This window comes from Solanum lycopersicum, chromosome 2, assembly GCF_036512215.1.
Source record: "Solanum lycopersicum chromosome 2, SLM_r2.1".
Lineage (NCBI taxonomy): Eukaryota > Viridiplantae > Streptophyta > Magnoliopsida > Solanales > Solanaceae > Solanum > Solanum lycopersicum.
In genome coordinates this window covers 51,450,224-51,521,706 of record NC_090801.1, presented here as the reverse complement: position 1 = coordinate 51,521,706, position 71,483 = coordinate 51,450,224, and the positions used below count along the sequence as shown (strand labels likewise).

Sequence of the window (71,483 nt, the reverse complement as noted above, 5' to 3'; positions counted from 1 at the left end):
CCTTGGTTTCAGATACAATTTATTTAATTGGTCCCTCAAATATCTCAATTGTGAATTTGTTATTTCTGTTAATGATCTTTGATTATGGTTATTTCCGTTAATGATCTTTCGTAGTTTCTCCACAAAAAGCCCATTTCCTAATGAGAAGGTTAACCATACATTAACAAACATCTTCCCCTTTATAACTTCAAATTAAGTCATTTTCTTGGATCTAAGTGAGTAAAAATTAGACTAATCACAAATTAGAAGGACAAACATCGCCAAATTTGTTTAAAAAAATTTTAAAAAAAAATTGTCAAAGAATGGGAGAGGTTGATGAACCACAAGACATAGCTGATCGCGAACGAATCTTCAAGCGCTTTGATGAAAATGGTGATGGACAAATCTCTGCAACAGAACTTGGAGAGACATTGCAAGCCTTAGGTTCTGTTACTCCTGAAGAAGTTAAGTATATGATGGATGAAATTGACACTAATAAAGATGGTTTCATTTCTTTTCAAGAGTTTACAGAATTTGCCAAAGCTAACAGAGGCTTAATTAGAGATGTTGCTAAAATTTTCTAGTTATATTTTGATATACATTCAACTTATATACACTAACCGCACTCTGATTATTATTTCTAGTTGTAATTATCTATTACGCAACGTAATAGTGTGAAAATTCTTTAAGATAATTATTGTTTTCTTGTTAAAGAAACCGTTTTAAGTTAGTTAAAACTGTAACCTCCATTTTCCTTGCATCATATTGAGGTGGACTAGTGTATGTATTTTTATATATTTTTTTCATTTTAAATTTGTTTTTCATTTTCTGTACCTCCTCATTATATTTGGATTTATTTTTTGGGTCCCATGTGAGAGTTGAGCTGTCTTGGTTTCTTACATATGACAAATATAATTGCAAGTTGACCTGAATTTTGCTCGTTGCATGGCATAATTGGTTGTATTTTGTGAACCATTTTATTTTTCTTAATTACCTAACGTGAATTGGATCGAATAACTTCTGTTGTTTTAATAAAGAAAAGATGTATTTGTCCACGATGAGTATAGAATAGGCATGAGGGAATATGATATGAAATGGGCAAGATTCTATGCTTTTTTTAATTATTCTTTCAAGGTAACGATCATATCTACGTGATTTAGACATTGTGAGTTCTGAACGGAAAGATTGTATTTTGATAAACAAAAGGATTGGATAAACAAATTTTGCATATTGTATAATTTATACAATTTGGTGACCAACTATGGATTAATAATGATAAGAACTGTCCACCAATATACTCTTTCATTCATCTAGTAAACAAAATTACATGTGTAATATAGGCTGATTAGATAGCATCGTTGTAACTTTCTTTTCTAATCTTGAAAAACAGAAACAGTTATAATTTTCCTATAAGAGTTGGGGACAAGGAACCAGTATGTACAAACAAACACAGAATTCATATCTACAAGTTAAAGAGTTTTTCAGTTGTTGCGCGCTATAGTTTACTCCCTGTCAAGTTGAATGGGCAATGGAAATCGAGATAAGACTTCAGATTCACCCTTTTTGTTTCAACTACGATAAAGGTCATCGTTGTCAAATTCTGCAACTCCTAGCATTGCCAAGGCTAAATGACTCTTCATTTCACTTCTGGTCTGCTGTGAGTGGTTGTAAGAATCAATCAAACAGCTATTACCAGGCAAAATGTTCTTCTTTGTGTAGATGGAATCGGACTCTCTGCCTCTTAACATGTCAATGATTTCATCGATGTCAGGCCTTCGAGATTCTTCACTGTGTATACATGCAGCTGCTGCTTGAATCATCCAAGATATTTGGTGCAAATTCTTTCGCGGGATTTTAAGTCTTGGATCAAGAAACTTTTCAAGAACATCTTGCTGCAATAGTGGCTTTGCCTGAATAGGAGAAACATCAAAATTTTCAATATCTGCATAGAAAGCTGACTATGCTTTATTGAACATCTTCTAAATTTTGAAGGGAAGTGCCAAACTTTTTTCAAGTTATGTTACAAAAACTCAAGCATCAGTGAGTTGGATACAACACCTTCGGACGTCCCAGACTCACGTTTGCAAGAACAAGCAAAATGACGGTAACTAAGTAAGAGATTATGACTTGCGATTCCAGAACTTGGGGAGAAACAGAGTTTGGACAAATTCAGATTGCATTAATAGTTACCAACGACTATAGTGTATTCATATAGAGAGCGGCGGAGATAGACTGACTTAGCTATCAAAATAAGGCCAAATTGAATACAAATACTAGGCATATATTTAAGTAAGCACCTACCCACAAAACCATGTTCTCTTCTCCTGGTCCTCTTTTCGCTTCAATTGGCTTCCGTCCAGTTAATAGCTCCAACAGGACAACTCCGAAAGCATAAACATCAGTTTTATCAGAAACTTTACCATGTTGAAAATATTCTGGGGCTAAGTATCTGCAAATTTAGTTTTAAAACCTGGTAAGTGTGGGAAAAATCGTGTTGTTAAGCTGCATCAGGATCTTAGTCATTATTATGCTAAAGAGTTCACCATAAAGAAATCATACCCAAATGTTCCTTTAACAGTTTTACAAAGGAAAGGCACTGAAGGTGCAGGAGTCCATGTAGCTAAGCCAAAGTCACACAACTGCAAAGGTCAAGTAACAATTAGCCAAAAATATGAGAGTTTCTCTGTACCTATGAAATAGTCGAGGTGCTAACAAGTTGGGCCCGACACCAATGGCTAGTATATCCACCTAAAATTGACAACTACCTAATTATGGTTTTCAAATGATATTCCTATCCCTTTCACTACCTTGGGAGTCTTCTTCGATGAAAGAAGAATGTTCGAAGGCTTGATGTCCCTATGAACAACGCATCGCTCTGTCCCGTTATGCAAATACCCAATTGATTCTGCAATACCTACAGCCACCTTATACCTAGCAGACCATGGAAGTGCTGGACCACCTTTACTTCCCTTCTTCTTCCCTGTAAAAATCAATCGACGAAATCTGAATCCGACTGAAATACTGTAAAATCAAATTTCGAAAAGAAAAGGAAAGCAACAACTATTTACCATGCAAATACCGCTCTAAACTTCCACCAGATACATATTTGTACACCAGAAACAAACCCTCCTCTGGATCAATGCAAAAACCCACAAGAGGAACAATATATGGGTTATGAAGAGAGCTAGCAATCATCAATTCTCTACAAAAAGCCTTTGGAGACTCTTCATCCTCCCTATCTAGACGCTTAATTGCCACTGTAGTCCTCAAAAATCCCACTCGTCCTCTAAAAACATAGCTCAACGCTCCTCTTCCCAAAACTCTACCTATCCAATTGAAGAAACATAAATCAACTAAAACACAAATTGAAAAAAAAAAGGGGGGCAATGAAAATGAAGATTACCTTTAGAAAAATTTCTAGTAGCAGAAACAATTTCATTGTAACTGAACCTAATCAATGAATGAACCACAGGAGAAATATTCCTCTCTAATGACTCAACTTTCCTCCATTTCACCTCTTGAGATTTAGGATCAGTTAACCCATTATCCAAATTCACCATTAAAACAGTAGCAGCAGGAGGAGAAGAAGAAGAAGAAAAGTTATTATTCCCATTCACCGACTCAACCTCAACTTGAGTACACAAAGTAAACCTGAAAGAAGAGTGAACTGAATATGGGTCAGCATTAATCAACTCTGGACCACCACACCCTCCCGCCTCAGCAAGTAACCAAGCTTTATTATGCTCCAAAATCTTGCCATTTTTGTCATCATTCTGATTGTTAACAGAAATTCTACGACGTCGAGGAGGGACGATACAAGCCAACCCCAAATCCCAAATCATTTTGTAAATTAAAGTTTTCATGTTTAGCTCATAGTTATTACCAGTGTGAATGCCAATGGCTAAATTTTGAGTGTTTGAAGAGTGTGAGTTGTGAGAGTCGGTACAACTACTTGGGGAATACCCCATTTTTGTTAAGGGATCTCAAAAAGCTACACGGAAACACAGAAACCAACAGAAAACAGAGAATAAATAAAGGCGGAGAAAGAGAGAGAGAGAGAAAACAACTTTGCTTGAAAGAGAGGAGAGAATTAAATCCCTATAGGAAAGAAAAAGAGATTAAATTTATAAACAAAAATAACACTAGTTTGACTCAACTAGCAAATGATAAATTAATGGCACGTTTGACTAGACATAAATTTAGAATATTAATTTATTTTTTGATTTTTTTTTAATATTTAAAATAAGTAAATTATTAAACATCCAACATAAATATTTGAACTTTTTTTCTATTTTCGTTTGTTATCTAAATCCGGTATTGTTTGTCATGTTTTTTATTTTTAGATTGAAATTATAAAAATTTTGATTAACATTTTAAGATGTATTTCTTAATCATATTAATATGCAAAAAATTGCAATTTATAGAACTTTTCATATAGTTTTAGAATATTTAATTTTTTTTGTAAAATATCGAATTAATATGATCTAATTTTATCTTAAAAATTAATCAAACTGAATTTTGAAAAATGCAATATAACAAATAATACCGAATGAAAGAAGTATATTTTCTAGATGATAAGTTTCAAAAGCTTAAATGCTCATATTTTATAATTTCATCTTAAATTATTTCTATTTTGAAAAATGATTTGATAATAATTTGAAAAATGATTTGATAATAATTAAAAAGATAAAAGTGAATAGTGATATTTGATTTAATTTATGTCTTTTAACTTTTTTTTCCCTAATAGATGTAAATTATACACTAAAGTAAGATAATGAAATAGTACCAAAATTTGTCATTAATACAATCAAGAAGAAGAATTCTTCATAATGGGGCTTTGGACACAATCTTTTTTTTAAAAAAAAAAATAAATTAAAACTTATTCGCAAGGTGTTTACACCAATTTAATATATGTATGTCATGTGTTTAAATTTATAATTTATTTTATTTATTTAACTTTAATTAATTAACACGTGTTATACTTCATTAGATCATACAAAAATGGGATGCTTCTGTCTTTTGGAAATCCTTTTTTTTTTTTTATAATTTCATACTCTCTAATCAATATTATGAAAAATCAATTCAAAATTCATTCATCCGATTAATTTAAATTCATCTGCATAGGTTTATTGAAAGGAAAATGCACTCTATAGTGAATTTATATTTTCAATATTGTTCTAAACCTCAAATTCAAGATATTTAATTGTACGGTAAAATTTATCCACCCAATCATGCTTCTTACTATTATTATTTTCTTTGCTTCATATTATATGTGTTTTTGGTATAAGGGAAAATCACTTTTTTCTAATAAGCAGGGAGTATTTTTTTTTTTATTAAATTTGATATATATGATTAATTAAGAATTGACTTAATGACTAATTTCTTAAAAAGGTTATTATTACATTTATTCATTTTATTTGCCCATTTTGAACTATGCATGTTTTTAAGGAATTGTGATTAATATGAGTATCATCTAATCTTTATTGATATATGTATAATGGATAAATGAAATCGATAAAGAAAAGATTAACTTGAGTGTGAACATATTTAATTAACTAGCTTGATAGGGAAAAATTGGAAGTTGAAAGAGAATATCAAAGTATTTATTAATAAGCACTAATTAATTAGGATTCATAAAATGTAGTTTTGTGTCCTAGTCATTCTTCAACTACCATTCTTTACTAAATGGTTTTATCTTTGTCTTTTATGAATCTTTTAGCTCATGATGTAAAAATCATTTTTAACTAACTTTAAAACTTTATGAGAAAATTGAATTTTGATCTAAAATTTTAATTTATTCAAATATTATATAATAATTGAATATTATCTGTAAGATTGAAAAAATATATTAATAAATATTAGAGGCTGGTATTACTTATGAAGTAACTTTTTAATTATAATTATATTGATTCGATCTTTAAAAATAAAAATAAATCATAGATAAAAAGCTAAAAATGAGATATTTATATAAACGGTCTTGTCATTCAGCTTTATATTAAGATGACTAGAGAGTTTTGATTCAACTTGTCAAGCAAATCAAATCTAATAAACCAATATGAGATTTCTCTTTATATTGTTTTAAAAGAAACAAATACACGTTATATATAAATTGTTTAGATAATTTTAGAAGTAACAAACACATATCAAATTACAACTTATTTAGATAATTTTAAAAGTAACAAATACTTTTCAGATTACAAATTGTTTAGATAATTTTAAGAAAATGTTCAAGTTGTGATAATTCAATATATAGAATTTAATATCTCAACAAATATATTTCTAACCATTATTTTAATATCTTGTTTAAAAGTAACAAATACTTTTCAGATTACAATTGTGCTTCAATGTTCCAAATATTAAAAGAAATCCTGAATTATCAACGAGTTTTACTAGTAAGTAACAACTTCAATTCATAGTACTATATTATAAGCAACATGCTACTAGCAAATTTGTAACCATTATGTTAAAGAATTAGCAATGAATTTTTAATAATTAAATATTTTGGTTGATGAATACAATGTGAAATAATGGCACCTAAATTAGCAAATTCCTATCAATGAATTACCAACAGAAATATTACTAAAACATACATTTATATTACCAACAGAGTATATATTGATTAGTAAAATATGACAGAAAAAATAAAGTATAATTTTTTAACAAGTTACCAATGAAATGACCAACCAATCATTTACTAATAATAGGGTTTATTGCTAATTTAACTTGTGTTGATAAACGATTCACCGTTTTTCTTATATTAAAAATAAAACTTATTTTAAATTATTTTTAAAAGGCTAGAAAGTTACTTTTTCAAGTTCTAAAATACCACTACTTCATTGCGTTGCTAACTTTTTCCCTAACTCATCAAAAATATAGTTAGCCTCTCCTTTTTTTAAAATAAATTATTTAAATCCTAAACTTTTGAATTATGAATAATACGATAAGGAATTAATTGGATTATAATGATCTGGACCGTCGCACGTGCGACAAAATCGTTCTCACCCAAAAGATTAGATCTGATTTTCGTCAAATAATATAAAACAATTGATGTAGTTTCATTTTAGTGGCAAATAATGCAATGAATAATTTTTTTTAATTTTATATGAGGGAAATTAGGTATAAATCATTTTTTAATCCCAAGATAAAGAGTGCACGTACTATTATAGTTTCGTGATGGAATTTAAATTTTATAAAGTCCCACTTAGTTAAGTTGTCCTCTTCTCTAACTACGATGTAATCAACATGCATTATTATTAATTCCTTATTATAGGGGATGTCAATGATATGGTTAGGATGAAGTTATTTAATTAGTTCTTTTAACGTGAAAGGTTACATTAATGCTATAACATTACATAAAAATTGTGTTTTATTATGCAGTCATCTTTGAGTAGAGAATTAGTGGAAGAAATGCTATAATATTTGTAAGCTTTGAGGTGCATTATTTTTTTAAATATTATTTCATATATTACTTTTAATTAGCAAATAAGGCTAATATGTTATCATATTTTTATTTCTTCTAGATAAATTATTTCGTTTTGTTATTTTTGAGATTTATTTTATGACTAATAATGTATTTGTTATTATTTTTCTTGACTCATATATATAGGATGAAATGATAACATCAAGCGATGAAGATTAGTGGATTTTGAGTTATATGTATTGATTATTTGTCAAAAATGATTATGTAGGAGAATTTATGAATTAATGTAATTTTTTCTTATTCTTTATGAGATATAATATTTTATTTTGTTAACTTTGAGATTTATTTTAGGACTAGTAATTTATTTGTTATTATTTTTCTTGACTCCTGTATATAGAATGAAATGAAAATATTCAGAGATGGAGACTAATGTATTTTGAGCTATATAGTGATTATTCTTTATTTTTTTAGGTCCTTAAGAAGTAATGTTTCTATTATATTATTTTCTTTTGAATTATTTATGTTCTGTCAAAAATGATTATATGTGTTTAAATGTAATTTTCTCCTTATTCTTTATCTTTTTCTTCTTTTGGTAGATAATTTTTTAACTTATTTAATCAGATTTGCCGATTATAGGAGATATATATATAATGAAAATGGTTAGACATTCTTGCATAATTTGAGTTTACAAGGAAAAATAATTTGATATGTTTAATGTAATACCAACTTTTTCTTTGTTGAACCATAAATAATTTAATATTATTGGTTTATATTCATGAAGATAGAAATCCTGAGTTTTTCTAAGAAAAACATCTAATTATTTTCCTTAGACCTCTATATGATTCTTAGATAATTTATCTATATATAATGATAACATTCTTCAAAAATAATTATTTGTTTAGGTAAATTCATCTCTCACTTTTTTATTGATAATATTAGTTTATTGTGTTTGTGGCTTATAATTTTTTGAAACATAGAAGTAGAAAATGAGTAAATGAATATCTATATGCTACTTAAAGAAATACGTACATATACTTTCATAATCCGGTGAAACAATTTTTATTAACAAATATGATTGAACATAAGAATGTAAAGTTAATTTATAATTTTGAAAATACACATGATTTTATTAAAAATAAATTATTTATTTATATGTAAAATTGCAATTCTTAAAATTTTCATTTTTGTTGTTTTTCTTAGAACATTTCAAGTTGTTCAATAATAAGTCTTTATATTTTCATATTTGTTATTTTTATGGAGTTCTAAAGTTCTTTCAAAATTACGATTAATTTATAATTTTAAAAATTTAGATGGTTTCCTATCTTTTTATTTACTTATAATAAAATATTTGCCTCAATATCTCTAATTTGTTTGTCTTTTCATTTTCTATAATTAATGTTCTTTATTAGTGTAATAATGTCCAAATATTACTCTTATTATGTTACAAAAGTTCAAAGTCATATTATTAATCCTTTTAATTACTGTGATTTTTTATTTTTAGGAATTTATTATGTTAAATGTAATATTTATTTAAAATATGAAATATATTTTTTAATATTTTGTGTTTAAGCCAAACAAAATTAAAAGAAATAGGAATTTTGATGTGTCATTTTCTTAAAATCTTTTTTTTTCGTAGTTAATTCTCTCTTTTGTTCTCTTAATGTTATTTTTAAATTTTACATTTTTTCCCAATCTAAGTTGTCCCAAAAATAATTGGATATCTAAACCTAAGTATAATGATAATAATTATAATAATAACAATAATAAGTATGAAATTTAACTAATTAAGATTTTTAAATTTTTCTTTATTTAAAATTTAATTATTAAAAAGTTACTAATACAAATATTAAATTAATCTAATATTGTACAACAAAAATAATTAAAATATGTGATGATTGAGTCATGACGAGGACAAGTAATAGTAATTATGGATAATGATTTATAATAGTGTTGGCTAATTATATGGTCATGAATACTAACTATTAATAGCAATCCGAGTTATATATTGCTAAAAAAATATACTAAGAATATAATTTATAAAATTACAAATAAACATAAAAGAACGATTGTATTTCAAGTTTACATAAATATATGTAAATTATACTAAGAAAATCTCAAATAAAACAAAAAAAAAATGATCACAAGTTTACATTTCAAGTTTACATAAATATATGTAAATTATACTAAGAAATTTATTTTTAATATTCAACTTTTCGAAGTTCACATATATTGATTTCTGAATAAATTTCATATTTAATCTAAATATTTTTCATAGTTTCTCTTCTATAAAATTATGTGATTAACAAAAAATTATTTTTATTAATGTAACGACCTGTTTAGTCGTTTTGAGCAGCAGATTTTATTTCTGAAAAAACTGGCTGAGACGACGGAACCCACGACGGACCATCATGGGCACGACGGACCGTCGAGGGTGTCTCGTTCCAAAATACTTAGAATTCTGAAAATTGGGTCCTGAAATCGACTCTCTGAACTTCGTAACGGAATGGCAGGACGGACCGTCATGGGCACGACGGACCGTCACAGACCCTTTAATGGAATGAAGTCTCTATACTCTGTGACGGAGCAGCAGGACGGACCGTCGCAGGCACGACGGCCCGTCACAGGCTGCGTAATCCCATGCTGGGTCGGATTTCTGTAATTATTTTAAAGGGCGTTTTGGACTATTCCGGCTTATAATTATAAAGTTAGTGGTTTAATATTAATAACTCAATTACTTGGGGGTTAAAAGAGGTAACCTTGAGTTAATTAGTGGGTTAAGTCCTCATCTTTTATTCTTAATTATATGCTAATTAGGGTAAAAGAAAGAGGGTTGGAATAAGAAAAAGAGAAAGAACAGAGAGAGGGAGAAACGTACGATCAAGAGAAAGAAGAGAACAAAGCTTTGGGAAATTGCTTGCTTGATCAAAATTCTTCGGTGGAGATAGGTTATGATTTTTATACTATTCGTAGTTAACTCTTAATAGCGAATGATATGTGTTGGGTTGTATTGTAAAGTCTTCTATATGCTTAATTGTATGCTTGCATGAATGTGATTATATAATTGTGATGAAATAAGCATGATGAAGCTATTGAATCCCAAATCTTGAAAACCCCTTGTTAATGATGATGCCTTGGTATAAAAGAAGGCTTGATGAACTAAAGTAATGAGATTGATGATGCCTTGGTATAAAAGAAGGCTTGATGAACTAAAGTAATGAGATTGATGATGCCTTGGTATAAAAGAAGGCTTGATGAATTAATAGAATGAGATTAGTGGAGCGGGTGTCACGAATCGACACGTAGAATTAGGGGATCGGGTGTCACGAACCGACACGTAGAACTAGGGGATCGGGTGTCACGAACCGATACGTAGAATTAGGGGATCGGGTGTCACGAACCGACACGTAGAATTAGGGGATCGGGTGTCACGAATCGACACGTAGAATTAGGGGATCGGTGTCACGAACCGACACGTAGAATTAGCGGATCGGGTGTCACGAACCGACACGTAGAACTAGGGGATCGGAGTGTCACGTTCCGACACATAGTAGTAGGGGAGCGGAGTGTCACGTACTAACACAAGAATAAAGGTGATGAATCTTGAAAGATGTTAATATACTCAATCTAATGAGCCTAATTCCCAAATGAGTATGGTATTGAGGCTTGAGTCCTTATGTGTGAACTTGGTGGTACTTATTAACGATCATAGTACTTGTTGTTGCTACATGTTGAGTAATATAGTTGATTTTATATTATTACTTGATATATATTGTTTTCTATTTTGAGTTGGCCGATGATATCTACTCAGTCCCCGTGTTTTGTACTGACCCCTACTTGTATGTTTCTTTTTGTTAAATTGTGGAGTGCAGCAAACGTGCCGTCGTCTTCAACTCAACCGCAACTCTAGTCAGTCTTCATTACACCGGATTTCAGGGTGAGCTAATACTTCTAGCTTGGACTGGATCTTCCTCTTCATGTCTTGATGCCTTGAACTTCCGGCATGGACTATCTTTTTACTTATTGTAGCTTCTTCGATACTCTTAAATTAGTAATTTGAGGATAGATGTTCTTGTGATGATGACTTCCAGATTTTTGGGGATAATAACAAGTGTTTGAGTTTTTAGAAGTTATTTGATTTATTTTGTTAATGAGTTTTAAGTCTTCCGCAATGTATTTAGTTCATTATGTTTGAAATGATGGGGTTTAGATTGGTTGGTTCGCTCACATAGGAGGATAAATGTGGGTGCCTCTCACGGCTCGATTTGGGTCGTGACAATTAAAGTAATTATTGATATTAATATGTAATTTTATTTTAATCCTTTTTATAACCACGCAAAGCGCGGCTAAGTACACTAGTTTTTTATTTACAGAGAAAGAGGGAAAACTTTTGTGTAATCCAAGTAATAATCAAATTAGAATTTATCTCTCTCAGAGTTCCGTTTGGTTTTGGTTTGGAATATTAATTTGGAAACTTACCTAATAATTGTGTTATATTAAGAAAATATTTATTATTTACCTTAATAATATTTTTTCCATTAGGCATATAATATATTTTTATCTATATTCCTCCTATTTTTTTTTTAACCAAAAAAAAATTAATAGCCCGCGTATTTTGGAAAGTTGTTTTTTTGTAATTAAAATTAAAAAAAAATTAGGCGATGGCGACATGATTCCCTTTTTTTTTATTGGAAAGTAGATTTTTTTAATTCTTTTTTTTTCCTCTTATTTTCCGTACACAAACTGTTTGTTTTTACTGGCGTCTTTTATTGATTATACTCAGATATGGTAGCCCGTGCTCGTACGGGCTCAATATATGTTACTCTATTTTTTAGTTTAATTTTGTGAATATAGATAAAATTTGAAGAGTCATTTTAATTTATTAGTTAGTATAATTTATATTAATGTTAATGTCATTTTTAAATAATAGTTAATAATATTTATTATTTTCTCTATTTCAATTTATGCGACATAGACATAATTTTGAAAGTCACCAAATGTTTTACATGTCTTCTAAATATCTTAAGTGGTTCATTAGTATGATTTATAGTTCGTTCATGTAATTTTTAAATAATATATGTTTTCTTCTTCTTTCTCAATTTATTTGACACTAAAAAATTTACGAAAGTCAATCAATCTTTTTATATATCTTTTAAATATTTAAAGTTGTTGATTATTATTTATAGTATCTTCTACGTAATTTATATATAATACATATTATTCTTTTTTTTCAATTTATATGGCATAAATAAAATTTTAAGATTCGATCAATTTTTTTATATATGTTTTTGAAAATATTTTAAAACATCAATTATTGACGTTTATAATACTTTTTGTGTCATTTTCAAATAACACAAATTACGTTCTTTGTTTCAATTTATGTAGCATGGATACAATTCTAAAGCTCAAATAATTTTTTATATATCTTTTAATTATTTTTTTAATAATTAAAGTAATTTTTAAATATATAAAAACTTAAAAAAAAGACGACAAATTAAACGGCGGAATTACGAAATAATTAAAATGACATTACATGCATATTTACCTACTCACAAATCAAAGTTTAATACATTTTATATAATTTTATTTAATTATAAATTTATTATTTTATTTTTTTAATGCTTGTGTTAAGTTCAATTTTGGGAAAAAAAACATATGAAATACATAATACTGAAACGCCCTCTAATGTGCCAAAGCAGGCATGTCACTTCAACTCCCTTTTATAATATAGTTACAAATAAATATTTATTTAATTCTTCTTTTACATTATTTTAAATAAAATGTAATTTATTTTCTATTTATTAGCTTTACATATTGAATTCTATAGTATCTCTTTTATCTTTCTCTTTTAAATTCTTGATCGTTTGTTTATGTCTACCAATAAATTTCTCAATCTGTTAGCATATGTGTAGTTTTCTCTTGTATAATAGAGATTTATTCCGTATTTTTCACTAATATAAGAAAGAGTTAAGCAAAGATTAAAAATCATGATCACATGAATGAAAAAATGAATCAAAAGGAAATGTAAAAGTGTGTCGAACTAATTCATACGAGAGGAAACTTATCTAATATCTTGTAACTTGCTATTCAAGATCGCTAGAATACTTTGTAACTAATTATTCAAGATATTAAAACTAATTTAGTTTCAATAGGAGTAGCACAATAAATTTGGAAATTGGGACTCTGAGAGTTTAATTATGTGTTGAAATCTAGAAATAAACGTTCCTCCTGTAATCATTTAGAACTTTCTTCGACTTAGGTCCATTTGTTTGTATTTAATGAGGGCTTGAATCTTAATCAATTAGATTCACCTTATTCAGAATGTTTGTTTTTTAGGACCGAATGTTAATTATTTAGATTAATTTGTGAAGTTTGTTTTTTTTTCCTTATAAGCCTGCTAATGTGTTTGAATAAGTGGATGCAAATGGGCAGGTTGAGTCAAATGTAGGTGAGTTGAAAATGGGTAAGCATAAAATGGATAATCATTCAACCCACCTATATTTGATATGGATAAAAATTGATTGGGTAATAAATGGGACTGATAAAATGCTAGTTTACCCATATTTACCCATTGTTTCATAAATAAATAGTACTTAAAATTTCAATATGGAAAAAATATTTTAGTCTTTTTTTTAAAATGAAATATGTTGAAAATGTTTCATTTAATTAGTTTAATCTATTGTATTATAAAAGTAAAAAAAAAAAAAAACATAACACATTTTTTGGGGTTGGGGAGCGGGGAAGGGGGGGGGGTGATAGGGGCTGGGGGATCCAGGGTTGGGTGAAAATAAATACTTGAAGATGAAAATATTTTTTTGAAAACAAATTTAATATTTTTTTTTTGGGGGGGGGGGGGGGTAGCGGGTAGGGGTTGGTAGGGGGTGTTGGTGTGGGGAGAGGGGGTGATGGTAGGGATGAAAAAAATAAATTTTTGAAGTTGAAAACATTTTCTAAAAACAAACATAATTTTTTTGGGGGGTGAGGGGGCTGGTACGGGGTGGGTCGAGGGTAAGGATGAAAAATTGAAATTTTAAAGTTCAAAATATTTTTTAAAAATAATTTTTTTTGTAAAAAAATTGGGGGATGAGTGTCGAGGGTTGAAACATTAATTGGGACCTATATGTTAAAGTTTTAAAAAATCGCTTCTAAAACTTGGCAGCAGACGGTTTTTAAAAATTTGGAGAAAATTTGAAATACTCATATATGACCCGTAAAATACACATATTTTTATTGGTAAATATGGGTATAGACGTAAATATTACCCATATTTAGGGCCCGTTTGAACATGTGATATGATATTATGATATGAAATAATGACATGGTATCATGATATGGAATCATGAGATGAAATGAAAGTTTTGTTTGGACATACGATATGAAATTTTGGTGTCGTATATTTAGTCATAAACACAAATCTCATAAAGTTCTAAAACTATTAAAATAGCTCCAATTGTTGCAACCTAACTTTCACTTCTCATCAATATATTTGAGTAAAAATGAAATACCTTTCACGGGCTCTTCAAGATTTTATTACTCAACAATCATGAAGTGTGAGTTAAAATGACTATATGTTGGTGAGAATAATAAATTTTATGTCGGTGAGAATAATAAATTTTAAAAAGTAACGATGTAATTATAAACCTTATTTACATGTGAAATAAATGGTTAGTAGATATAAATATGGGGTTATTTTAACAAAATATAAACTTATAGATCAATCTTTGAATTAAAATATCTTAAATCATGATATGGTATTTCCATATGGCTTAATATCATGGTTTTTGGAGAATATGGAATCACATTTCATAATATGAAATCATGAGATGAAATTAGCATAAAATCACATGTCCAAACGTTGATTCCATATCATGATATGGTATCGCATGGCCAAACGTCTGCTTAAAAACACTATTTCAACCCATATTTGATGGGCTATTTGAGCATGTCAATGAAAAATGGACTTAAATTGTCAGCATAGTCTGAATACATCTGAATGAATCAGATCTTTAACACACTCTTAATACCATTCAAACTAAAAAATAAGACTCCTATCATAATTCAACTTCATCACAACAACTCATATTTTTTTTTATTTAATTAATGTTAATTACATGCTTACCGTTATAATTTCCTCTATCCTTAGTAACTTAATATGTGTCTTTTACTTTCATAAAATAATCAATATATTTGAATTGATAAGCACTTCATGCTATAATACTTAGCACGGTTTCAGAAAATAAAAAAATATTAATTATTTGATCGATAATAATAACAAATGTCCATTATAAATAAAATGGTTTCAGAAACATTATATTACTATTCTATATAAACTATTTTACATTGCATTGTATTAAATTCTCAAAGTTTTTGAGTGCAAAGAATAGTCATATTAATGATGTAACTTAATGTTAAATTCTTAATAGATTAATCATATTACCTTGTTACGACAAGAATATTCAAAATAATATTTTTTATAAAAAAAATACTATTTTACTAAAATGAGATTTTTATAATATTTTTGATATAGAGTTTAATTTCATATGCACATTCAGATATTGAAAATAAACAGTCTCAATAATTCAGTGTTCAGATTTAGAGACAACATCTTAATATTCAAATGTTTATTTAGATTTACACATCTAGATCTTAATGCATATCTTAATATTTAAATATTTATTCAGATTCATACGTTTTAATCTTAATGGAAACAAATGAGGCCTAAATTATTTATCATTGGCTTAAGAAAAACCAGAGTTAATTTGAATTTAATTATATTCATACGTCATACTAAATACAGGGATAATTATCGTTGTTAGTTATAGGTTGATTAGAAAGATGTTATATAAAAAACTATACCCGCTTAATTTATTTTCTTTAGTTCACATCTTGTTTAGATTTATAACAAAACTCCAAAGGTTATGTTCTTGAGGAAAACAATAGAGCAAAAATGTAAACCTAACCAACAAAAAAGAATAGGTATCAATAAAATTAAATAAGAACATATATTAAAAAAAGAATAGGTATCAATGAAATTAAATAGGAGCATATATTTAAAAAAGTTTAAGTAGGTAATCTACTATTTATATATAAATGACTATAAGCACACAATTGAAGGTTAACATGTCTGCTTCAGTTGTGTGCTTATTCACTTTACTATTTATATATAAGTGGCAATAAGCACACAATTGAAGGTCAAGATTTTACTTCAGTTGTGTGCTTATTCAAATAACTAGTTGTTTGGCTTACTGGAGTAGGCTTGACGTTTCAACCCTAAGGACTGGGATTCAAACCTTGCCAACATCATTTTTTATTTCTGTTTTAATTTCATTTTCTTTTTCTCCGTAAATTAATTATTTTCTCCATCTACTTTTATTTGTCATGTAAATTACATTAATTTGATAGTTAAACAAAAAAATTTAGATACTCAAAAATTATATTGCAATTTTTTGAATATCAATATAATGAAAAAATATATTATAAATGTTACTCAAAGTTTTTATAATTTGACTTTAAAAATGGAAAGTATGACAATTAATAGTGAACGAAGCAAGTATTATTTTTAATGATTAAAGACTTCTACATCTACCAATTGATTTATGAGATTTTCACATTGAAAATTTGTGTTTTAATTAGTAGAGGTCTATAATTAATTTCAACTTATTTATTCCATCTTAACAACACAGGAGGCAACCAATATGTCAGTTTCACATGTGTGGTTCCACGCTATAATTAACAATATATTGACTCTTGAAATTCTATTTGTGTCACATATATTAGAACAAGGAAAATAACATATATTATTTAAAAACTACTTAAAAATACTATAAATTACAACAATTAACAACTTAAATAATTTAAAAATCATATTAAAATTTAATGAACTCTCTAAATTTTATCGATATCATAAAGTGAGACAAAAAATAACAAATATTGGGCCCGTGCTTGCAATAAATGTCATGATGTGTGAGCTGATGGTGAACTTTGCTTCATTCTCATTTTTGAGCTATTTCCTTTGTTCAATTTGTATATTATTTTCAATATATAAGTCCTGCAGTTTTTTGGTCATTTTACTTCACAGTTTATAAACTTCACACGCAAATTCAATTATACCATTTTAATTCATAGTTCATAAACTTCGCGAGCAAATTCAATAATAACATTTAATTTATAGTTCATAAACTTCACATCCAAGTTCAATTATAACATATTGATTTGGGTATACACAAATACATTAATGAGAATTTATTATCAAAGGAAAATAAAAATAAAATTAAAACGTTGGGACAACTTTGACAAATCCATGCATGCAATTGTTAATTTGTTCCTTAAAAAAAAATTAGTTTTGTCAAAGAAAAAATATTAAAACAAAGAGACTAGGAGATCTAACGATCTCTCTTAATAATTTACTACTTTGACAATTTGGGATGGTCAAGTATGTATATTGAGAGAGCGGAAAATAAATTAAAGGTAGAAAAAATTGAATATTATGTCTTAAATTTATATACCTTGTATTAAACAATAGTATGCATGACAATAATAGAAACGAAAGTGCAATTTTATACTATTTGGTAGTACTATTAATAACAAATTTGATATGTAATCAACAATAGTGATTTAAATCCTATTCTTAAGCTTATCAGTTTTGCATGGTGGATTTTCCTTGGCCAAAATCGCACGTCCTTTAGACTTGAAATTGTAAGTGCATGCATGTTCTTCTGGATATCTATGAATCTCGCAAAATACTTCATCGCACTTACAATTGAACCCTATTAATCCCACCTTTTTTCTGCAAATCATGCATCGTTGTGGCTTCGTCTTTATCATCGGATCATCTTTTCCAGTTCTAATAGTAAGAGAAAACATCTTGTGAAATAAATATATTTTTTCATATGCATCATGATTTCTTGAATTTGCACACGAACCACAATTCCTTGAGCATAAAGTTGGGTTTTCTGTTTTGTCACAAGAAGTCATTTTTTTCTACTTAATTATTTGATTATAATGTGTTTTTATGCAACTTATATTAGTCGTAGTAATGGGTGTATATATAATGATGTATTTGGGTTATAATTACTTTATTGTATATAAAGGAATCCAAATAATAATCAAACTAGGAGTTTCCTAATATTCATATTTGGAAATTTGATCAGCTTATTTTAGGAATTAACGCAGTATAGCATATGTATAGCCTTCTTTTATTTATTTTTTTAACCAAGAAAAAAAAATTAATAGCCCGCGTAATTTAGAAAGCTCTTTTTGTAATTAAAATTAAAAAAAAATTATTTTGGCGATGGCCACATGATTCCCTTTTTTATTGGAAAGTAGATTATTTTTTTAATTCTCTTTTTTTCTCTTATTTTTCGTACACACACTTGTTTTTATTGGCGTCCTTTATCGATTGTATAAATATTTATTTAATTCTTCTTCTTCATTATTTTAAATAAAATATAATTTATTTTTTGTTTATTAGCTTTATATATTGAGTTTTATAGTATCTCTTTTTTTTTTTCTCTTTTAAATTTTTGATCGTGTGGTTATGTCTACAAATAAATTTCTCAATCTGTTAGTATATGTGTAATCCCCTCTTGTTTAATAGAGATTCACTCTGTGTTTTATATTAATATAAAAAAGAGTTAAAAGCAAATATAAACGAAATAAATTAATCAAAACGAGATGCAAAAGTGTGTCGAACAAATTCATGCGACAGGAAAATTTATCTAATATCTTGTAGCTTGATATTCAAGACCGTTAGAATACGTTTTAGCTAATTATTCAAGATATTAGAACTAATTTATTTTCAATAGGAGTAGCACAATAAATTTGGAAATTGAGACTTTGAGAGTTTAATTATGTGTTGAAATCTAAAAATAAACATTCCTCCTTCTTCGACTAAATTATTTATGATCAATTTAAGAAAAAAATGAGTTAATTTAAATTTAATTCATACATCATACTAAGAAGGGATAATTATTTATGATCGTTGGTTAGAAAGTTGTTATATAAAGAACTTTATAGTCTTAATTATTATTTTTTAATCCACGTATTGTTTAGATTTAATTAATACCAAAATTCCAAAGGTTATGTTCTTGAGGAAAACAATAGAGCAAAAATATAAAGATAACTAACAAAAAAGAGTAGATCAATTAAATTAAATAGTAGCATATATATATAAAATTTTAAGTAGGTAATAGAATAAAAAATGGCAATGATCTGTGAGCTGATGGTGAACTTTGCTTCATTCTCATTTTACAACTATTTGTTTTGTTCAATTTGTAATTTTTTTCTTTAAAAAGAAATCATTACAAGTCCGGCATTATTTGGTCATTTCGATTGGTAGTTCATAAGCTTCACATGCAAATTCAATTATATCATTTTAATTCATATTTTATAAACTTCACGTGTAAATTCAATTATACCATTTAATTTATAGTCCATAAACTTCACATGCAAATTCAATTATAACGTATAAAGTATAAACAATACATTAATGGGAATTTATTATCAAAGGAAATAAAAATGAAAATAAAACATTGGGAAAAAATAACCTAGTAATAATTATTAATTAAAATTAAATACAAGTGAACATTCCAGATGCACGGCCATAGGGAGAGGGTAGGGGTGTGCATAGGTCGATTTGATTTTATGTATTATCGGTTCGATTTATTGGTTTTTAATTTTTAAATATGTTAACCCAATAACAAATTAATAAGATATTCTTTATCAATTTTTTTATCATTATCGGTTCGGTTTCTGATTTACCCAATAAAAAAATGTCCGTAAAATATTATATGTCTTCTCACTTCTCTAAATGCTTTGATATAGTGAAACAAGAAAGATAATGAGAAATTGTATCAATAAGAGAAAATATAGTACGAAGACTACAATTACATGTTACCACAAAATATAATATGAAATTTTTTATGTTGATCTTACGAAGCTTTACAAACTTGCAAATGCTACAATATACAATTACAAACTAAAACAAAAACAAAATAGTCCAACAACCCTAAAACTAAATCAAATAGATACAATTGTGTATCCCTTACTTTAATCTTAAAAGGTTTTGAATAAACAGTAAAAGCTACTAAAGTAGCCTAGTGTGAAGTTGGTAGAGTGCTAATAATTTGTTATAGTTATAGTGTCTAATTATATATAAAATTATTAATATTTAATAATTGGAAAGGATAAAATAATAAATTATTACTGTATTTTTGGGTTATTGGTCTACCTGATAACCCAATAGTAAAAACTGATATCGAATCAATAGTCCAATAATTTTTTTTAAACCTATTAAAAACCCAATAGCCAATAACCCAATAATAATAATCCAATAACATTTTTTTCGGTCTGATATACAGTCGAATCGATTTTTACGAGAAGATGAGAGTTGGACAACTTGCCAAATCCATGCATGCAATTATTTATTTGTTCATTAAAAAAAATTTAATTAGGTTGCCAAAGAAAAAATATTAAAACAAATAGATTGGGATGACAAAACGATCTCTATTAATTATTTGCAATATGGTTTTTTCCGTTTAAGACAATTATTTATACATGTTCGTTATATGCTCGCTCACCTAGTGACATAACACTTGCGCTAACGTCTGCTTTTTGTTTAAAAAAATTATTTTTATTTCTTATTTGATGCATTCAATTAAATTGACTTTACGCATTGCAAGTTTCATTTTTAAGGAGATTTTCACTGCAACATAGACTAAAAGGAAAATGGTCAAAACTACCCTTAAACTATCTGAAATAGCTCATATTTACTCTTAAACTATATTTCGGCTCAAAACTAGCCTTCCTGTCAAACTATAAGGTCAAAAGTGACCTTCGTATTGGCGGAAGTTGTTAAATTCCACATTTGCCACATTGACTAAATCCCTAAATCTTAATTACTCATTTTCCCCCCATTTCATTATTTTCCAAAAACTATTTCACCCCTTCTCTCTCATTTGGCGGGTAAGGTTTCACAGTTTTCTTCTTCGTTGGGTTTCAAAGTGGATATTCGTGGTTATAGGTTAGTAAACTTTTTTCTTATTGTATTGTGTTTACAATCACGAAAATCCATTTTGAAACTCAGCTATGAAGAAAGTTATGAAACCTTGGCCGCGAAATGACGGGAAAGTTGGTAAAATTCTAACTATCATACTTTGAAATCATAAACGTAATAAAATAAGAAAAAATATTTACTAACCTACAACCATGAATATTCACTTTGAAACTCAACCTCGAAGAAAGCTGCGAAGCCTTAGCTGCGAAATTAGGGAAATGTTGTGAAATCCTAACTATCATGTTTTGAAATCGTAAACATAATAACATAAGAAAAAATATTTACTAGCCTACAAGCATGAATATCCACTTTGAAACTCAGCCACGAAGAAAAGTATGAAATCCTAGCTGCGAAACGAGGGAGAACGAGTGAATATATCATTTCTGAAATAATGAAATGAGGGGGGAAGTAACTAGGATTTAGAAATTTAGTCGAAGTGATAGTGGAACCTTATTGACATGCAATGTGGCATCCAGATGTCATTTAACAACTTCTGTTGATAAGAAGAGTACCTTTGATTCAGTAGTTTAACGGGAAGGGTAGTTTTGAGCCGAAATATAGTTTAAGGATAAATATGAACTATTTCGAATAGTTTAAGGGTATTTTTGGCCCTTTCTATTTTTGTCTATGTGGCAGTGGAATTCTATTTGGCATGCAATGTGGCATCCATATGACATCTATGAGGCATTCAACAATTTCCGTTAATAAGAAGGGTATTTTTGACCCAATAGTATGTCGAGAAGGGTAGTTTTGAGCCGAAATAAAGTTAAACGATATATATGAGCTATTTCAAATAGTTTAGGGATATTTTTGAGTCTTTTACATTATTTGCTACTATAAATAATTTGCATGCACTGCTCTATTCTTATAGGACACAATTACTATTTAAAAAGTGAAAGGAATTTTTCCTTGTCCATCAATTGTTTCATATACTTTTAAATATTTAAAACAATTGTTAACTATCATAATCTAAAGTATATTTACGTAACTTTAAATTTTAATTTAAAAAACATAAAGATTGTATTTGAAACTTCTCACCCAATAAATAGGTAATTTGATTCTTGCAATGAAAGGGACAAAGACACGAAGTACTATAGTATTATTATTGGTCCTGGTTTTCGAGTTGAACAGACTAAAATCTTTTGTTTGGGTAATGAAGGCTACCAACTTTGAATTGATCGATGAAATAAATGATAAATAAGTACTCCATCTAATTGTCTTTATTTACTAATTAAATTAAATGTTATTATCATTTAAACTAACTAAAGAGAATAGTATTATAGTAAATCGTATCATGCACATGGTACTAGCTAACACACCTGGTTTTTTTAATATATCGTTTGGATCATACATGCACATGCATTGATTAATTTTAAAAATTAACTTCAAATGTACTCGTAATTAGTGATAGATTTAGAAATTTTTATTTAAAAAATTGAAAATTAAAAATATAATATTCGAGATTTGAATTTGGATTCTCAAGATGCACTAAATCAACTTCTAATTTTATGTTTAAGAAATTCAATTTTTATATATATTTCAATATAATTTAAATTTGGGATGAATCACATCCAACCATATATCATGTGAATTTTGTTCTTTCTCTTTCACACATAGTGTCGTTTCAATCATTCAGTGTTGGTTAGTAATTGTTTCTTGTGGCATATTTAGTTCTTTAAAGGGATGTGAGGGTATCACAAATCTTTTCGATCAAAAAATTATATTTTTATTTTTCGAATCATCAATTCAAGTGAATTATGAGGTTAGTCTTCTCTAATTAACTTGATTCAAAGTGTTTATTAGTTATTTGTTAATTTCAGAACTGATCCTATTAGTACATGATTAATATTAGCTAATTTACATCAATATTAACTGCTTCTTAGTAGCATTTATTTTTATTTGTTTAGAGAGTATAATATGTTAATAGAGGATATTGCCTTATTTTGATTTTAATTTTTGTGTTATTTGATTAAGTATTTGTCTCTTGGGTTGTCATTTTCTTTTGGCTGGTTTTAAATATATACAATAAAAAATAATTACTTAGTTTACAATAAATATAGTCATGTTTTATTTACATAAGAAATAATCAAAAATCTAGGAAGTATACATTGATTATACAATACAACTCTCCAAAGTCATAAAAAGTACAGTATAAATTAACTATGCAATATAGTTACCTATACATGAGTTGCACACTCTATATATTATGATACACTCAAAAAACTAACTATAGCCTAACTTTATAGAAATATATACAGATTATACATTATAATACACTCAAAAAGCTAAACATAAAATAACTATACATGTGATATATACTGAATATACATGAAGTATATATTGACTATTTATTCTTGATCAACTCAAAATCACCTTTATACTGTCCCAAATTTTAAATATAAAGTCTCAACCATTTTTTTGGAAAAGAAAAAGGGTGGAAATCTTGATTAAATCCGCGGGATACTTATCACCTTACTTCACCACTAGGGGCGGACCCACCTTTACTCAAGGGGTGTCAAGCACGTTCTTTTATCAAAAAATTATATTATATATAGATATCAAATTTATATATATATATATATATATAACCTGAGACCTCATAGTTCTCGACCACTTCATTGACCATTAGGTCACACCCTTGGATGCCCCTTAGGTGCTAAATGTGGTCACAACAAGTACCAGTTAACTCTATCCACCAAAGCTAAAACAGGTGAAAATAATCATTTAGGTCACACCCTTAAGTGCTAAATGTGGGCATTTCTAAATCCAGATTCGCGCCAAGAAGTTCCACAATGGAGGATAAAACACTTTCTAACAAAAGCGACTCTATATCCAAGGGGCTTGAAGTCGAGACCTTTTGACTAAGGATGACTGAATACTTATCACTCTATCACAATCTGATGTATATAAAAACAGTTAGTCCACTTTAAAAAAGTAGTATGGTTGCATCATTGGGATACTAGTGGAGTGGTAGTACATATTGGGCTAACGAAATTATTAACAGAGACGCAATAATTAAGAGGGATTTGAGAAAGCTTTATGGATCACATGGCATCATTGGATGTTTCTTTATTAAAAGGAAAAAAGAAACTATTTAGCCAAAAGGAAGTGCCCTAACCATTCCTACGTGTAGTTGCCTTATCGGAGAGAAAAAAAGAAGAAGAGAAATCACTTGACACACAGGAAAAGAACATCCATCTACTTTCCTCATTTTGCTTAATAAGTCCAAAAAAACAAAGTTATTTCGATAAACGAAATGAATTATATGATTCAATGAATTAGATCGGATTAAAATTGAATATTTTGAGTTGATTTGAAATTTTTCATTCAATTGAGAAATATAATAATGAAATTAGTAATGACGAGATAAGAAAAAACTACATTTAATATTAAAGACATAATCCACTAATAAAATAAAATTACTAAATATTTTTAACTTTTTATTGCCTTTTGTTTATTATATTTTATTTAGTCCCTTCAATATTTGTCTTAACAAATAAATGTCGAGACAAGTAAAGAAAGGACATCGACAAACATGTGCAAGTAGTGTCAAGTTATGTATTAGGTTTATAATCGACAATTAAAGTCACTCCACTTATTTTATTTCGTGTGATATTTTTTTTAGTTTTACTCAAACAACAATATTAGTATAAGTTTTATTTCGTTGTTACTAATATTGTTTTATAAATATTAAATATAACGAAACGTTAAAAATTTTAAATTTTAATTTTTTATTAATTTAATCCCAAACATATCTACATTCTCTCCCTTTACTATTTTAAATATAGATTTTTACTTTTATTATATCTCGAGAAAGCAAAGCAATATTAATGTCCTCCTTCCGTTCAGTTTTTTACTCGGGAGCAAATCTAGAAAGGTCCAAGGGGACATGACTTTGTTGGAAATTTTTTTTATATAATAAAATTAAAGAACAAAAAATAAAAAAGATATCTAAAATATAGTGTAATTTTTGATAATAAAGTGTGCGCGATTGAGTTAGTCAATTTTTAATTCCTTTCAGAGGAACGCGAGTTTGAAACCCCTTGATAAAGTTTATTCAATATACATTTTAGGAGCGTCAAGTTATTTAATTTATTTTTTCTTTTCTTGATTTTTATATATATCTATCTATCTATATATATACATACTTAACACTATTATTTTTAAAGAATTTATTTTCAAGATGAAAATTTAAGTTAATATATTTTTTATTTTGAAAAAATATATAATAGTATAGATTAATTGTTTCTTTAATATATATATATATATATATATATATATATATATATATATATATATATATATATATATATATATATATATATATATATATATATATATATGCATGCGTATGCCGTTAATTTTTTTTATTATTTCGAAAATAGATTTTCACTTTTACTATATGAAATAAAAAATAATTGTTTTTTTATATTTTACTTACAATTACTTATTTATTAATTAATTAATATAAATATTATGATAAGATATATATATATTAATTATTATATTTAAAAATCATGCAAAATATAAAAGTAAAAATGAACATAAAGTAAAATAAAATGTATCTTATCTATTATATCCGAAACTTATTAACTCGACCAATTAGATACAATTCCTCAGACTTTTTAGATAATTTTTTTAATTAAAAGGGTAAATATCCTAATTATGTCATTAGCATCCCTAAGTAATGGTATTAGTACTGATGTAAAAACCAACTAACAAAAACCGTTGGAACCCCACAGTCGCCGTGGCTGTCCCCACTGGGGTGGGTGGGGCTCTGTTACTCTTACTTAACGCCACGGCGCCGGTGGCCATGTTTCTTCTCTTCTTAACCTTACGTTTCTCTCTCTGTGTCTTTCTCTCTCTACAAATTCCTCTTTTTATGTTTAAATTCCCTAGAGCAACTTCAATTTTCGCATTAATTTTATTTACTTTTCTGATGGACCTTGGAGCCGGTGACAGCTATACCACAGCCAATTCCGGCGATAATATTCCTAAAACGCCGTCGTCTTCCAGTGTTTATGAAATCCTTCTTCTTATACAATCCGACGACCTCACTTTGAAAGTTCAGGCAGCTAGGGAAATTCGGCGCCTCACCAAGACTTCCAAACGTTACCGTCGTTATTTCTCTAACGCCGTGAAATCACTTGTTCATATGCTTCATTCTAACTCATTTGAGTCTAAGGAAGCCGCTCTACTTGCCCTCCTCAATCTCGCTGTTAAAGATGAAAGGTATTTCTCATGAATTCTCAATTCTATTGCAAACTGGAATTGGTTGGTCTATTCGAGCTGGTGATAATTTGGCTGTTCTAATGTTTTTCTATTTTTAGACGTGGAATTGCCCTGTTGCTCGTTTCTATAAGTGCAATTTTAGTGTATTGCTTTTCTTTTTTCATAATCATTCATCTTATATTTACTGTTTTCTTTTTCCCACTCTGTCTAAACTTTACAAAAATGGAAGCAAGATAAGAATTTCTGGTGGCCAGCTAAGTTCTAAACTAAAAGGGTTTAGGAATATTAGTCATTCTTATGTTACTTGGACGAAGTGTTCAACATGATCCACGAAGCAGTGGTGCTTCTATGTCTAATTCTTGAAGTAGAAAATTTCGTTTGCATTTGTTGCATAAAGTATAAGTTACTAGTGCTATTTTGGATAATCTGGAATAAATATACGGCGCATTCAATAGTTTGAGACTTTTGATTGATTATAATAATGGCTATTTCTGATGTGAACATTAAAGTTGATAAAAGTTGAAGGCATATATTCCCGAAATGCTTTTAAGTTGACCCCTTTGGGAAATTCTACTCTTTGTAAAATATATTTTAATGTCCTAATTGCTGGCTTGCTGCTATTAATAATAGCAGTAATGCGTTGTGCCATTTTGTTGTGCTGCTGTAGAGATGACTCAAAGGAATATGTAATTCTCTTTTTATGATTTTTATCTCAGAAAAACTGAAAAATCATGTCGGAAATGATGTATCAATAAAATATGTTGACTGTCCTGGATCCCGCTATTCTTTTTGTGTATACAAATCATTGGGTAATTTACTGGCCTGTCAAATGCTAGTAAGTTCTCAATCCTGTGCAAATTGGATATAGTTGGCCCATTGGAGCTTCCTGAATTATGAAAAGGTTGATAATTATCAACTTTTTGCTCGTGAATTCACCGTGCCAATTTTGGGCTGTTTTTAATGTTTTCCTATTAGCTTTTTAGACGTTGATCACTCTGTCACTCCTCATTTCCACAAGTGCATATTTTCCTCAGGTTCGGTGTATTGGAATGTGAAGATGGTGTTTCTTCTTCTGGTTTTTCTTTTTCATGATCATTCATCTCATATTTACTGTTTTCTTTTTTCGCTGTCTTATTGCTACAAAATGTAAGCAGGAGTAAAATTACTAGTGTCAAACTCAGTTCCAACTAAAAGAGTCACAAAAACAGGAGCTTATTTCAATTGGTAGAAATCACGTTTTAGAGCTCAATGCATGGTTGAAGTTGGAATTTAGTTTTTTTTTTTATGATTATTTAGAGGATGTGTTCAACATGATCCATGATGCGATGGGGCTTCTCTGTCCGATTCTTGAAGTAGAAAATCATTTATTAAAGTTGCATATAAAAGAAACTACCACTGGTATTTTATATAATCTGGAATAAACTTTCTTGGCAAATTCAATAGTTTCAGACTTCTGATTGGGCCGCCCATTAGTGATTATAGTACTGGTTGTCCCTAATGTAAACACTAAAGTTGATAAAAAGTTGAAGGCATATATATGTGCCTGAAATGCTTCTTAGTCAACCCCTCATGGAGATTCTACTCTTTGTTAAAATATTCTCATGTAGGATGGTTACTGGTGTTTTAATAACAATAACGCGTTGAAGAATTTAGAAGTGCTGATGTACAGATTACTGAAAGAACTAGTTCTTTTTATAATAGAGTATGGAAATATCCGAATTTGATCCAAAAGTAAATGAGTTATCCATTAAGTGACTAATATTTACTTTTTGAGAAAGCAGGGATTACTGTTTACAATTTAAAGTTGATATTCACTCTCTATTTGTTTGTTCATCTAAAGTGACAAAAATCTAGCTCCGTATCTCAAATCTCAATAGATTCAGTTCTTCTTGCTGGCATGCACCATGTTTGATAATCCAATGAGTGCTTCGGGGAATTAATCCGAACCCACTATCATTCTATAGTTATTCTATGATCTCTAATTAAATAGTAGATTAAGAATGAAAAAGACTTTGGTTAACTCTAAAGAATTAAACATTTGCATCAATGCCATAATCGTAGCCAACGACCATGAAACTGTTTGTCCTTCAAACTATAAGCTTTAAGTTAAGTTCCTCCATTGCATTTGCCTTCAAGCTATAAGGTGTAAGTTCAGTTCCTCCATTGTATTTGTCCTTCTAAGCTATAAGCTTTTAGTTTAGTTCCTCCGCTGCATGCTTCCCTTGATTTCCCAATGAAAATTATACACCTTCTACCATCCATCAAATTATTTAGGTCAGATTTGTGTGAGAAATTCTATTTAAGCTCAGTGAGCATGGTTATAATTTTCTATTTCTAGCTTGGAATAGGATGGTTGTCAGTAGATGTGTAGTACCTTGTATGCTTTCAAGTTCACATTCCAATTCCACTGAGCCAATGGAAAGAGTATAGGATTTGTTCATTTGGCTGTATATGTGTGAGAAGAGCTTTGTCAGTTATCTGCACTTCGTACCTGATTAAATCCTTTCTACAGTAGTATATTTTCTAGATTAGTTGTTATTCATGAGCCGTTAAAGAAAGATTTGGAAGTGATGACTGCCAATTTTTGACAGTATTCCAGAATGATTAAACTAAACTAAACAAAGTTCTGATTTAGACTATTTTTTCCCCTTTTCTACCAGAAACAAGATAAGTATCATCAATGCTGGTGCATTGGGACCCATCATATGCTTTCTTCAATCAGAGAAGTCAACTCTACAGGATCATGCAACGGCTTCATTACTTACATTATCTGCTTCTTCTGTGACAAAACCCATAATTAGTGCTTCTTGTGTCATTCCTCGACTTGTGGATGTCCTAAGACAAGGAAGCTCACAAGCCAAGGTTGATGCAGTGATGGCTCTTTACAACCTGGCAACTTATCAAGGCAACTTAAACTTGATCCTTCAAACTGAGCCCATACATTACATTATTGATTTGCTTAAATCCTGTAAAAAGTCCTCAAAAGCTGCTGAGAAATGTATGTCTCTTATAGAATCTTTAGTGTGTTATGAGGAGGGTAGGACTGCAGTGACGTCTGAAGAAGGAGGAGTACTTGCAGTAGTAGAAGTACTTGAAAGTGGATCTCTTCAAAGCCGAGAACATGCTGTAGGTGCTCTACTAGCAATGTGTCAGAGTGACCGCTGTAAATACCGGGAAACAATTCTGAAAGAAGGCGTAATTCCTGGGCTTCTTGAGCTGACTGTTCAAGGAACACCCAAGTCTCAAACAAAAGCGCAAACACTTTTGAGGTTGCTCAGAGACACACCTTATCCTAATTCTGAACTTGAACCTGACACATTGGAGAACATTGTTTCCAATATTATCTGTCAGATAGATGGAGACGAACAATTAGGAAAAACAAAGGACATGCTTGCTGAGATGGTACAAATTAGTATGGAGCAAAGTTTGAGACATTTACAGCAAAGGGCACTGATATGCACTCCAGCTGATTTGTCTATTTCAAGTTCCAAAGAGAGTTAGAAAAGCCAATTCAGTTGGTATGCTAAACAGTGTTTACTTTTGTCCGCCTTGCACCTATGTTGAGTAATAATGCCTGAGTCTCATGACTCGATTCGTTCTCTTCCTTCCCCTGCGCTATGAGCCGGTGTCCTCTTGATTTTCTGTACTTGGAAATATCAGATGATATGAAAGAATGCCAGTCCGGGTCCTTCTTAATAGGCGCCAGGTGACTGGTTACTGTTAATAATTTTGGGAAAAACTCACAAGGTCTTAGAAATACAATTTCGAGTTAGATATTTGTAACATAGATTGTGTATTTGAAGAGTTATACAATTGTTAAAAGTTTCCACTTCTCCATTCTCATAGTTAGTTAGTGACATACAGAGAATGTTTAAAAGGGATGGATGGAGTTCTTTTTTATAAGGACCATACTGTGTTTATGAAAGAACCAAAAGATAGAGTATTAATATATACTTCAAAGTAAATCAGAGGGCTAAATCAAAGTTTGAAACAATGTGGGCCCTAGAGATCCTAATATACAGCAGATGGAACAAACAAATTCTTCAACTATTCATCATATCTTTAATTATAATTAATATCCTCACCTTGGTAAAATTCCCTTTATACTTTCATGTCTTGTTTATATGATATCCACAATGGTTGCAATAATTGATGGTAATTGAGAAGAAGAAATCACCATAATATGGAAACAGCCAATATATTTGGGTCCCAATCTCATACAAACATAGGACTTGGTTCAAATGCTGGACTTGCACAAAAGGTATGGTCCTTTAAAGACGAATTCAAAATTTAAATTTGATTAGATTTAGCCTTTAAGAATTTACCATAGCACACATGCAGTTATTTGCCGAGGCGATTGGGGCTTACGTGATAATATTTGCATGGTGTGGATCAGTAGCAATGTATAAGCTACAAGATGATGAAAGCATAACGTTTGGAGGTATAAACATGACATGGGGAGCTGTTGTTATGGTCATGGTTTACTCCATGGCACAAGTTTCTGGAGCTCATTTTAACCCTGCTGTAACTCTCATTTTCACCGTCTTTCGTCGCTCCCCCTGGAAATTAGTACGTGCCAGTCATAGTAACTTTTTTTCAATTTACCAACAAATGACATAAAATAAAATCATATGGTAAAATTGCTAGATTTAATTTTGGTGTATGAAGAAACTAATTAACATCACATTCATGTGATGCAGGCACCAGTGTACATAATAGCTCAACTAATTGGCTCAATTCTGGCAGGCGTTACTTTAGCATTATTGTTGGATGTAAATCCCATAGTTTATTTTAAGCAATTTTTCTAAATTGGGTTGAAAAATAACCCCAAATATAATATTTGGATTGAAAAAAGTTTAAGTATTGTAATGATAATGAAGTATAGGTTACCTCACAAGCATTTAACGAATTTAAATAACAACATTTTATTTTCCTTTCTTTCAATTTATGTAACAATTTATGCTTTGCAAAAATTAATTTGATAAATTTTTAAACTTAAATTACATCAAATCAATTTAATTTATGAAAAATAATAAATGAACAAGAAGTAATTATGAAAAAAACAAAAATGTAAACTTTTCTACCAAAAAGATGAAAAATCGTTGTTTGTCTAAAAAAAGAAAAACTCATTTGTATAGATTGAGATTAGAGTACTTACAAATAAGTTTGGAAGAATCTTTTTGGTCAAAATAAATGTTAATCTTTTTAAATATTTTTACCCTTAGTAATTTTAATATATTTAAACTAAAAAATGAAAAAAAAATTGTTTTAAAATAAGAAAAACATAATAATTTTTTAATTCTCTGGTCAATTTTTTTTAGAGAAAATTGTATAAAATAGCAAACTAATAACTTAAATTAAATAGAATAGCTAGGGTTTGATTTAATTGTGCTCCATAGCAAACATTATCTAAAATTTGCCAGCGTCTCTCTCCCAGGAATCTCGCTCACCACTCTCCATTCTAGCTTGCCTCTCTCGCTTTATACACAGAAGTGTATAATTCTGTTTCTGTTTTGTATAAAGCGAGAGAAAATTATATATACACATGCAAAAATGTATATCTTCGTGTTATACACTTAATTATACAATTTACAAACATTTTACTTCAAAAATTGCAGAGAAAAAGGCCAACGAATTATACAATTGCAGTGAAATACAATTTTCTCTAGCTTTATACAACAGAAGTATATATATTGTGTTTCTGTTTTTGTATAAAGCGAGAAAAACATATATTTTTTTGCTATAAACTTATAATTATGCAATATACATACATTTTAATTCGATTCAACAATATGCAAAGCAAATTATACAATTGCAGCGAAATAGGCCAGCGAATTATACACTTGTATATGTATAGCGAATTATACAGTTTTATGTTCGCTATGGAGCGCAATTATGCAAAATTTGCTATATTGCACAAATATAAATTTTTTATTTGCTATATGTGAAAGTTGCCCTTTTCTTTTTTTAGCCATTTAGCACTTTCCAACAAGGTAAATCAACTAATTTATTTACTTAACATAAATTTCACCGGATAAATAGTTGTTATCCAAAGAAGAAGAAAAAAACACTGTGCCATGAAATTCTTCTATGCATTTGATGATTGATGTTTTAGAAATCACAAATGGTCTTAATATCTCATTACACAAAAAGGAGCAAGATATTACAAATCTCATGATTCTAGTTAATTATTAATTTTTTTTTAGTTTTTTCTCCTTCATCTTCTTTCTTTCTTCTTTAACCATTTTTTCAATCATAATTTTCTTATAAAGATTGATTTGGTCAAAATATTAACGAATGCATTGGGGTCTCCCGCCCCCACACCCCTCTTTCTTCTTTAACCATTTTTTCCATCGTAATTTTTTTATAAACAAAAACTTTCTTTTTCTTTAATTAGACTCTGAAATAGTTTTGCGATATTCATAACTCAGCTTAACGTCTTGCGAATCTGTGTTGTGCTTTTTTTTATTTATTATTATTTATAATCAAGAGATTTGAAATTGATAATAATTTTTCGGAGGTTCAATTAGATTTGATGTGAACCCATAATGATTTTCTAAATCCGATTTGAAGTCTTTTGGTGATTAGAGATGGTTGACATTTTATTTTTAGTGGATTTAATTGATTTTGCAAGTATTTTACATGAGAGCTTAAAATGGTGGATGCCTGTATTGTTTCGGGGAAGAAAGAAAATAAATAAGAAAAAAAATTGAAAATACATATGTTTATGAAAATAATTAAAAAATATTTTAGTAATATTTATTTTTATCGTTCACTCTCTCACGCTCCCATAAACGAATGAATGGGGCTCCTGGTCCTGATCGAACCAGAGATTCCGACAACCCGGGGAATCGGCAGAAAGAGATGGGTCGGGTACTGGAATCTGCCCAAAAGTCCTGACTTTTTCGAGGCAGGGCTTCAACCCCCCAAAAATGGTTTTCCAAAAATGGGTGATCAAAAGATCGAATTACTATTTCCTATCTTGGTGGTCGTTACTTTTGGTGGTCTTTCTTTTTGGTTGACTCGTCTAAGCGCTCTCCTTTGTCTCATTATTTATCTCGTAATCATTCGATTCCGCCCCTAAGGCTAGCTCCTACTCCTCCTCCTTTCTGCTTTAGGATAGGATTTTCTTTGGTCTTACATAACAACTCACTATGCCTGATAAGCAATTATGGTAGTTGAGTACCGCCGATAGGTTAGGCAGCTTTTGGCCATTTTCTCTTTTATAATTAACTTACATTTATGGGGTATTTACTTAGTTTATCCTTCATTACAATAGTAAATTTTTTTCTTGATTTAACTTGAATTCTAAAACCTAATTTACACCGCGAGTCACTAGGATTATGGCTAAGCTACAAGGATTAAAGGTAAAGATAACATATCTTGCAGGCGTAGTTCTTAATCGTAGAAGGAAGCTTAATTATGACTGAACAATTTAATACTTGTGTTCTTCAGTGTATTCTCACTAAATGAAGTTTTTTTCATTCATTCATCATAATACCTCTATTCAAAATGAGCACAGAGGAGGAGAAAAAAGAAACTCATTATATCAGTTGCATCAAAACTTGAAGGGAAATTGTGTTAAGCTATGTATGCTGTACAATTATGAGAAAAGGACTAAGAAGAACTGTAGAGATACAACACGAGATTCGACTTGTGAATTGGCCAAAGTTCTAAAGAGTTAATGTATCAATCATCATAAGAAGCATGAGGTGCAGCTGTGCAACCAACATCAAAAGGGTCTTCAGACCCACAGCAATGCCAGTATTGAAAAACTTTACCACCATCAGGGGTGTCCATGGTGCCACCCGAATAAACACTCTCAAACTTCCTCCTTGTTTCTCCTGTTTGAACAAAGATGGAACGAAAGATGATGAGTTAAGATGCTATAGCGCTCATTTTAAATCGGACAAAGTAAATGATGGATAAGAAATGGAATAACGTAGCAAGTTAATATCCTTCAGCGGAAAACAAGTAGAAGGGCGTAAGGAAGTGAGAACACAGTGTTCCTATATTTTATTGTTCATACTAGTACAACATAAGAAATGATACCGGTAAGGAATAAATCCAACTACCTTCCATAATTCCATTTCAAAGCAAATGCATAGACAACAGGAATATGAAAAGAGTAATCACATAATTGACATACATACTTGACTAGTAACACCAGTGGTAAATTCTGCAAAAGTTGCATTGATATTTTTCCTTTTGAAAGAATTGCTACTTGAGCTGTTTACCCTATTTTATCGGAGCAGCTATTTTTATCAGTGAAGTTCACTTCATACACATGAAACATCACCAGAGAGATATTAGTTCATCTTAAGATCTAATGCTCTACTATCCTATTTTGCCTGGTCTACATCAAAAGAAGAAGATTTTAGTTGCTTACAAAGTCTTAATTATATCAAGAAAGGCTGGAATAAATGGATAGTCTCATACTCTATGGAACTGCGAGCATAGTCCTAATATTAAAGCTGATGCATTCTAGAGAAGACTCTTGCAAATCAGCACTTCATCCACTCAGAAGGAATCCTAGTTAAAACACTTGGCATGTACCCACCTGCTCCAATGGTGCATAAGATTACCTTGGAACTTGTGCGTTAGCAGGTTGGACAAGATGGAATCAAGGTGCCGAGCATGTTGGTCCAGTCACCCCTTATATTAATTAAAAAGAAAGAAAGAACAAGGGACTAATCCCTTCCAGCTAAGACCAACTAATCCATCCAAGTATATAAACACCTACAGTGAAAGCTTCTATATTTGTTCTCTTCTTCAGCTAAATATTTATTCCTAAAATTTAATGAAAATAGAAGCCAAAAATACAATATCATGTGAGCTTTTACCTAAAGAAAGAACAGGAATAAAATAAACTGATTGGTTGAGCATAACAAAACTGTAGGGGATCAGAATAGAGAAGTTCTTCATTGAGCAGGGAAGGCAAAACTAGCTGTGATTAGTGAACACATCAATCTCAAACTAGTTTCATGCGGTCACATATATACATCCCCTACATTTTAAATTGGACAATCCACTACTGGATAATTAGGGATTATCTAAATCTCACATCTCTCCTACACTGTCATACAATTTACATATCTGCTTACTTTATGAACCCAAAAAGAAAAGGGAACTGATGACAAAAGGTATAAAAGGAGAATCAGGGCAACACTGCCACCAATATCTCTACCAGACCGAACCTGCTTCAACTCAGAGGAGCCTAAACCCAATTCAATCTAAAAGTTTAGCCTTTGCCAGATAGAATTTTCAACTTAAAAAAGCCTGACAAATTCAATCTAAAAGTGCACTCCATATTCCTGTTGGACTGCTGAATTGTCCAAATAATGATGCTGCCACGACCCTCAAGTAATATAACTAGATAAGGAAAGATAAAGAGGAGTCATTACCAGCAATCTTAAGTATTAGTCAATGGTGGTTAACTAAGCTGCTATTAATGGAAACACTAATGCTGGTTAAAAATATTCTCAATTTGACATTTCAGAGAGTAGGCATATTATAAGAACTTGACAGCTCTTAAAAGAGTTTGCGAAAAACACAATGTATCCTTCTCTCTTTGTCCAATTTTATTAGCCATAAATTTGCCTGACACGGTCTTTAGGCATAGAGATAGAGTATCATACAGTACTTCAATCTGAAGTCAGACCACAACTATTAGATAAATATTGCAATAATTACAGAGACCTTCGCTCAGGTTTGGCTTGGTAACGGATATAATGTATCAGATAGTCACTCAACTATGAGTTCTTTCTCTAAGATCTCAACTTTCTTAACATGCCTTGTGTTTTACGATATTATGCTTACCTCTCTTAGTTGCTTGAAATTTTTCCCAGAAAAATCAAAATATGGGAGATAACGATAATATTGTAAACCACAAGTTAAGTTAGTGTTACGGAGCCAAACCTGAAAGGAAATGTCTGCAATTAACCAAAAGTACTACCTACTATTACTACCTTTGAGTAACTTCCAAGAGTTAAGAAATTTTCCCTAAATGGATATGGGATTTAAGTGATATAAAGGTGACAGTGTAATGAATTTGTGATTTTTACTAAGGTTTACTGCTTTCTTTTTCCTTTCCCATAATTAATGTCCAATAATTGGAAAACTTGATACTTCAGAGAAAAACATAGATTTGTAACTATAGGAATTGCAAAATTAAAGCTTTTATCTACCTATTTTGGCATTATGACATTCCTTTGCAACACATAGTATTATTACTCACCCTTTTAGCTACAGAACACGAATTCAAACTAAAATAATTAGAAATTTTCAAAGAGTGTGAGACTTGACCTATATTTTACAAAACATTGAGAAAAAGGTACCTCCAAAATGAGCAGTGTGGTAACGGCAAGCACGAGGGTGATTGAGCAAAGGATTGAACTGGGCCTTGCAATTCTTGCAAGTGCGGAGATTCTGTGTTTGTTTCTCAGAGCACTGAACTGACAATCTCGTTAGGCGCCGTTTCCCCAAATCAATAATCGAAATTGTGGTTCGATTTAGATGAGAGGTTGAAGAATTAGCATATGGGATTACATGATTTGGACATAATTGGGTGGACATGGCCATGAACATTGAGTTGTAAGGAAAAACAAAGACACACAGGATTTTAGCAATGAAATCTCAGAGGCTTAGCGAGCCTTGCCTACAAACTTATGTTTGGCCGTCCGATCCTTTTTGTCTTTCTTTTAGTACTTACTACTATAATTATTTTATTTGGTTATCTATTAGGAACTAAGATTTTTAGCGAGAGATTTTAAAAAATAAATATACAAATTATATTTATATGAAAAATAACTTTGCTAAAGGGATTAATACAAAGATGGCTCCGCCTTGTCCATTCGGATTTTGATACTTATATTAAAGTTGATTAATTTTGAAATAAAATCGATTAAAAAAAATACTTCACGTAAAAAAACTTTTTCTTATTCAAATTTAAACACAAATGTTTAATTAAAAAAATAGTAACCTCATCGGCGGTTATTTTTTTGGGTACAACTACTTGATTTCGTCATTTTGTCTCGGTGTTAATATGATAGTTTCTTCACCCAATAAAATTTTCAATATATTTACTAGCTCGTACATTTTTTATGGTAAAAAAAAAAAATAACAATTGGAGAGTCTAACGAGTTCTAGATCATTTCCAATTAGTGTGTTACTGTTAATTTCGTAAGAATACTACTGAACTCGAGTAGGTTTATTGAGTTGGTCCCACCAACTTCTAGAGCAAATAAAATTCCAAAAAGTAAAATATAAAAATCACCAAATCTTTTCATAATTTTCTCTTATCAAATATAATAACTTCAGTTTCGCAATTAATCACTATGCTCAAAGTTACAACAAGAAAATGGAACTAATAAAGAAATTGCATTAACAACAATGAAACAGGAAGATAAGAAAAATATAAAAGGCGATAATTAAAAGGGAGATGAATAGCTTAGATTTAAAAAAAATAAAAAGAGAAGACTACATATTTTTCTCAAACAATCTATCGTAAACAGTTTTTTCTTATCATTCATCCTCTTAGCAGTTGTTAGTTGGGCTTGGATCCCGAATAAATCTATACATTAGTTTTTGAAATGTTATGTTCTTAATTCCCTTCAAAATGTTATGTTGCTTTATTTGTTGAATTTTTTTGATTTGGTGCTAATTATTTCCCGTGATCTTGAAGACAACTTCGTGGCATTATTGCAGCCGATCTAATTAGTTGCCTAATTGGTGAACTAATTAGTGTGTATCAAAAAAATATTCTCTATACAAGAAGTGAAAAATTAAACACACATTGCAGCATGCAAATTGAGAAAACTCCTCATTATTGCTTCCTCTTGGCTACGTTATGTTAAAACCTAGGTAAAAATGGCCTTTTCAACCAGTATTAGTTATCCAACCATTATCAATATCCTATCAAGGAAATGTAGGATGATCAATAAAAAACTATCACACATCAGAGCTTCAGAGCAATAAAGACGAAGGTATTTTGTTTTACTATTATCGCGTGTACGCACCGCTAAAAAAATACTATTTTCTTATTCAGTGACTTTTTATAGATATTTTGATAGAATTAATGAAAAATAATAATAATATTTTCATACAGAAAACTAGGAAGTGCTTTTTCATTTATTTCAATGAGAATCATTTTCGTCCGTGAGTTTTCGATGAAAACGAGGAGAAAATCATGTCTTATAACACAAACTTATCACTGATTCTCGGTGGAAAAACCTTTGTTTTTAGTAGTGGCGGTGCGTCTATCTACGTTTATTGGAAACTTGTTTAATTTGGTGATGATATGTCTTGATTTTGAAGTGCAGGGAGATCATTGGCATGCCCATTCATTCACAAGTTTTTGAGGGAAAGAGTAGAAAAAGTGAAGATCAAAGAAAGATTGGAGAAATCTTTTAACATGTAAGCAGGGTTGGAATTACTACTCAACTACTACAACTAGTACATGTTATGTCAACAAACACAAGAAAAAAAAATAGATTATGTATATCAAATTGTTGAATTCTTCTTTATGGTAATTTGTGGTACTCGTAGTTTCACTATACTTGGCTGAACTCTTTGCCTCTACCTCACCTCTACTCTAATTCATAATTTGAATCTTTGAAAATGATTAAATAGCTCTCCTTTTCATTGATAATCTGATACCAATCAATCGAATATTATATTGTTTCGAGCACTTCTTATAAAAACATAAAATTCTTAAATCTCCATAAAAACAATCAAGAGAAGCGTTGAAAAAGTACTTCTAAATTTGACAAGAATTTAAGGGTGTATTTATACAAAACAATACAATACATTATCAAATACTTTCTTTGTTCCAATTTATGTGACTTGCTTTCTTTTTAGCAAGTTTCAAAAAAAATGACACGTTTCTATATTAAGTAACAATTTAACTATAAATTTTTTATCTTACTCCTAATGAAATAATTTACGACCACATAATTTTTCTATCATTCATTTTGAGCCACAAATTTTAAAATATTTTTTTTCTTTCTTAAACTCTGTGCCGAGTCAAACTATCTCACATGAAATGAAACGGAAAAAGTAATATGTAACAATCATCCTTACAAAGTATAAAAGGTGTATTTATGTAAGAGAAAATGGTTAAATGAGCCTCCAATCTATTATTAGATTTTCAACTACACACTTTTAATTTATAGAATTCTTATTACCCCCTTAAATTATTTAAAATTGAGATTTTTACCTCCCTAAATGCTTATGTGTCAAGTGACTCCTTCAGAGAGTGAAGATAAAAAATAAATATTAAAACTTTATTTTTAATATTCTTTTCATTTTTATCTTTTTTCTTTAGGGAAAAGGGTCTGATATACCCTTCAACTTTGTCATTTGGAGCTGATATACTCCTCATTATAAAAATGGCTCATATATGCCCTTACCGTTATACAAACGGCTCACATATACCCCTGCCGTTAAAAAATGACTCACATATACCCTTCATTTAGAAGTTAATAAAATAGTTTTAAATTTATATTTATTACTTCTAATTTTTTTAAAAAAATTATTTAGGGGTATATATGATTCTTCTATCAAAGTTCAAGGTATATTTTAATTTTTTTCATACATAAATTTCTTTTGACTTTTTTTAATATAATTATTTGAGTTTCTTATTCTTATTTTGTTTTTATCTTTCATTCCTTAGTTTAAAGAAAAAAATTTAAACTATTTTTTTTTTTGTGTATTGTAATTTAATTTCGCATTCGAAGAAAAAATTTGGTCATCTACAATAAGTTTTACAAGAATATTAGTGAAACATAAATAAATTTGATTATCAAAATAATAATTATAAATTAGTCATTGAAACAAAAAAATATGTTTTACTCATATGGAATTATATTTTTAGAAAAAAATTAAAAAAAAATAGATTAAAATTATATTTTTTTTCATTTCCGTTAGAGAAAAAGGGTATATGTGAGTCATTCGTTTACAAGTAGAGGTATATATAGTCACTTTAATAACAGGAATATATTAACTCTAAATGACAAAGCTAAGGATATATCAGACCTTTTTTCCTTTTCTTTATTTGTTTTATCTCATCTATTTTCTTCTTCTTCTTAATAACTTAGAGCATCCATAGTACGATCCGGAAACATATCATCAATTACAATATCTATTAACATATTATAATTTTAGATAGAAATCTCTTTCCTACTTTCCATACAATAAAAAATTATTAAGTAAATCACTTTACCCCCATTTTCAAAATCAACTATTAGCCATTAAAACACCATTGAAATATCATTTTGAAGCTATTGTAACAATTTTTTTCCAGTTAACAAAATTCATTCAAACAACTTAATAATGTTAGGAATCTCTTAAAAAAATTCTCAAAATATCTTCACAGAAAAAGATTTTGACCAATAATTTAATTTTAGATCATTCCTCTTATTCAACTCTTGCTTTTGCAAAATTGTCGAGGAGAGTTGTCATTCGTATAATTACCACCATAATTTTTTTCACTTCTCAAGCTTTCTACTTGTGGCTCTATGGTAAGATGGAATTGAAGAATGGAAGAGGAAGAACAAGAAGAGGAAGTGCAAGGAAAAAGAGAAAAAATAAAATAAACAGTTAAAAAGAACAATAAAATTTAAAAAATAAAATAAAATTAAACGTGTCAAACACGTGAATTGCACTTATCAATATAAATATGATTGTGACTTTTTAGGGAGATAATAATTTATATTTTAAATTCAAGGAGTAATATGACTTTCATAAAGTATAAGTGCGCAGTTGAAAATTCGATAATAGATGGAGGCTTATTTAATCATTTTCTCTTTATGTTATACAATATAATGAATTAAACCATCCAAATAAAAATCTAAATTCCAAAATTAATAATTTACATTAAATTTAAAAACATTTTAAATATTTTTCTAAAATTCATATTTATTTTTGACTTTAGACCACTAATTAACTCGAGTCAGCCACCCGAATAAGGCAATCATGAGCGCTGTGAATGTTACAAACATCACCGTGCTAAATAATCCGTCATCGTTCCTTTCGCCACTGAAGTTTGAAATCACTTATGACTGCGTTAATGCTCTCAAAGAAGGTGATCTAATCTCTCTTACTTCATTTTTTCCGTTAGAATCTTGCAATTCGTCTGTATTAGTATGGTTTTTTTTATTTGATTATATCCTCTCGCAGACATGGTTAGGGTTTTGTTTTTAGTCATAAACGGAAGTAGTTTTGCAATGTCTTAGTTAATCATCAATGAATTGTTTACTATCTATTGAACTTTTTTTCATAAATCCTTTTGTGCTATAATTTACTCCTGTCTGTGCTGGTATAATCTCGAAGACCTAGTGGCTAGTTATTGCCTTTTGTATTCAGAAATCTGACTCTCAATTTTGTTACATTGTTATGGACTCAGTTGATAATTGAAAGAAATGAGTTGTTTCTAGGTTAATATAGCTGAGAATGGAGAACTTTAGATTTGTACATCCTAAATTTCTGTTTTTTCTAATATTCCAAAAGTAGATATGAAATGGTTATTGTCCCTATAGTGTGTTAACTTTTTTTACTTTATTGGAGAGCTTGTAAAGGATTCTATACAGTACTATATATGACTTATATTAATGAGATAACGTTAAATTAAGCTAGCAGTCATCATATATCATAGGTATTTGTCCAAAGGATCTTAAGAGCTTTTTTTTTGCACTTTTCGCCTTTAATAACTCTGAGGATTGTGCCACAATTAGTAAAAAATCAGGAGTCCTGAGAATAACTTAGTGTTACTCATGGAATGGAAGTGGGCTTGCGGTAAGTATTTTTTTCAGGTTATTAATCAGTAGCCAGTTGGATAGAGGAACACATGCGCCGTGGCCGATATAACTCTTAGGCAACAGGTTCATTTTAACCCAGTTTTTCGATGTGGAGCGCCAAGTCACATAGAAAACTCCCTAATATCTCACCAAAATAGATTTGAACCCAACCCATGGTTCAGAAGTAAAATGATAAGTTTGAAGAAACTTTAAGGGTCTAACATATCAAGTTTAAAGCATGGATCTGCCTCTACACTGTGCTGTAGATTTCCTGAAGGTCATAGTTTCATGAATTTTACTAGAAAGACATGCTAAATTATTACAAGAATAGATATAAAATGTATTACATGATTTCAGCGGATATTTCCTCTTCCATTTCCTATAAGGTTGCACCTTAATCTTATGCCTCACTTTCCATGCATCCTTATGGTTGCTGAATAAAGCAGTTGCGTAAACCAATTAATTGGAAGTTTTCTGTGCAGTTCAGTTATCTTAGTTATCTGTTGTAGAATATTGTTCACATTTTGATTTCTGAAGCCTATACTGCTTCTTGCGTGCATCTGCATTTTATTTTGTTTGCAATTACTCCCTTTGCTAGATGATCTAACTTAGACCATTTACATGTAACACAAGAGCATTTTAAGTTGGTTTATAGTAAAGATTTCACATTGATCAAGAGTACTTACAGTACTACTACTGCTGAAAAACTCTTGACACTGTTTAGTACCAGCATCCTATGCTCCTCTTTCGTTTCTGCAGGGTAAAGCATAGAATCAATGAACTTATCTCTGTATTTTGTCTTTGGTCATGTGTCTTAACTATATAAACTCTTTAAGATGTTGGCTTTGGAAGGCAATGTACTTAATAGTTTAGCAATTGGTAGGGAAACTTCTATTCCACCTGAAGTGCTTACTGATTCTAAATTTTCTAGAGGCGAGGTTTTCTCAATTAACTGTCGTGTTTGTTGACAATATGAATACTTCTGTGAGTTTTGAGAAGTAACTGGAAAAAGATCCTTCTTCATTTGTTCTTCTTCAAGGACACGCTACTTATGACAAACAAAAGATTGTTTCGAGGAACAGTTAACTGCTATTATGGAGTTTTTACTTCATATGCATACCTTGGAAATTCAGATTGTTTCTTTCATGTGGTATGACACAAACTGAATGAAATTCAGAACCAATGACTACCCCAGTGAATTCTGAGGCCTTAAGTGATAATTGTGTAATCCTTAATGGCGACTTGCTAAAGAAAAGGTAGTATTTTTTTGTTCATTTTCTCTTTTTGGGACTAGAATTCTAAAGAATCATATTTGAACTGTAAATGCTTCCTAGTAAAGATACATAGGTCCATTCTTTGACAGTAACACAGGAATGCTCCCACCAGATTGACCTTCTTTCTGCGAGATGTTGTTCTAGAGTGTATCTGAATTTAAGCAACTAAAGACATGTTGCTCTTTTCTTTTAAAATAGGAAGTATTTGTATGTTTGTTTATTGAACAGCTTTACTTAGTTTCTTTTGTCTTAATGTACATGCAGATTTGGAATGGAAACTCATCTATGTTGGATCTGCTGAGGATGACACGTATGACCAATTACTAGAAAGTGTGTTTGTTGGTCCTGTCAATGTTGGAGGTTTCCGCTTTGTATTGCAGGTATCATGTCGCGGCTTATCAAGTTAATTAAGTTTTACTATGTCTACTGTCTTTCTGCTGATTGGATTTGTGTAATGTTTTCCTTGTTCTAATACTAGGCGGACCCTCCAGATCCTGCCAAAATTCGTGCTGAAGATATACTTGGTGTCACTGTGCTCCTTTTGACCTGTTCCTATGTGGGTCAAGAGTTTGTACGAATTGGCTACTATGTGAACAATGATTACAATGATGAGAATTTGAGACAACAACCTTCCCAAATGGTTAAAATTGACATGCTTCAAAGGAACATACTAACAGACAAACCTAGAGTAACAAAGTTCCCTATCAATTTTCACCCCGAAAACAGCGAGACTGGAGAGCAAGCCGCTGCCCCTCCACCTGATGATAATACGGCTGAAGCAGATGGTTATGAAGAGTGACTACCTTCAACTAGGAATGGATCAGATGAGGGTGGGGCCTAACTGTGGAAGGATGTTAATCTTTTGCGCAACTCCTAACCTTTTAGTTTGACATCGTTCTGTTGGGCCAACATCTCATCCTCAATCCTAATACATGATCGTTATCCTCTTTTGGTGATGTCTTCATCTATCTCAGTGGAGCTATATGGAACTGCGTATGAACACTAGTTGCATTTTGTGGCTGATAATGTGGTTGTTTGGAGGAATGGTGTCGAAATCTCTACTTATATGGCACCATCTTTAGCTTTACAGTATGCTCCAAAATGTGAGTTCAGAAAATTGTTGATTTTAGTTCTGTAAACTAATAGAATCGTGAGGTTTTAGACAGACGGGGAATATTTTTATGCATTTATCATATTTTTTGCTGGCAGCTTGCTGAATCACATTTCCTTGATGGTGCTAATTTATGATGAACTGCACCATTTATGGTGCCATTACATTTTCTTTTGTTCTGATGCACAATGATACAAATTAGAACCGTTTTCCCTTACTGATGTATACTCAGTTTGATGACTTAAACAAATTAGAAGCAAGATATTGCCAAATCACAACAACATGAGCATATGGTAATATGGTGGTGTTTCCATTGCACTCTACCACTTGGTAAATAGGACGGGTCTTACATGATTTTGAAGGCAATGAAAGAGGTAGTCTAGCGGAATCCCTCAATTTCTACAAGCAAATATCACGCGATAGACCCAACAAACAAAAAATCTTAACAATAACACAGCAAGCATACCTTAGCAGTTGAAGAAAGGTTGTTTCTGTCTATGTAGTCATAACATCTTCACAGAAATATAAATTAGAAATTTCACTTCATTTTACAGAACAGATTCGACAAAAGGTTTTGAAATGCATGTCATATCTTTGCCATGCACTAACTAGAAAAACAAAGCTTTAGATCCAACATCCAAGTACAAAATTGCTTTCTCAGATCAAAAATTGAAAAAAGAAATTCGAGATTTTGGGCAAACTACTAATTCCAGACCCTATCAGACATAGAGTTCCTTTTGCTTCTAACTTCTTGTAGCAAAGATTCCTGCTCAATGCATATATAGCGAGATCTAACTGTGTTTTTCACTTGTTTTTCTGCCTCTTCCTGGAACGGTTCCTTCTCGACTCTACAGTGTTCTCCACGGGCAGAAAGTTTTCCTTATTCTGCAATAAATTTGAAAATTCTTATTTCACTTAACAAGGTATTATACTTTTACCACGAGTAATCATATGGGCTGCCAGGGCCAGAACTTAGCGTGTACCTTATACTTCTTCTCCCTAAGTTGCCTTTTCAGTCCTTTGCTTTTCTTCTTTGATGCTGAGGGATTCTATTATTATTCATAAATTATGATTGTAAGCAACTTGTGATGATATCAGGCTTTTTCACTAAGTCAAAAAAAATCTTCATGCAGTCAAATGAAAATGGACAAACCTGTTCTCTAACTGGGCTATCCTCCACCTCAGGATGAATTTCTCCCTCAATTTTTCCGTCTTCATTAAGCATAAGTTTAAGCCTCCCTTCTTTCAACAACTTTACAGAGCGGGCATGCCTCTGTAAGAAATACGGATACTTAGGTTAGATCAGTCACAGCAGGTCCAAATCATGTGCATAAGTTACCGTGCATTTAAGATTCTTTAACATGGAAAGAGCAAGATTGCAGGTAGCAGGCCATGCACTAGTAACGGGGATGTAGTTTAGCACTACCACATTTACGTGGAATATGATCTGAAGAAGTAAATTCAGTCACAACTGGAAAATGAAAACAATGATACTGAATGCTTACTTTGGATTTAAGATGAGCAATTAGAGTCTGAACAGTCAAGCAGACGATTCTAGGACACAGCCTGCACTTATAAACTGATTTACATTTCAAGACATAATCTGAAGCATCACTTGGAATCTCATCCTCTTCGGGTATAGAATTATTCTGCTTAAGATCTGATTCTGCAACGACCTTCTCAGACAAATAACTTTCACCATCAAACTTGGTGTCCTTTAGAGTTGTAACATCTTCATCACTCGTTGGAAGACCTATCAGTGGTAATTTAGAGAAGACTTAGAATTGAACACTTAGCTTAACATATAAATTACGATAAGGAAATCATAGTTCAGAAAGATCTTTCAGTTTCCAAAATTATCAACAAGAAGCCTTAAACTCCAGAGGAAGAGAATGGCTATGATGAACACTAAAGCCAAATCTTAATATATGGTCATCTCTCCATGAAGAATTATCAATCAAAAGAAAAGAACTGACATCTCTGATTTCATGGAATTTCTAATACATATATTGAGCAGAAACTTCAAGTTCCATATTACAGCTCAAAAACTGTAGCTTCCAGACTAGGAATGAATTCGTAGGGCTGCAGCTCCCAATAAGTTAGACATGGAGTGACGGAATTTCACCTTAGTCCCTGGGTAGATGTAAATCCACGTTCACAGTGTAACGTGTCAAATTGTTAATCTTCCCCAATCAAATGATTACCCGAGTAACAAACAGTAAGCATTCAGAAGCAGTGTGTACAAAGTTGATCCTACAGATAAGGAATGGGGAAATATGGCAGCTTCCACTTTTATTCTTTATAATATACCTTCCTCGTATGTGGATTAGTGCCAACACAAATACTTTAGTATACAGAAGTAGAATTTTCAAGCATAAAACTCCCATAAGACTCAACTAGCAAAATTCGGGACAATAGAGTAAAGCCAACCTGATGAGTCAAGATTAACTTCATTGAAAGAGCTATCTTCACTCTCATATCCTGCAGCAAATGAATACGAGGAGGAGAAAATCTGTTATCAGCTGTACCATGAGGAGATAGTGATTGAATTATGGAGTGGCCCAACACCCAAACTCCATTGGAATCCCTTTTACAATGCATATCGACATTTATAACTCGACATCCTCCCACATGTAACCCCATTTGGATTCTCACAAGTGAACCTCAATGTAGACTTATGGGTTCGAGAATGGGCTTATGAAAGATTGGAATCCCTTTCACAGTCTGTGGGAAAATTTATAACCTAATAGAGACTGTAACTTAGGCATGTTGAATAGAGTCTAAAATCAAGAATTGTCTAAAGATACCCAACAAAGTTTCCCTAATCAAGATCTCAAACAAAAGCTTCAGGGAATTCCCATTTCTTGAAATACCTCTAAGCAATAAACTGTCAGCAAACAATACAGGCAAGGAGCAAATGCAGATCATCAGGTTAAACATACCCGAAGAAGATTCATTTCCCCCTGTCAGACGAGCAACACCATCATCCTCTTCCTTTACGTCACTGTCATCCTGCTCTTCCTCTTCCTCTTCCTCCTCCTCCTGTTCGTCTTCTGTTTCCTCTGCCTCAAATTCAGAGTCGGAGGATGAAGAGGACTGCGAAGGAGCATCTCTATCACCATGTTCAAGCTTGTAAAACCGCCTTTTTATCATTTTCTTCCACTTTTTATAACTCAACTGCAAGTAATACAGAGAAATCCATAAACCTAGCATACATAGTCTGTTATTTTGCTACAAAAAGACACATTCTTATTCCTTTTTCTTTTGACCTATAGAAAGAAAACACCTACTGAATTAGATATGCAAAATAAGAGACACAAGCAACTTGGCCAACCTTGTCATTCATTTACTCCCAATTGAAAAAATAGAACAGCATCCCTGCTACTAATCAATATTCCTTAATCACAAAATAGTCGGGATTGACTATCGTAACTTTTCATACAAGAGAATGCAGAGAAATTCATGAATACAACCATAAAGTCGATTACTTTGCTTTACAACAACAACATATTAGTGAAATTCCACTAAGTGGGGTCAATATACGCAGACCTTGCATTTAGCTCATGAAGGTAGAGAGACTGTTTACCTCGCTCAAGGGCATCAAACCATAGTAAAGGAAGAAGAAAGCAATGAATAAAGCATAGTAATTAATTAGAAAAGCAGTGCTAAGTCTACAAGAAAGAAAAGATACCTACATATGGCAAGAACTACAAGTGTACGACTAGTACTAGGATGGATACTAACAAGCTTAAACTTTCAGAAGACAAAACAAAACTCTACCCCTACTAAGCTTGTACCCTAATATTCGACCTCCACTTTGCTTTACAAACAAGAAAAGTAACCTTTTCTTTCTCAAGCCCTTTCCTTTCAACCCCAATGACATGAATTCATTCACTCCAAATTGGGAAAAAGAGCAACCCTACCAGTAATCAATTAGGAGTTGGGGTTGGACTATATATAAATTCTTTATGACAATTACCACCCTCTTTTTTAATCTTAACTTGAAACCAACTATGGTCTGAATTAAAACAGCTTGTAGGCTATGATTATATGAATTTGCTACAAAATCAAGAAAGTAGTGGGTGAAATTATATGATGGACATACTCAGTCGACTGTATATACAAAAGGGTTTGATGCTTAAAGAAGAAGAAAGCAAAAAAAACGAACCTCAAAAAAACAGAAATAGCGGACTGCAATGGAGGCAGGGTTTAGCACTTACAGAGGAGGGTTTTGGTCGGGGACAATAGAAATTGGATTAGTATCCAAATGCCACATGTCTTGTTTTAATTGGGTGTATACTAACTTCTTCTTCTTTTTTTTCTTTAAAAAAAATTGTTGCTTCATATATATATATACGTTCAGCAAATATTTTTCTAAAATAATAATCTTTTTTCATATAAGGTCTTTTAGATGCTCTGAAACCAAAATTTAGAGATGTTTTGATAAATTGAATATTTTGATAAAAGTAGGTTGAATATTTTGATAAAAGTAGGTAAAGTGGCTGTAAAGTGGCTTTTTCATTAAATTCGTTAAACTGTTAATTTTGTATAATCCTACTCAGTACTCCTTCACTCTCTTGTTCTATTATGTAATATATAAAGGGAAAAGGGTCAAAATACCCCTCAACTTTATTTTAATAGTTGATTTTAACTTTACCGTGAAAATGAAGTTAATTTTACCTCTGTCGTTACTAATTTCATTATATATACCCTTTATTTAATGAAAAGTCCAAATCAATTCAAATTAACCCGAATTTCTTAAAAATCCATTTCCCGATTAAGAAATTCGGGTTAATTTGGAATTTTCGTTAAATAAGGGGTATATATAAAGAAATTAGTAACGGTAGGGGTAAAATTAATTTCATTTTAACGGTAAAGTTAAAATCAACTAATAGAATAAAGTTAAGGGGTTTTTTTTTTTTTAATTCAAGTGCTAATCTTTACATTTTTTCGTGTTTATGTTGTCGAATTCAAAAGGTGAGATTTTCACAATTTTGTTCACTATATTAATTCATATCTCTTATTATTGGAGTATTATTTTACAAATTTTCAATCTTAGCAAAAGATGAATGAAAAATTGTCATAACAAACATTATAAAATGATAAACCTATTACTATCATAAACATAGAAGGCAATACATTATGTTTATCATGATATTACTTTAAACAATATCATAATCATAAGTCCTTTAACAAATTTAAGACTGTTCACAATATTACATAACAACATTAAATTGAGTAAATCTAATATGATGGTTATATTACTTATGATTATTTTTACATTTTATGTCAATTTCTTAATTATATTATTACTCAAAATTTAATATAACAAATAATATTTTGATTAAAACATATATAAAATATGCCAACATGTTATTTAATCTTACGATATCAAATATTTCAATATGAAATGTTAGGATTAATAAATTATTACCTTAGCTTTTTATTCGAACGACATAAAAAAAAATAAAGTGCAAACACCTAAAATTATTTGAAGTATTTGATGTGTATCCTTCAAAAAAAACGTCAACATAATATATATATACACACATTAAAAGTTGTGTTGTATTTTACTGCAATAAATGTATTACTAAGTACATAATATATACATTTTTTTATTATAATTAAGTGCATGTTATATTTTATTAGTTATTTTAGTTATCAAAGTATTAAATTTTATATCATCCATACAATGAGCAGACACGTATACTCATTCTCTAAATGAAACGAAAATGATTAATTAATCCCAGTACAAAGTAAACCAAAAACAACCTTTTCCTTACATAATCTTCCACACTATACACTAAACACAAATTACTTCCAAACAAATTAAAGGGCTATTGAACTATGCCATACAAGTCTTTACATACCACAAATAATCTCAACGAAACATGAACTACCGTATATAATTCGAATTGTCATATCACAAGTTCTATTCAAAGTGACTTCCAATCGAATATACCTTCAACATATCCTACACATAATATATATCATATTAAAATCACTCCTTTTAAATTCCAAAAGATTAGTAACGCGACTAAACTAGAGAGAAATTTTCCTTTTGCAATCCATATCCTTAACATCTTGCGTTGGTAAAACAAGTAGCATACTACAATTCATTTGTATATCAACCCATTGAATTTAATTGAATTCATTCTTATAGTAGGTTTTTTCACCTTGAATGCAAGAATTATGACGATTACAACTATGATTATTGTTGTGATACCACAACAACTATAACATTTGATGCATCTTCTACGACGTTGTTTTTTTATAACTCTATACTAGATACGGATGTTGAATTAATTCCTTGTTCGTTTTTTACGTATATACGGTGGGATGCAGGTGCTAGAGGGCGAATTTGATCTCTAGATTCAGCCATGGAGGAATTTGGAGATATTTTTTTTTTGGGGAACTTAATTAAATTGAAAGATTAATTATTGATGATGAAAATATGGTGTGAGATAGGAGTATTTAAATACAGAAATATTTTCGTATATGACTATACTTTAGTCTAACGCGGCGCTTTGGATTTTGACTTTGGTGTGGGACATGTGCTTTAATTATTTTTTGAATTTTTATTGTATTATTCTATTATGAATAATTTTGTATTTATAAATTATGGAAGGTTCTCTTTGTGAATGATTTATTGAGTTTATTATTTTATCCACCAAAAAAAAAACATATTATGATATTAGTATGCTATGCTTAATTTACAATGTTTTAGGGGTGTTACGAATTCAAATTATTTCTCCAAAACTTTAATTTTCTTACTATTTATGGCCCCCCTTTTTTTTTACGTAAAATTGTAACAGAAAAAAATAAGTTACATTTCGAAATGGGTGTTTTTTTTTTTGTTTTGTTATTTTCACTATTGACTTGAAAATGCTAAGTAATCAATATAGGTGTCAAACGCCGCTTGGGTTGAATTCAGTGGATTAGAATGAATTGGGTTAATAAATATGTGAGTGTTATTAACTTTTTTTAAAAGTTATTTAAGCTAAAATAGATTTAAAAGTGAGTCAAAATCTAATTCGTCCAACTATTACTAAGTTTTCATTATTTTATTTTGTTCTTTCGTAATATTTTAAGTAGCTAGTAATTTTTTTTTCTTTATATATTGTTAATATGACATATCAAATAAAGAAAAATATATTTTGAAAAAATTTCTCGTGGATCAATTTGTTTAGACACCGTATAAATTTGATGAATTAGCGTGAACTAATTTAGAATTTTTGACCAAACTAAGCCATTATATAAAATAATTTATCGAAATAATATATTTTTTAAATTTTTTACACAACTAGTATAAACGTATTTCACAGTAACGTTTTACGTTATATTTCATTTTTTAAAAACTAACAGCGTTAGGTTGATATACGTTTTACTATAAGTAACATTTTTACTCCTAAAATATTATTTTGAATAACGTTTACTCCTAAAACGTTACTAGGAGTAAAACGTTACTGTGAATAACGTATATCAATTTAACGCCGTCAACTTTTAAAAAATAAAATATACCCTAAAACGTTACTGTGAAATACGTTTATACTAGTTTTGTAAAATTTTAGAAAAATATATTATTTTAGTGAATTACTTTATATAATGAATTAATCTGATCAATAAGTGGATTAATAGTAGATTCAAATTTAAATAATTTATGATTTCATAAGCTATTTTTATCATCTCTAATGAATCATAATAGGGTACTTCTACTTCAATAATGAGGACATTAGGGAGTACTTTATTAGGGTGAATCTATAGATGTAATCAACTATATTTATATGGACAACTTATACATTTTTTTTTGGTCGGTCAAAAATAATTATATCAACATGACAAAACATATCAATTATTTATATTATAGAGCCAATTACACGATGCAACAATTTAAGCTACGTCAAGTTAAGCCACTACGTGTAACAATATATTTATACATTTAAGTCAATATTAATGTATCTGAGCTACATATTATGTATTTGATGTATTTTATAGTATGGACTAGCTTTTAATGTATGCGAGCTAATTTTTAATATATTCAAGTTGCATATTATGTATTGTGTTTATGTCATATGTATCCGAGCTACATATTTACAAATCCAATTTATGTTATTTTTTAAGAGATTAATATAATTACAAACTAAAAAGGAATAGATTGTAATTTTATATTAAAAAATTTAAAACTATGTAATTCCCGATTTTTATGGTAACTTATTATTTTGCAATGGGCTTCATGGGCTGAAGGAGACAAGAATTGACATAACGGCACAACTGCTGCATAGAATTAGCAATTTATAGCCCAACTTTACTTTAGACGCCTGGGATGAAATTTGCACAAATTTATAGAATGATTTGAGTCCGATAGTTATATTTTGTCTCCAATTAAGTGACTTTGGTGAGGGTGAAAATTATTAACATTCCCCAACTTTCGTTTAAAAATCAATTTTCCTTTTCAAATTTGAACAAATACCCATTTCACAACATACCTTCATCCCATGACACTCAAGAAATATGCTTTCACGCTAAGATTAGTTTTGAAAAAGCTATTCGTCCAAATTTGATTCCGTAAAGTCGTACAATTTTTTTAATGTCTTAGTTATCTACTCATATGGTCAAGTTCATGATTAAATCTTCCATTTGTAACCACATTTTCCTAGACCTCACTGACTTTGATTTCATCCAAATCTGGATTAGGTTGAAAAATTTCGAGTTACTATCAAAAAGTTTTTCGATTAAAAAATTTCCCCCTTTGATTTTTTTATAACGACGGAAACAGTTCATTACAGCTCGAGTGTCATGTTAATTGTCATGTATAACAAACGTGTTTACTTATTACTTTATATAATTTTAAATGTTCATTTATACACGCCGAACGTGAATGACAGTTGAAGTCAAGTTTTAAAAACATATTTATTTAATTATGTTTATCTCTTATTCTCTATTATCTATGTTGATAATGTAAGTAGGATAGACATTTTTTAAAAGTCAATTAAGAAAGCGGGAGGGAGGGAGGGAGGGGTGATGATTTCTCAAAGTTGAGTGAGGAGTTAAATTTTTAAAGTAAAATTAGAAAATATAAAATATTTTCACCACCCCTTTTGTAAATATGATGAATTTAGTCAAGTAATCTTATAATTGAGTTTTAAGTAGGGGCGTACATTCGATTTTTCGGTTTGGTTTTATATTGTTCGATTTGGATTTTTGATTTTTAGTTTTGAAAAAGTGTAATCCAATCCAAATCAAAATAAATTTGGTTTGGTTTGATTTTTCTCTTTTTGATTTGGGTTTTTTCAGTTTGGTTAATCACTTATGTCAATAATTAGAAACATAACAAAGTTATATTAGCAATTTTAAAAAAATTATATTATATAATATTGAATTTCTTAAATATTTTTTAAAAATATAAATCACAAGTAAAACGTAAAGCACAATACTTAAAAGTATATCAATTATAAATGTCCAAACATAAAAAAATAAACTAAATTATAACAAAAATAACTAAAAAGGGACAAAAGTGGTTAACTTCAACTTAATTCTAAACACACACACACATATATATATAATTCAATTTTTTTTTGATATTTTGATTTTTATTTTTCTAAATCCGAACCAAATCAAAAAATAAAAAAAATTATAAATTCAAAATCAAACCAAGAATCGAAAAGACAAAGTAAATTATTATGCCAACAAACTCAGTCTCACACAGGCAAAAGGTACTTTGGTGCTACATAACTGGAACATTGATTACATTATGCTTGTTCAACTATGCAAATTTGGTAGATGACGAAATCTTCTTATTATTGAATTGATCACAAGTTTAGCTGGATGAAAATGTCTTAGTGGTTCAGTCCACAAATGACATTAAGAAAAAAAATAGATTTTGAATTTTGATTTCCATTTGTTTCATATCGAAATTTCAAAATTAATAATATAACCAAAATTTTGAACTTCGATGGTTTGCTCATTGATAATGTGCCCGTCCCAAAAGCTAAAAGTTTGGACAAAGCGAGTAACATATATGAATTAAAATTATGTTTAAATTATTATAAAATTATAATAATATAATTAAAAATTTAAAATATTTAAAAAACTATATAAAAATTTGATTAACTCTCTTAATATTACTTGTACCAAATGAATTTAAATAAATTGAGTTATATATTTTGAGCCCATGCTTTATACGAACTCATGTACAACAAATACATAAACTTACAAAAACGTGCTTACTAGCATATAAAAATGTCTGTAGGTCTACACTGTTATACATGTTAAATAAAAATAAGAAGTTGGACACAAAGTCTCTCGAGGAATCGATATAAACATGTAGTTATGATTTCAAAGATTTATTTCAAGAATTCAAGAAAAAATCAAAAAAATCTGCAGTAGCAGGGACCATTTAATTTTATTTAAAATATTAAAAAAATATTCGATATTGCTAGCCAGCAAGTACAATGCATGTTAACTTGTGTTGTTGCTTTCAGAAACACACCAATAATTGCAATCATGCCCGACTTTTAATATTATAAATATTTTTCGTTAGTCTCCTAATATATATATTTTAATATCTAACGAGACTATTTATTACGCATTATAAAATGTATTTTTTTTTTATAATTTGTAAAGTGATTCTTTTCTTATACTTTATAAAGTGAAAGAAAAAAATTATGTTTTACAAAGAGAAATATTTATGCTTTTGAAACTTTTGCAGTCTTTGTATTATAATTATAATGATTTAACATATCATAAAAATAAAAAAATTTATTACATTATACATTTATTACATTATAGGGATTGTTTGATTCAGTGTATAAAAATAATGCAAAATAGGGTGTATTTAATAATGCTTGCATTAGTTATGCAAACATTATTTCTTATACATTATTTGATTTGATGTATTAGAAATAACAAATATTGCATAATTTCTATTTAAAAATATATATTTACAAAAATACCCTTCACACTTTATTTATTTATGAGTTAATAATTTTGATGATCACTCCACTACCAATTGTTTATACAGAAAGTCACTTAAATTTCATTTTCAATTCAAAAATTACTCAATTATGATTTTTTTACACAAAAAGTCACTCAACTTTTATTTTCAACTCAAAAATCACTTAATCATGACTTCTTTGCACAGAAAGTCACTTAATCTATTTAATTATTTTTTATTAAAATTTAGTGACATAAAATTTCAATTATTAACTAAAATTTTAAAAATGAAATATATTTCAAACCACATAATTTAGTAAAATATTTATATAAGTTAAATCGTGATAAATAAAAATGAATAGAATAAAAATTTGAAATTGACGATAAAAGTCAAATTACTGGCTTAATGTCAATATTGTAGTGCTGCCATCGAGACATAATTGTTTTTTTTTTTATAAAGAAAAACAAATTGCCATCTTTCATATCTTATCTTGATTAACTATTTTCTGGCCCCCAAAACTTTCTTATATTATCACTTTAATTTTGAAAACATGTAGTATTTAAATGATTTCTATCTGAACACTTCATTAATTGCAGCTTTTTAAACAATTTTTATATTTTACTTTTAAGGGCAAATGCATAAATGTATTGCAGTTTGAAGCTTCGTTAAAAAATTGATGTATATCTACTCTTACGTCTAATAAATAATACATATATATCTATATGTTAGATTGATGCATATTTGTTTTTTCATTAACAAATTAAATTATTAAAAATCTTAAAATTTCAATTTCAAAAATATTATGCAACTTTAAAGTGTTACCTAATCAATTTTTTTTTTATCAAAAGAAATTAATTTATTTTTTTCTCTACTTAACCCAACAAAAAGAAAAACCCAATCTCTATTTTATTTATATACGAGTCACACTCATTTTATTATTTTACCGAGTAGAAGAGCGGTGCAGTAAATATTCCATTAACATCTTTTAAATAATGGATATGTCCCTCTGATTTACAAAGTTAAAAGTGTATTTTGATTAATTTTTTGTGATTATAAAAATATTTTTAGCGGTAATAAATATTATACATTAACAAATAGTGTTTAAATTTTTATCAAATTCGTTAATTATTATTAGATTTAATTCGCTAAAGGCTTTAGAAATATATAGAAAAAGTGCTAACTGTCGCTAAAAGTACATGCTCAATAGCAATTTAAGATATTATCCGTTAATTAATTGCCGCTTAAAATAATTTTAAGGTCTATTTTTTTGTTAGCCTCTTCGATGACCCTAGTCTTCAATGAGATTCAACATATTTTTCACGTGTACATTTTTAAAATATTGATTAATATTAAAAAAAAGATTTCGTAATTTCTATTACATTTATATTATTTTATAATATATATTACTCTCGTACTCTCTCTTTATATTATCTATATAACACAAATAAAAGTAAGAAAATCAACCTAATTTTTCAGATAGTCTTTATATATATTTTTAGTTATCAAGTAATATTTCTTTAATTTTCATACTGTTTAAATCTTAAAAATAAAATGAGGAAGGGTTAAAAATTATTATAAATCAGTCGAAGGAGACATGTCGAAGAGCATGTGCTGCCCTGTCTATATAAGAGAAAAAAACAATATCAATAGTTTTCCTTTGCAAGCGGGTTGCTTCTGAGTTGGGAAAATAAGTAAAAGATTATGGCGATGGAAGAGCCGCTGCTGCTTAATTTGGAGGAAGACGATGTGAGGGTGAGCCGCAAAGTGTTTATTGAAGAGTTGAAAGAGGCGAGTCGAATAGCTTTGCCTATGATAGTGGTGACAGTATCACAGTACCTTTTGCGCGTTTCGCCAATGATTATGTTAGGTCACCTTGGTGAACTTTCACTTTCTAGTGCTTCTATTGCTACCTCACTTTGCAATGTTACCGGTTACAGTGTCCTTGTAAGTCTCCTTTAACAACTTTTTGCTTCCAATCATTCAGCAAATACAAATGACTTTGACCTTTCGATGCAATTCACATCTGATTTAGCTGAGTAGGGAAAATATTCGTCATCAAATTTGATCAGACAAAGTAGTTTTTGCAACTTTTTTGGGTTCTGTCAAACTAACCCATGTAGTGTTGTTTAGTAGGGATATTGGTCACATAGTCAATAGTTGCTTAAACATAGCAATAACCATCAGGTGTAGATTTGTTGTGTATTTTCTGGCCCAACTGCAACGTGATAATGAAAGAAAGCAGGAATTTGAAAGTATTTGTTGCTAATATCTTTGATATTCTTACTTTATTCAGGTCATTGAGATTTATAGTTAATACATGTTGTCAACTAGATGTGTAGAAGATGTTGCTTGACATATTCTTGGTAGTAATCTGTTCCGAGGGATCAGTAAGAAATCCATCCTTTTGTTCTAAATGGTAAAGGTGCAACAAGGCTTTGGTAGTGACTGGAAAATAGAACTGATCATTGGCCTGTGATGGCTCTCTTCTCTGACAAATGGAAGTTGCGTAGATGGTTTGACATGTTTTACTTTTGATTAAGAAACAGGGGAATTTGTGAACGGGGCTTATAGCCTTATGTCTTGACTTATAAAAAGAAAAAAATGATAATTTATTAACACAAATGGCTTGGTTGTATACCTTTTGTTATCCTTTGTATAGATGAAGAACGTTTATGAAAAATCATCGTGGATTTACTTTGTGGAACAGTTTGGAATGTCTAGTGCACTGGAGACTCTATGTGGGCAGGCCTATGGAGCAGGACAATATCGAAAACTTGGAACTTTTACTTATAGTGCTATTATTTGTCTGTTTCTGGTATGCATACCAGTCTCTGTTCTGTGGATTTTCACGGATAAACTTCTTATATTGATGGGCCAAGATCCTTCAATTGCAAAGGAAGCTGGAAAATACGCAATTTGGCTCATTCCTACACTATTTCCATATGCTATTCTTCAGTCAGTTGTCCGGTATCTGCAGGCACAGAGTTTAATCCTACCAATGCTTATAAATGCAGTTGCATCTTTATGCTTCCAAGTGGCAATTTGTTGGGCTTTTATATTCAAATTGAATTTAGGGATTGTGGGAGCAGCATTGTCAATTGGTTTATCCTATTGGTTGAATGTGATCTTGCTTATGCTTTATGTGAAGTACTCATCGGCTTGTGAAAAGACTCGAGCTTCATTCTCTACGGATGTTTTCCTGACTTTAGGGGACTTCTTCCGCCTTGCCATCCCATCTGCTGTAATGGTTTGGTAATCTCAATAGAAAAACATACATATATGCATTGTGATTGAATTTATGCTTGACCCTTAATCTATTTCTTCAACTTTTTTTCCGAACATGGTTATAGCTTGGAATGGTGGTCATTTGAGCTTATCATTCTAAGCTCTGGTCTGTTGCCAAATCCGATGCTAGAAACTTCTGTACTTTCCATATGGTATGCTTCGTTTTCTACTTGATCTTCGTTTGTTTTTTTCCTTCAGATGTTTGAAATGGTTATATACTGATGCATGTCATGTTCTAACTTCTTGGAGAACAGCTTTACAACCACTTCTGTGCACTACCATATACCTTATTCTTTCGGTGCTGCAGCAAGGTCTGCTCCTGTCCTATAAACCCAACATTAATTCGATATTGTTAGTTGCATAGAGATAAACATGCAAAATTTGAAGTAATTAATATTGTATGCAGTACTCGGGTTTCAAATGAGCTTGGAGCTGGGAGGCCACAGGCGGCGAAAATTGCTCTCGTTGCTGTGTTAGTTCTTTCTGCCACTGAGGTTGTTCTTGCAAGTATAACTCTATTTGTGGTCCGTAATGTATGGGGCTATACGTTTACTTATGAGAAAGAAGTGGCCACTTATGTTGCAGAAATTACTCCTGTTCTTTGCATATCAATTATCATGGACGGCACCCAAGCTGTACTATCAGGTTATCTATTCGACCATCCTCAATTGCTGCAAATTTTTATTGAGACCCAAAGAGTCATTCCAGCTTTTAAACTTTGAAATACAATAAATGAAATTGACCAACAAGAGAACAAGAGTTGTCTCCCCATGCCTTCTAGTGTTGCTTGCTCATTGCGTCAGAAGCAGCGGCAGATTTGTAGCGTATTGGATGCACTTAAAGGAGCCCACTTTGTTTATTTAGATTATAGATATATAAATGTGAAATCTCCAAAATTAGTACAAATTTAATATGTTTGAACTCATATATTTCAAGAATTTAAATCGTGAATCTGCCTCTAATCAGGAGTTGCTAGAGGAAGCGGGTGGCAGCATATTGGAGCCTATGTGAACCTTGGAGCATATTATTTGGTTGGAATTCCCGCGGCTCTATTTCTTGGATTTGTCTTACATCTAAACGGCAAGGGTCTTTGGAGTGGATTGGTGGCTGGAGCAACTGTGCAATCTATTTCACTCTCCGTTGTCACCGGCTTCACCAATTGGGAAAAACAGGTTCAGACCTATTCAACTCTTACCTTGATTTGTTACTGGAGTTGACACTTCCCTTTGGTTATTGTTACGTGTCCTGCATCTGATGGCATAATAAGAACTGTTTTCCTTATATAAATTTGGGCAATCCTCACCTTATGCCTCGCTTACACGGTTTAGCTAAGCCCAACAACAGAGTAGGAAACCCCTTATTTTGGGGATATAGAAGCTACCTTATGGCTTATGGGAGTTTAACACTCGTGCATTTTGAATTTACAGGCCATTGAAGCAAGACACAGAATTTTTAGTGAAAAGCTTGCCACGGAAAATCAGCTCATTGAATGACAGGACAGGCGGATGCTATAATAGAGAGTTAATATCCTAAAAGGTCACTCGACCATGAGAATTTTATCTTAGCAGATTGATTGAACTTTGGTTAGTATTATTAAAATTACTCAACGTAGCTCAACTACATTTATCATTAAAATAAATAATTAATAGAATGAAATAATCTTCTTAATACTCGTCCCTTTTATTTATGATTAATTCTTGAACACTCATTTCTTTTGTTTAAATTTGGAACTGTTGTACAATGTGAACAAATTCACATAAATGGAAATTGGTCGCAACTCACAAGTTTGGCTGGATGAAAATGTCTTATCGATTTAGTTCAACAAATGATCTTAAAAGATGTTGATCTTGAACTTTTGATTCTGCTTGTCTCGTAACAAAATTTCAAATTCGGATTGAGCAAAACTTTGGACTTCCATGGTTTTTTGCTCATTGATAATGCTCCTGCCCTCAAAGGCCAAAATCTGAAGACCACTTGCTTTCATTGCCACAAATTTTTGTCGAGTGATCACAACATGGCTGGTATATAGGCATGTTAAAGAATAGGGTAACTACGCCCTAGTTGTTAGACGGCGAGGTTATATATACACCATTTATTAGAAAATAAAAGTATATATGTATCACTTTTTTTTTTAACAAGAGGTATTTTCATTCTAAATCGCAAAGAAAGGAATGTTGTATCGTTATATATGCAATACTCAATTCTTTGCATAGATGGAAGGCTGTAAATAGTCTAAATTTTTCTTCTGTTATATCAAATAAGTTTATGAATTTTTTTAATCAAATTTGCTTGCTTGACTGAATTTTAGGCTGACAACAATCAACATAAAAGAACGATAGAAATAAAAATAAGGAAAAATTATCTAAATGTTTATCTTATTTTATTATAAATTTTTAATTTTAATTTTTCTATCATTTTTTTAAAAAAATCCCCTCTTGAATACATCATTCTTCTCTTGTTGATACATCCATGTACCCCTCTTGGATACATTCGTCACTTATGTATCTGGATGTCCGGTGATGTATCCGAATGTCCTATTGATACATAACATCCTTCATCTAATGTATCTAGAAGTCCATTGATGTATGCGAAATTTATAATTTCAAGAATTTTTTGTAATTTGAAAAAAAAGAAGAAATAATGTAATTAATTCTTTAGCACTATGAAATTTATGTAAATTATACTAAAATAATATAATCAAAATTGCTTGAGGACAATATATAAAAAACATATAATCCTCTAAAATTATAGCCCACATCATATATGAATCCTTTAAATAAAAATACTAGCTTTGTTTAAAATTCAACCGAAATCAATAAACCGAATCGATAAAAAAGTTGTTGGTTTATAGTATTGAGTTATTGGTTTTGTGGTTTTGATTACGATTTTGATTTTTCTTGTTATGGGGTTATTGGTTCTTAATGGTTTGAAGTTTTTTCTTAACGGGCTAATCGATAACGCGATAGTAAATTAAATAATTATATTTATATTATTTTGTATATAAAGTCCTCAACTTAGAGTTTGATTTCCTACTTTTATTTTTGGTTGTCTCAAACACTTGGTTATTTTACAATGTAAAAGAGTATGCTTTTGAGCAAGATGCAACTTGTGAACTCAAGTGCATAGTTTATTTGATTTGTCACCTTGTTTCTAAGTGATTTTAAATATTTATTCTTTTGTGTCAAATCTTAAAAGTTAAACCGATAACCGAACCGATAACAATCAAAAAAATGATAAACCAATAACCCATAAGCCAATATCTTAATGGTTCTATAACGATTTAGCATTCCCACAAACCGATACAACCAATAAGCCAACCCGATAAACTTTAAAACCGAATTGAATCGATTGACACGCAGCCCCAAAAAACACAACATGCAAACAATAAAATACAGTATCTAATTGATAGATCTGTTATTGATTATGACTAATACTAAATACTAAATATAATTGCTTCTATTTTACATAAATGTTAAGTCAATTTTTTTTTTAGTTTAAAGCAGCAAATGTTAGGTCAAACTTTAAGATCACGGAGCTGTCCTTTGGGAAAATGCACAAGTATCTCCTCAATGTATGTCTGAAATTTTAGAGTCATATTTATATTATATTAAGGTACTATTACCTCCTCAACTTATTTTATAAGTAATTTTCTACCTCTTTTCGCCCTACGTGGCACTAGCTTGAAAAAAAGTCAACCAACGTCGGACCCACAAGATAGTGCCACGTAGGTCGAAAAGGGTAGAAAATTATTAATAAAATAAGTTCAGAGGTAATAGGACCTTAATATATAATAAATATGTTTCTAAAATTTTGAACATAAATTGAGGAGATACTTGTACATTATCCTTATCCTTTTAATAAAATCACTTTGAAATATAATATTTACTCCCCCTGTATCAACTAGCAAGTTATATAAATATAACATTGTTTAATATGCCACAAAATTAAAAAAAAACAATAGAATTCTAAAATTTGTAATCTAAAACAATTTAAAATATTTGAGTAACTATAAATTGTTTCATAATATTAAAATAATAATTTTACAGTTCAATTACTTTTTATTATCAAAAGATGATGTTCTTTTTTAAATAAATTAAAAAATTAAAAAATATGTTACATAAATTAAAAGTAATAAAAAATATTAGGAAAAATGTAAAGTACCCCCTCAATCTATGTCCGAAATCTCAGAGATACACTTATACTATGGTAAATTCTATTACCTCTCTGAACTTATTTTTTAAGTAATTTTCTACTCCTTTTCAGCTTACGTGGCACCAGCTTGAAAAAAAATCAATCAGCTTTGGACCCACAAGATAGTGCCATGAAGGCCAAAAAGGGGTAGAAAATTATTAATAAAATAAGTTCAGAAAGATAATAGGACCTTAGTATAGTATAAGTGTATCTCTGAAATTTCGAGCATAAGTTGAGGGGATACTTATGTATTATCCCTAAATTAAAAATATTTTAATTTAATATTTATTATATATTGTTAATTTAATATGATAATATATATTTCTTTGACATAATATACAAACATTATTCTTAAATTGACTTCAGTGAATGACTATGTCTTCCAACTTTTAGTGTACACAAATACACACTTAAATTTGTTGTAAAATTAAACAAATAACATGTATTCTACATGACATAATACACGTCAAACTTGATGCCACGTAAGACACAAAATTGCCATGTTGGTGAATGTGTCTATTTATTTAATTTTATATAAATTTAAATGTCTATTTGTACATATCCAAAGTTAAAGGTCAGAGATTATGTATGACTCTTAAATTTCACGTTGGATCAACCAAAAAGGGGGAGGAAGCATATTTATATGGGAGTCGTGACTAGTTTTTGAGTTATAAACAAAATTGAGTTATATTAACTCGTCAATTTAATTATTTTACGAAGAAAGAGAGAAAGAAGTATTATGACGGAGGAAGAGCCGCTGGTTAATTTGGAGAAAGAAGATGTGGTTGTGACAGAGAAAGTGTTTATTGAAGAGGTGAAAGAGACGAGTCGCATTGCTTTGCCTATGATAGTGGTGACAGTATCACAGTACCTTTTGCGTGTTTCGCCAATGATTATGTTAGGTCACCTTGGTGAACTTTCACTTTCTAGTGCTTCTATTGCTACCTCACTTTCCAATGTTACTGGTTACAGTGTTCTTGTAAGTCTCATTCTATCCATATAGTTTATTAAACTCAATTGATATTCAAAAACATATTACTATACTTTATATTATTATTCTGTTCCTCGGGAGCAATTCCTTGGTGTATGCTATTTGCATACAGTATAGTGTTCTGATCGATGACACATTGGACGGAGTTAATGCTAGGTTCTGAAGTCCAAAGGGTTCACGTTGAGCAAGACCAAAACTAAATATTTCAATGTTGCGTCACATAATTAAGGCAGTCGTAGAAGTAAGGCTTGTCACACAGATTATTCTCACGCGAAAATGTTTCAAGTATATTGGGTCTATGACGATGATGTCACACATTGCATTAGGGATACATGGATGAAATGGAAACTTGTCTCTAGAGTCTTGTATGATAAAAAAGTACTATCTTTAACTTAAAAGGGGAGTTCTATAGAGGGGTGGTTAGACTGCCCTTGATGTATGTGTTGGATTGCTGACTAGTCAAGAACTCACATGTGCACAAGGTGCATGTTGCGGATGTTGAGATGATGTTTGGAGAGATAAGATTAAGAATAAGGTTATTCAGGAGAAGGTAGGAGTGGTTTCTGTGGCGGACAAGATGAGAGCACGAGATTGAAATAGTTTGGACATATGTAGAGACCCCACTGAGGAAATGCGAGAGGCTGGTTGTAAAGGGCACACTGAGGGGTAGAGATAGGTTGAAGAAGTACCGGGGAGAGGTGATAAGACAAAACATGATACATTTTCATATTACCGAGTATATGACTCTAGATGGGAAGGAGTGCAGGGCACGAATTAGGGTACAGGGATAATAGTCTTAGTACTAGTCATACCCTTTTAGTTCCTGCCACTTATTGTGTTTTCTTATCATACTATTTTGATGTTTCTTAATATTCCTTTCTTATAGACTTTGGACCGCTTTTCTAATTAATGACTATGCTTTTTTTTCATTGTTTTATTCTTCTGCTACTAGAGTTTAATATATTTGAGCCGAGAGTCTTTTGTTAACAACCTCTCTATCTTGACGAGGTAGTGATAAGGTTTGCATACACTCTACCCTCCCCAGACCATACGTAGTAGGATTCACAGGTTATATTGTTATTGTTCTTGCCGTTGGATTATTGCTCCATGTCTTGCCAATAAAAAAGGAACTTATTAACACAAAGATCGCTAGCTTGCATACCTTTCTTATCCTTTGTATAGATGAAAATCATCATGGATATACTTTGTGGAACAGTTTGGAATGTGTAGTGCACTGGAGACTCTATGTGGGCAGGCCTATGGAGCAGGACAATATCGAAAACTTGGAACTTTTACTTATAGTGCTATTATTTGTCTGTTTCTGGTATGTATACCAGTCTCTGTTCTGTGGATCTTTACGGATAAACTTCTTATATTGACGGGCCAAGATCCTTCCATTGCAACTGAAGCTGGAAAGTACGCGATTTGGCTCATTCCTACACTATTTCCATATGCTATTCTTCAGTCACTTGTTCGGTATCTGCAGGCACAGAGTTTAATCCAACCAATGCTTTTAAGTGCAGTTGTATCTTTATGCTTCCAAGTTACGATTTGTTGGGCCTTTATATTCAAATTGAATTTAGGGATTGCCGGAGCAGCATTGTCAATCAGTTTATCCTATTGGTTGAATGTGATCTTGCTTATACTTTATGTGAAGTACTCATCGGTTTGTGAAAAGACTCGAGCTTCATTCTCTACAGATGTTTTCCTGACTACTGGGGACTTCTTCCGCTTTGCCATCCCATCTGCTGTAATGGTTTGGTAATCTCAATACTGTTTGTGATTTGAGTTTAAACATGATTCTTGTCTGTTGATCCTTTATGTATTACCTCAATTTTTTTTTTGTTGGAACATAATTATAGCTTGGAATGGTGGGCATTTGAGCTAATCATTCTGCTCTCTGGTCTGTTTCCAAATCCGATGCTAGAAACATCCGTTCTGTCCATATGGTATGCTTCCTTTCCTACGTAATGTTCCTTTTTTTCAACTTTGATATTTGAAATGATTATATACTGATGCATTGTCATGGTCCAATTTCGTGGAGAGCAGCTTTACAATCACTACTGTGCACTACCATATACCTTATTCTTTCGGTGCTGCAGCAAGGTTTGCTTCTGTCCTATCAACCTAGCATTTAGCTGCTTAAAGATATAAATATGAGAAATTCCAAGTAATTATTATTGTACGTAGTACACGGATTTCAAATGAGCTTGGAGCTGGGAGGCCGCAAGCGGCAAAAATTGCTCTCGCTGCTGTGATAGTTCTTTCAGCTACTGAGTTTGTTCTTGCAAGTATAACTCTATTTGTGGTCCGCAATGTATGGGGCTATGCATTTTCTTATGAGAAAGAAGTAGTCACCTATGTCGCAGAAATTACTCCTATTCTTTGCATATCAATCATCATGGACGGCATCCAAGCTGTACTATCAGGTTATTTCTTTTACCATCCTCATTTGCTTTTATTTTTGTGTTGAGACAAGAAGAGTTATTCCAGCTTTTAAATTTTGAAATACAATAAATGAAAGTGATCAACGAGATAATAAGAGTTGTCCTCATGCCTTTTGGTGTTGCTTTTTCATTGCATCAGGAGCAGCAGCTGATATGTGCACAATTGAGCCTAGACTTCTTTATTTAGATCATAGATATGTAAATGTGAAAGCTCTAAAAATTAGTACATATATACTATGTTCTGAACTCATATGTTTAAAGAATTTAAATCGTGAATCTGCCTCTAATCAGGAGTTGCCAGAGGAAGCGGGTGGCAGCATATTGGAGCCTATGTGAACCTTGGAGCATATTATTTAGTTGGAATTCCCGCGGTTCTATTACTTGGATTTGTATTTCATCTAAAAGGCAAGGGTCTTTGGAGTGGATTGGTGGCTGGAACAACTGTGCAATGTATTTCGCTCTCCCTTGTCACAGGCTTCACCAATTGGGAAAAACAGGTTCACAACTATTCAACTCTTACCTTCGATTTGTTACACTCACTGGCGTTGACACTTTCTTTTGGTTATTGTTAAGTGTTCTGCATTGGATGGCGTTATAAAAACTTGGCCAATTCTCATCTTATGCCTAGTTTATGGGGTTGAGTTACGGAGTTGGACACTTTTTCTTTGGATGTAGAAACCACCTTATGGCTTATTCTTACCACTCGTGCATTTGAATATTACAGGCCATTGAAGCAAGACGCAGAATATTTAGTGAAAAGCTTACTGGAAAAAATAAGTTCATTGAATTACAGGACATTCAGATGTTAGAGAGTGAAATGAAGCTTTAACTTGCTTTGATTTAGCTAGATCACCCCTCATCTTAGTACCAATTGGACAATTTATAGTTCTTCTTATGCTTTTAGATAAACTTATGAATTATTCCATTCAAGGTTCCTGAATTCTTTTTTTTTTGGTTCTCCGCGGAATGAGGAAGAACTATAGCTGAGTAGTTTCAGTATTGTCTCATACAATGATCAGGTTATATTTGATGTTTAGCAGCGGCTTGTAACTTGAACCTCCTCTGGAGTATCTCCTTCCGGGAAGTTGACTCAATTAATGTTCTTGAGTTTGTTAAATTGAAATTTATTTCAATCGTTTGGTTAGTAGTACTTGATTTTCAAAATACGTTTTTTTTTCTTTTAAAACATGTTCTTATGTCTTCATGTAGAACCTATTTATAGATATGAAAAAGACATTGTTCAAATGCAAATACAGATTCCTTATGGCTTTTCTAATGCATTATATTATATGGAATTGACATTAGATTTATTAAATTAATATCGGATACATTAGATGAAATTGATAGTGGATACATTAAATTGGTACACATGGTACACAAGATACACTAGATGAAATTGATACTAGATGTAAATACAATGAAGACAAATAAATATATGAAAAATTGATGTCAAAGTAAACTTGGCGGGTTATGACCCAACATAATTTCTATCTCAACCAAATATGGAGAATTATTTCAACTAATTGGGAAAGGGGTTCGACTACTAGTACAACCAATGTTCAGCTTTAGTTGCATTCTCGAATTCAACTCGCAATACATGTTGCCCAGATTTTTCAGCATCTTCAACATCAGATGTATCCATTAGTTTTTGTTCAGAATCCATTAATTTCCATCTTGTGACACATCAAACCCCTACTCTTGGTGTTCCCCTTTTGTTTTTAGTTGCATTAGACATCAAATTCAGCCCAATTTTTTTCTTTCTTGCGCCTCATTAGTAGCAACCTGTTGCTTATTGCAATTATCTTTGTTTTCGATAGTTGAAAACAATCAATTGTCGATCTAAAGAAGTAGCTTTACTTTGATCGATATCTACAATCCTTCTTTTTTCATCTAGTATTTCTCTCGCATCACCTTGGTATATAGTTTTCACTATTGAAAGTACCTTTTAAAACAACTTGAATGGTATCATCAGTTTTGTTTGTTATTTTGATTTCTTTTTGAGATCAAGCGACAACTATCTTCATCATGACCTTGGTGCTTACAATAATTGTAATACAAAGATAGGTTATCATATACAATCTCTTGGTAAATCTCCATCAACTTACAAAATTTTCCATGCACAAACTGCAATGTTATACGATCTGGAAACTTTTCTATTAGATCAAGTATAACTTTAATCCTAGCCATGCTAGGCTTGACTTGATTTGAGTATTAATTTCCCAACTGCCGATGCAATAGACATCAAAGACTTCTTTGCCAATAAATTCGAAGATAAGTTCGGTAAAGATATAATATCCAATGGACCATGAAAAAACCTTATCGTAGTGTTCCTCTCCATTGTAAAAAAGATAATTAACTCAATGAGATAAAACTAGTAAATAATCTTCATATTGATCAACTATGATTACTTACAAATAAAATGATCAGGAGAAAGGGAGATCAATGAAATCGAGATAGCAACATTAAACTAACAAGTATAATTAAGTAAAGAGAAAGGATGAAGGGGCTTTATACAGGAAACAACAGATTCCAAGTCGGAATATGATACTGAATTGAACTTTTTCAAATGAAACATTGTCATATATCATAATAAAATAAGATATAATATTTTATATTTTTAGTTTAAAATAATTATACACTTCAATAAATACTTCTTATATCTCTCAATTAATTTGACATATTTCATATTTCAAGATTCAAATTACTCTACTTTTTACCAGAATCTCATATTATGTTTAAATATTTTGAATTATCAATTATTGTAATTTACAGTACATTTTGTGTAGTTTACAAAGATACAAATTCCATTTCAATTTTTTTTTTAAAGATATCACGCATGTGTAAATTTTTTATTAAATTTAACTTGTTTAGTTCTCAAAAAATGAAATATGCGATAAAAAAATATAATTTATATCCAAAAGGCACGTCTTAAAATTTTCTATCAGTCAATTATGATTGAAATTATAATTAATATAATATAAGAAGAAAAAATCTAGGATATGAAGATGATGACATAAGAATAAAGAGCACAAAGGAGAAATGTGCATACAATTTTCATACACTTAATCATCCGTGCTCTCTATCTTCTATCAACAACATATTTCACAACCTCATCTTTTAACATATAGTTAAGGTATACCAATTCAAATTTTTTATATGAGATTATTAAACATCTTAATAGATATATGTTATATTTTCAGATGAAATACATTTTAACAGACATATTTTATACCTAAATATATTTTTAAATTCCTCATTGGTCAAATTAAACTTGAAAATAGAATAGAATTTTGAGTTTATATGAAATAAAATAAAATACAATATAAGAAAAATAAACACAATAGAAGTGAGGGGTTGAGGATGATGATAGAAGAATAGAGAGCACAAATTAGTGAGATTGTAGATAATTTTTCATGCATTTTATCATTAGTGCTCCTTATCTTATGTCAACTGAATCTTCAACCGCCTTCATTTTTAACATATATGAATGATTCACAAAAAATTATATTTTGTATTTTCAAATGAAAAGATACACTATTTAACAAATATATTTTATACAATTATACCTAAAAATGTATATCTAAAAATTTCAAACTACATTTGAAATAGAATTACACTATGAGCAAATACCAAATGAAGGAAACATATAATAATATACTAAGGTGCAAACAAATTTCATGAACTTCATCATTTGTGCTCTAATTTTTTTTGTCAACAAACATCTTCCACAGTGATCTATATCTTAATTTTCGCCGACTCGAAAGAAATGATACAAGTTGGTATTATAGTTGAGTTACAATAGCTTAATTTTTTTTTAGACATGATTGTTATACACTTCAATGGTTATAAATATACGTATGTATAATGTATAATTTTATATGAAATGGTTATACGTTTTAATATAAATACATTCTATATTTAAAAATATACTACAATTTTTCATCATTCAAATTACAGTTAAAAATAGAATAACATTATATATGAGTTAATATAAGATAAAAATTTATATAACAATACAAAAATATCAAAAAAAAAGGTGGGATTAACGATGATGACAGAAGAATAAAGAGCACAAAGGAGTAAGGTGCAGACAATTTCCATGCACTTTATCATCTGTGCTCTCTATCTTCTGTCAACTACATCTCCTACCACCTCCTCTTTTAACATATACGATCGAATAGAAAGATGGTTATAGCTGGTATTATAGTTAAGATTCAATAGTTGAGTTTTTTTTTTAAATAAAACGATTATACACTTGCATGAATATAGTTTATATTTTTTTAAAAATGAAATGTGTATGTATATTTGTATTTTATATCAAAAAAATAATCAAATTACAGTTTAAAATAAAAATAATTAAAAAAATGTGATATATCATGAGTTAATATTAGATGAATATATATAAATGAGGGGCTGAGGATAGTGACAGAAAAAAAACACACAAAAGAAGTGAGGTGCAAAAAATTTTATGACTTCAATCATATGTACCTCTCTATCTTTTGTCAACAATCACTCCTTTTTTTCAAAAAAAGAAAAAATAATAATATGGACTACTCTCACAAAAAAAAAAAGAAGATAATAGCTAATATAATTGACACACCATACTTTAAATTTTTTAAATAAAATTGACTACTAGTGTGCATGAATGAATAATGAGGTGTAGATAATTTTCATGCAATGCATATGAGGGGTTAGAGAAGGAGGAGTTGAAGAGCAAATTAATTAGATGCACAAACAATGCAAACTAAAACTGAAATTTTTCAATTTCTTCTTTGT

General features: G+C 30.2%; 9 protein-coding genes across 19 annotated transcripts; 6 read left to right on the top strand and 3 right to left on the bottom strand.

Moving 5' to 3' along the window:
• Positions 1-207: 207 nt before the first annotated feature.
• LOC101252843 (polcalcin Nic t 2) lies at positions 208-792 on the top strand. Its single transcript, XM_004233429.4, has one exon. It carries the CDS (start codon positions 303-305, stop codon positions 561-563), a length of 261 nt encoding a protein of 86 aa, XP_004233477.1. The 5' UTR covers positions 208-302; the 3' UTR covers positions 564-792.
• Positions 793-1,264: 472 nt separating this feature from the next.
• On the bottom strand, positions 1,265-4,105 carry LOC101253154 (probable serine/threonine-protein kinase PBL7). Its single transcript, XM_004233430.5, has 6 exons — positions 3,383-4,105; positions 3,048-3,305; positions 2,787-2,959; positions 2,539-2,618; positions 2,281-2,428; positions 1,265-1,889 (listed from the first exon to the last, which is right to left on the bottom strand). Exons 1-6 carry the CDS (start codon positions 3,945-3,947, stop codon positions 1,548-1,550), a joined length of 1,566 nt encoding a protein of 521 aa, XP_004233478.1. The 5' UTR covers positions 3,948-4,105; the 3' UTR covers positions 1,265-1,547.
• A 22,075-nt stretch (positions 4,106-26,180) lies between these two features.
• On the top strand, positions 26,181-30,513 carry LOC138337004 (U-box domain-containing protein 4-like). Its single transcript, XM_069293386.1, has 2 exons — positions 26,181-26,681; positions 29,342-30,513. Exons 1-2 carry the CDS (start codon positions 26,263-26,265, stop codon positions 30,180-30,182), a joined length of 1,260 nt encoding a protein of 419 aa, XP_069149487.1. The 5' UTR covers positions 26,181-26,262; the 3' UTR covers positions 30,183-30,513.
• A 195-nt stretch (positions 30,514-30,708) lies between these two features.
• LOC101253749 (probable aquaporin NIP-type) lies at positions 30,709-31,538 on the top strand. Its single transcript, XM_004233432.5, has 3 exons — positions 30,709-30,942; positions 31,023-31,250; positions 31,382-31,538. The coding sequence occupies exons 1-3, from the start codon at positions 30,865-30,867 to the stop codon at positions 31,487-31,489; spliced, it is 414 nt and encodes a 137-aa protein (XP_004233480.4). The 5' UTR covers positions 30,709-30,864; the 3' UTR covers positions 31,490-31,538.
• Positions 31,539-34,205: 2,667 nt separating this feature from the next.
• Positions 34,206-37,473, bottom strand: LOC101254057 (uncharacterized). The gene is made up of 2 exons (XM_004233433.5): positions 37,019-37,473; positions 34,206-34,525 (listed from the first exon to the last, which is right to left on the bottom strand). Exons 1-2 carry the CDS (start codon positions 37,266-37,268, stop codon positions 34,371-34,373), a joined length of 405 nt encoding a protein of 134 aa, XP_004233481.1. The 5' UTR covers positions 37,269-37,473; the 3' UTR covers positions 34,206-34,370.
• Positions 37,474-41,454: 3,981 nt separating this feature from the next.
• On the top strand, positions 41,455-44,970 carry LOC101254449 (probable histone chaperone ASF1A). The gene is made up of 3 exons (XM_004233434.5): positions 41,455-41,763; positions 44,014-44,129; positions 44,228-44,970. The coding sequence occupies exons 1-3, from the start codon at positions 41,655-41,657 to the stop codon at positions 44,546-44,548; spliced, it is 546 nt and encodes a 181-aa protein (XP_004233482.1). The 5' UTR covers positions 41,455-41,654; the 3' UTR covers positions 44,549-44,970.
• A 403-nt stretch (positions 44,971-45,373) lies between these two features.
• On the bottom strand, positions 45,374-49,224 carry LOC101254758 (rRNA-processing protein EBP2). 10 transcript variants are annotated; one of them, XM_004233435.5, is made up of 7 exons: positions 49,029-49,224; positions 47,803-48,037; positions 47,291-47,341; positions 46,366-46,613; positions 46,014-46,133; positions 45,844-45,909; positions 45,374-45,745 (listed from the first exon to the last, which is right to left on the bottom strand). In XM_004233435.5, the coding sequence occupies exons 2-7, from the start codon at positions 48,011-48,013 to the stop codon at positions 45,665-45,667; spliced, it is 777 nt and encodes a 258-aa protein (XP_004233483.1). In that variant the 5' UTR covers positions 48,014-48,037; positions 49,029-49,224; the 3' UTR covers positions 45,374-45,664. The 10 variants fall into 10 exon arrangements, with proteins under 10 accessions (XP_004233483.1, XP_010317185.1, XP_004233484.1 ...); XM_010318883.4 differs by having other exon boundaries at positions 49,081-49,182; XM_004233436.5 differs by having other exon boundaries at positions 48,552-49,118.
• Positions 49,225-57,307: 8,083 nt separating this feature from the next.
• LOC101255265 (protein DETOXIFICATION 9) lies at positions 57,308-60,751 on the top strand. Its single transcript, XM_004233437.5, has 7 exons — positions 57,308-57,737; positions 58,501-59,045; positions 59,144-59,230; positions 59,333-59,389; positions 59,485-59,723; positions 60,045-60,250; positions 60,506-60,751. The coding sequence occupies exons 1-7, from the start codon at positions 57,495-57,497 to the stop codon at positions 60,569-60,571; spliced, it is 1,443 nt and encodes a 480-aa protein (XP_004233485.1). The 5' UTR covers positions 57,308-57,494; the 3' UTR covers positions 60,572-60,751.
• A 3,164-nt stretch (positions 60,752-63,915) lies between these two features.
• LOC101244553 (protein DETOXIFICATION 9-like) lies at positions 63,916-67,824 on the top strand. 2 transcript variants are annotated; one of them, XM_004233913.5, is made up of 7 exons: positions 63,916-64,248; positions 65,477-66,021; positions 66,123-66,209; positions 66,310-66,366; positions 66,451-66,689; positions 66,999-67,204; positions 67,432-67,824. In XM_004233913.5, the coding sequence occupies exons 1-7, from the start codon at positions 64,009-64,011 to the stop codon at positions 67,534-67,536; spliced, it is 1,479 nt and encodes a 492-aa protein (XP_004233961.2). In that variant the 5' UTR covers positions 63,916-64,008; the 3' UTR covers positions 67,537-67,824. The 2 variants fall into 2 exon arrangements, with proteins under 2 accessions (XP_004233961.2, XP_010317186.2); XM_010318884.4 differs by lacking the exon at positions 63,916-64,248 and adding an exon at positions 64,276-64,501.
• Positions 67,825-71,483: the final 3,659 nt, after the last annotated feature.

Coding starts and splice junctions, on each gene's coding strand:
- LOC101255265 (XM_004233437.5), top strand. CDS start 57,495: ATGGCGATGGAAGAGCCGCTGCTGCTTAATTTGGAGGAAGACGATGTG. Junction 59,231..59,332: donor ACTTCTGTACTTTCCATATG/GTATGCTTCGTT, acceptor CTTGGAGAACAG/CTTTACAACCACTTCTGTGC. Junction 59,724..60,044: donor CACCCAAGCTGTACTATCAG/GTTATCTATTCG, acceptor GCCTCTAATCAG/GAGTTGCTAGAGGAAGCGGG.
- LOC138337004 (XM_069293386.1), top strand. CDS start 26,263: ATGTTTCTTCTCTTCTTAACCTTACGTTTCTCTCTCTGTGTCTTTCTC. Junction 26,682..29,341: donor CTCGCTGTTAAAGATGAAAG/GTATTTCTCATG, acceptor CTTTTCTACCAG/AAACAAGATAAGTATCATCA.
- LOC101254758 (XM_010318882.4), bottom strand. Junction 46,134..46,365: donor TTGCTCATCTTAAATCCAAA/GTAAGCATTCAG, acceptor TATTTCTTACAG/AGGCATGCCCGCTCTGTAAA. Junction 45,746..45,843: donor TTAGGGAGAAGAAGTATAAG/GTACACGCTAAG, acceptor AATTTATTGCAG/AATAAGGAAAACTTTCTGCC.
- LOC101244553 (XM_004233913.5), top strand. CDS start 64,009: ATGACGGAGGAAGAGCCGCTGGTTAATTTGGAGAAAGAAGATGTGGTT. Junction 66,022..66,122: donor CCATCTGCTGTAATGGTTTG/GTAATCTCAATA, acceptor ACATAATTATAG/CTTGGAATGGTGGGCATTTG. Junction 67,205..67,431: donor TCACCAATTGGGAAAAACAG/GTTCACAACTAT, acceptor TGAATATTACAG/GCCATTGAAGCAAGACGCAG.
- LOC101253749 (XM_004233432.5), top strand. CDS start 30,865: ATGGAAACAGCCAATATATTTGGGTCCCAATCTCATACAAACATAGGA. Junction 30,943..31,022: donor ATGCTGGACTTGCACAAAAG/GTATGGTCCTTT, acceptor GCACACATGCAG/TTATTTGCCGAGGCGATTGG. Junction 31,251..31,381: donor GTCGCTCCCCCTGGAAATTA/GTACGTGCCAGT, acceptor CATGTGATGCAG/GCACCAGTGTACATAATAGC.
- LOC101253154 (XM_004233430.5), bottom strand. CDS start 3,947: ATGGGGTATTCCCCAAGTAGTTGTACCGACTCTCACAACTCACACTCT. Junction 2,619..2,786: donor CATCGAAGAAGACTCCCAAG/GTAGTGAAAGGG, acceptor TGACCTTTGCAG/TTGTGTGACTTTGGCTTAGC. Junction 1,890..2,280: donor AAGAGAACATGGTTTTGTGG/GTAGGTGCTTAC, acceptor TCTCCTATTCAG/GCAAAGCCACTATTGCAGCA.
- LOC101252843 (XM_004233429.4), top strand. CDS start 303: ATGGGAGAGGTTGATGAACCACAAGACATAGCTGATCGCGAACGAATC.
- LOC101254449 (XM_004233434.5), top strand. CDS start 41,655: ATGAGCGCTGTGAATGTTACAAACATCACCGTGCTAAATAATCCGTCA. Junction 41,764..44,013: donor CGTTAATGCTCTCAAAGAAG/GTGATCTAATCT, acceptor ATGTACATGCAG/ATTTGGAATGGAAACTCATC. Junction 44,130..44,227: donor GTTTCCGCTTTGTATTGCAG/GTATCATGTCGC, acceptor TTCTAATACTAG/GCGGACCCTCCAGATCCTGC.
- LOC101254057 (XM_004233433.5), bottom strand. CDS start 37,268: ATGTTCATGGCCATGTCCACCCAATTATGTCCAAATCATGTAATCCCA. Junction 34,526..37,018: donor CCACACTGCTCATTTTGGAG/GTACCTTTTTCT, acceptor TTGTTCAAACAG/GAGAAACAAGGAGGAAGTTT.